Genomic DNA, 71,284 nt, shown 5'->3' with positions numbered 1-71,284 from the left:
CTTTGGATTTAGTAGGATAAATCACTATATGGGTTTCATCACTTGTCCAAACTAATACAATCTGGCTGGCTTTTGGACTGGCTTCCCAAAAAGGTTACTGTATGAGTAGTCAATGCTGTCTTTTGGATTTTTATGTTTTATTGAAAATGAAAGCCTTTAGTGTAATCGCAAAACATGCTGTTTTTTTTTCTTCTTTTTAAAAAAAAATGTTTTGCAACAAACAGTGCGGCCTTCTGTAACAGTGCTTCCTGAACTGGCCACCATCACCGTGGGTGAAGAGAAGACAATCCTGTGTGAAATCACTAGATTTTACCCCAAGCTAATGGAAGTGACTTGGCTCGTTAAGAAGGACCTTGCTCCGGAGCTCCCTGCCGTTTCACGAGACGTCTGCACTGGAATTCCTGTTCCGAACGGAGACCAGACCTATAACGTCCACAGCCGTATTACAGTGCTGGCGAGTATGGAAGAAAATGGGGCCATGTATGTCTGTCAAATCAAACACAAGTCCTATGGCACACCCCACAGAAGAAACGCCACACTTAAAGTTGTAGGTGAGAGATTCGTCTTCTCCAGGTGCAGTCAAACCTTAGAATACTTTGCATTTCTCTTTGCTGTTGTGAGTTACTATCTAAGAAGGAGTCTTGGACTCAGTACCTGGAGGGTATTGTCTCTTCTGTTTAATTGTTCCAACCTAAGCAGTCAATTAAACAATTGATTCCTTTGTAAGTCAGAAATATATACTGTAGGATTATTAAGGTCTTTTACACTTGATTATAGGACATTCATTCAATTATTGGTAAATCACCTCAGAGCCTGTGTCACAGAATTAACAGTTACGATTATTCTGCTAATTCCCTAACTAGATAAATTATGCAACCGAGAGCACAGCTGGAACAGAAACCAGAAGACACTGGGCTCTTCAAGAACTGAGTCTGAGAGTCAATGGGTACTTTAAAGGGTCATAATTTATGATGGACCAGAATGATTAAATCAATAAATGGATTAATCAGTGAACTAACAGATGAGCTCAGAGTACTCTTAGTTCTATTATTAAAGAAATGGGAATGTGATTAAGAGCTGAAGAAAGCTTTGCTCTAGTGCCAAAAGGTTGTAAATAGCTTGGTTTAAATAGCTGTATGAAACCTTGCTTGAAGGGCTTTGTTTTCAACAAATGTGGTCTCTGCCTAGCCCCAAGACTGCCTTCTGATAGCACAGCAGTGATAGCTGGCACCTTCTCCACCAGTGTGCTTCTCATCCTGGCAATCCTGGGAGCAGTGTTTATATACTTCAGGCATTTCCAGAGAGGTAAGCCTTATTTTGTTCCATATAAGCAATCTGCAGCATTATTTAATATGGCCCAGGGTTGTCTACACTTTCCTCTAAAGCAGAGAGGCCTAACAGGTTCTGGAGCACTGCTGTGTCCATAAGTAGGTTTTATTTCAGCTTTTTACTGGCTTAATTGGCCTGAGCTAATATTTTCTGCCAATTACTCAAATACTGTGACCTAGAAAACCTACAGACACTTCAGACTTCCTGGACAAAGATCAGGGTCCCATACTTTAAGGTATGCTCTGTGATAGCCATTTAATGCCGTACCCTAGGAGCCCCACATTGGTGCCATTAGGTAAGTATTAATATGAGGCAGTTCCAGGTGGCACTGCCACACAGGTTACTGAGAATACCCTAACTTAACCAAGCCCAGCCACCCCTAGAGGCTATTCTCTTATAAGAGGTCTTTTTATCACATTCTTCTCACCCAATGTCTACCCAGAGAGCTCTACATCAGGAGATACCATTTTTAAATTTTCACCTTTAGTATTACAGTATGTAGTCCAAAATAAATCAAAATGCAGTTGCCAAGGTTGTATTAGAAGGGAAACGGGCTATTTTCAAATGCATGAAAGTGCGGATAGCTTCAGTATTCATTCAGGGAACCTGCCAGTATGACCTTATGGTTTTTTGTGGTCTGTGCTGATCTTCAAAGGGATAAGACAAGCTAAATTAATTACTAAATTTACTGCCAATATTTTTTTCTTCTTTGTAGTTCCTCCAGATGTCTCTGAAATTATCCACCCTGCCATTATATATGCCAACGAGACAGCAAAATTAAAATGCAACATCACTGCGTTCAGATCACATGCTTTCAAAGTGCAGTGGCTGAGGGTGAAGCAGCATCAGTACCATGACCAGTCAGAGGGTCTGGGCGGCTCTCCAGAAGCTATTCCACTTAACAGGTGTGATGACGTGAGCGATAAAGCTGAGAACCAGTTTGACAAACAGCACAGGCTCTGTGTCTCCACTATCCCTGTTCAGCTGGCTGTCGAGGACGATAACACTGAGTTTTGTTGCATTGTGCGATGTGGCCGAACAGAAATCTGCAGGACAGCTGTCCTCAAAGTTACAGGTGAGGACACGGAAGGTGACCCACATAATAAAACTCAAAGATAAGATAGCTTAACCATTACGACACTGCACAGACCTGGAGAAGTTCACCTCTGTGAGACAGGCTGAGGAATCCAGTCACTAGTTCTGGGCGAAAGCAAGCAGACAGGTGAGGTGGAGAATGCACCAGACAGACACAGAGGGCTGGGAATAGGAGCAGACTGGCAGAGCAGGGGCCGTGCCGCACAGCCAGGCAGATCAGAAAGGTTGCTAATAACGCTGTCAAAAGCTGTATAGCAACCAGGAAAAAGTCGGGAATCCAGCTCTTGGTCAGGTCCTGGCTCAGACTCAGAACTAGATGGTTCTGACAGTTTCAGCTGGAGTGCAGGACAAGTACTGTAGCAGACAGGCTGGTTTGTAAGAGGAGCACTAAGTATCCAGCGCTGATGCAGAAATTACCTGTTAAATGGCAGCAGGTGGCACGAACAGCCAACCCAATCGCGTTCTCACGGCAACAGGAGGCATTTGATAGTTACTGTGAAGACCAGGGTGTAACATAAATTTGATTTTGAACTTAAATACTCTTTATATTTATTATAATAATTAATAATAAGTTCTTTAATTTATAATCCCAAAATGGTCAAAAAGTACATTATAAACAGAAGGGGACCCACCTTAGCTTCCACTGAGCCCCACCTGATGTACAGCTGCCATTGTGCATCAGCAGCCCCACTACATGGCAGATGAGGTGGAGAAGGGAGAAATTGCTTCACCAGTTGAATTAAAGGGGAACTGCAAAGCTATTTTTAGCAGCATTGATGAGCGCATTTCAAACCAAGATGGAAGAAAAATGTACACAGTATCTTGTAAAACCTCCAATTGACTGTACATCACAAAATAGATGAAATTTCCAGGTATGCGCAACGCCATGTTCTGCGATTCAGAATGAGGCAACAAACCTTCTGGTGACGTGATGTGGCCCTATGAGATTGGAAACAAGCAGGCTAGTGAATACACCTTAATCCAATCCAATAGAAATATTGCTTTTGACTTTGAGACAGTTTTGCTGACAAATACTACCTACTTGTTAACTCTGCATGCAGATCATGTTGGAAACTTTATGCAGTGAAATATCTGCTGCACGACCTGTACTTATTTACTCATATATCACATTACATAAGGCATTGTAGTGACTAGTGAGCAGGAAGGGCTGCATCACGCAGCAATTCATGGGAACATTAATACAAGTTTGCAACTTACAGTATTTTCACAAAGTTCACATTTTTGTGCTTAATTTGAAATTTGTCATTTTTTTTTCTATTACATCAATTAATTGATTTTGTTTCCGAGATTAAATAATCGGTCTGAGAAATTGGGAGTGCAGTTCCCCTTTAAGGGGAAGCTTTTGGTGTGTTAAATTGTGCAAGCCCAGAGTGGAGATTAGTCAGGACACTGGGTTAACATCCTTTTGTGTCATGGGATTTTAAATGATCAAGTGGTCAGGACTTTGGATTAATGTCTCATCCGCAGGTCACTACATTAAAACATTACTTCTGAAACTTCTAAGCCAATAAGGAAGAGTGTTGCCTACTTGTGCACAAACACCCCTTACAGCTACAACCTAGCTTCCCACTAATGTTACCTATCCCAGTACTGACCAGGTACCGAATTCCTCCAATATTTGATGAGTTTATGCTAGAAGGTGTTAATACTGCTTAAAAGCTTTGACAGAATAAGTTTGTTGTTTCAGCCAAACACTAGTTTTATATCGGTAACATGTACAACATGTATAGGTCTGCTTGCCAAATGTACTTTGTGTTATTCAGAACTATAATAACAGGTGATAGAAATTTAGAAAAACAAAGTGGGGGGTGTTCACAAGCATCAAGGAAAGAGGACGTAAGAATATTCACAGTGGGAAAAAAAAAGCAAAGAGAGGGTTGAAAAGAAAGAAAAACAAATTTCCTGCTTTCACTTCAGATTTGTGAATGTGAGATAATGCCCTGTTATTTACAGTCTTCCTTGTGAGTCCAAATTAATTTTGTTTTCATTTTCTTAGTGCGTCCATCCTTTTTTCAAATATCCAGCCTCCCCCCGATCCCCGAACTGCAGAAGCCGCTCGTCCTGTGTTGCAGGATGGAGAAGTTCTACCCTGGGAGTGTTACCCTGGAGTGGTTCCGAGACGGGCAGGCAGTGAAGGATGTCACCCAGTTTGGACCCTTTGAAGACTCTGGGCAGCTATACAGTGTTTGGAGCCAAAGTCAGCTCACTGTAACCAAGGAAGACGAGGGCGCTGTCTACACCTGCTGTGTGCGTCACGACAGCTTCCCTGAGCCTGGCTTCAGAGAAATCTCCTACGAGCTCAACCTGCAGGGTAGGATCTTGCTTGAGGTGCCATCTTGCCCTATACTCACCAGAGATTTAATGTGTGGACAAGCTTTGAGACTTGGCCGCAGAACTTTTTTCACAGCAATTAACTTTAAAACCCCAGTTTTCCAAAGAAGGTCTGTTTAAACTGTTTGTTTTGCTGTTTTTACCCTTCAAGTAAGCACAGAAGTTGTTCCTTTCTTCTCTTCTCGCTTTTTGCACATTAAAACAATGATTGTCACACCTAAGATGGTACTATCAAAATAACACATTTTCCTCATAACAGTGTTTTCTGTCTTGTTAGGCATGGCCCCGAAAGTCATGTGGATCAAGTGTGACCCTCCTCAGCCTGGGACAGGACAGGAGTGTACATTGAACTGCTCAGTGAGCAACTTCTGCCCCGATAGCATCTCTGTAAAATGGCAAAAGAATGACCAGCCAATACATGCTGGCGTTTCCAACTCTCCTCCTGTTCTCAACGCCAGCGGGCTCTATTCGTTGTGGAGCTTCCTGAGATTCACACCGGAAGAGGATGACGATGGCAGTGTGTTTAAGTGTGTCGTAGAGCACAGTACTCTTAGTGAACCAGAGGAGCGAATACATGTATTAAACGTATCTAAATAAATCCAAAACTCATCTTGTTTTAAAATAAAAGTTTTTTTTTTTGCTTTTTAAAAATATAGAAACGTCTAGCTTGGCTTGAAAGAATGCCTAAACATACAGTTAAAACAGAACCCTGGAGTGATTTGTGGGCACTCTCTGTGCCTCCCCACTGGGATTTTCATTTAGAACCACTGCTGTAAAAGACAAGAGTTTGCAGCTGTGGGACAGTACGGTACTGTATGTATCATTAGCGTGGAATAAATGTGTGGAATTGTCACAGGAAGGTATCATGACCGGTTGTGCCATAGGATCGCCAGTTGCACTGAAGACACCACAACTGACAGATTTGTCTATCAGGCCATTGCAATAACAACCAGTAATAGACAGAAAAATTAATTTCACCTGAACATACGTAGTACATGATATTTAAGCCCTGGTGATGCTAAGGCGCTTAGTCTTAGCGTGTTTTTCACCTGGTTTGTTACTTGTGCTTGCTCTGGCTTTCAAACTTTGCTTCCTCCTTTTTTCTCTGTTTTTTTGGGGGATTCTGCTCAAAACTTTGATTTTTAAGCTTCTGCGGATTAGAATCATGTCTGCTTACTTCTGCCTTCGACTGTGTTTCTCTGCTTCTTCGCCCGCGTCTCCAGCTGTTTGTCTGCCTGCCATTGGATCCATCTTAAAGTACGAGTACAGCATGTTACAGAAGGCTCTGGGTTCAAATCCTAGACAGGTGCCTACTGCGCTATCCTTGAGCAAGGTCCTTCATTTTCTGCAGTAAAAGACCCAGGTGTATAATAGGAACGGCTGTAAGGCATTCTGGATAAAAGTATCTTCCAAATAAAACTGTGAAACGTGATGCCACCAATTACAATCCTGTGAATGGGAGCTGGTAAGAGACCCTTCTCCTCGTAGAAAACCATTTAATACAGGAGGAGCAAGACTGAAACTGGTCCGAGGCTGAGTGCTGGAACACTTCGACCAACATCTGCTGCAAAGCTCTCTCTTGGAGGAAAGAGATCAGGAAAGTCCGGAACAAACCTGTTGCTCAAACCAGACCCTTTGGAATTGGTCAAGAAAGTGTTGAGTGGGATTCTGAAATCATTGAGCTGCAAATACATTTTAAACAGGCATGTTAACCTGTATGGCCTCTTTGGGGAGGATTGTCAAAATGTAAGAAAGTCATTGGTGCTGATCTTTCTTCCCTTTGCCACTTCTGGCAGTCACAAGTCTTGTGCAAAACACATTCCATCCTAAAGGACCCTTTACAACCTTGGTCTAATGAATTACTCCCTGCCGAACGCAGATATGGATTTCCCCACTCTAAAAAAAAAATGTGTTGACATTCTTATGAGTACCTGCAGTCTTAACCCTGCTCAACAGGTCAGTCTCTTGTGCATTACTGTATATGTGTACTGCTTATTTGTGTGTTTTTCTTTATATTTCCCGATACTGCAAAACAAATTGCTCCATGGAGATTGTAAATATTCTCTACTGTCTACTCTACAAGGTGAAGAGTGCAGTTGGACTGACAAAGAGAATTTGGGTAATTATTTATACTTAATTAAAAAAAGCGCCCGCCTGATCTTGAAATTCAGACATATTTACGTATTAACATTAGTTGGCCTATAATTGTATACATGGACAATAGGAGTGGACACTGATCAGCTTAGTAGAAGTACATACAGTACTATGACCTTCTACATGTGCAGGAAACACACAAAGTGGAGGTCACTTTGAGCTAATGGGGTCCCCTCAGGTCTGTACTACGATTATCCAAGAGACTCTTCCTTTTTAATGGGCACAAAATTTCCTTACTCCTCAGCTGATGGTTTTGTGATGTAATTGTTTGGAGAGGCCAGGCAACAATTTTAAAACTGCCTTGTGTAACATTACCACAAAATTATGTCTTATTTTATCATGTAAAGATAAGATCACTTTATTTGGCCACATGCAATTTCTTGCATTAGGAATTTGTCTTTTCATATACCCTAACTTGCTCTTCATGAGACACATAGACAGGGAGAGAAGCTGGGGGTCAGAGCTCAGGGTCTGCCATTAATACGGCGCCCCTGGGGGGCCTTGCTCAGGGGCCCAACGGAGCCTACAAACACATGTTGACCTACGTACACTTCCAGTATTCTCTTCAAGGCAGATGGAAGTGAAGAAATGAATTTTATATTGGTAACATGTACGATTCTTTTAGTGTGAGTCTCTGGAGCTCAGCTGGAATCACTGCTGTAACACTCAGCATCATTTACTTCTCCCAGTACCGAAGATAATCTTTTCCTCACCACACCTTTTCTGCAAGTGATTACATTTTTTTCATTTTGTGATTTTCCATTAAAGCACACTTATATCTCTCAGAGCATGGGACGCTGCAATGGCATTTTCATTTTTAGATCATATTCAATTTATTTTAATAATGAAATGTCAGGGTAACCCTCCGCATGCATCAATGTAGTTATAATACCCCTACTCTAGGGACTACAGACGTAAATTTGCTTTTTAGCTAGCTCTGGTACAGCTAGGGAGATATGCGATGTCCCTGTTCGATACGCTAAACTAATAAGCAAGGAGGAATTTATTCACTCCAAAGATGAAAGGAACAATAGCTATTATTTCTACTAAATTTATAGCTAGATTAATTCTAAGATCAGTAGTAATTATAAGAGAATAACATACATACACAAATAATTCTGATGAGAAAACAGAGATTAATTATGTATTTCTGTAACTTAAATTAAGGTGTCAGATTTTCAGAAAGTAACTAGTCCTTATAATTGACCTATTGATCTGTTCCCTTCACCCACGATGTTGGATGAAAAATTCACAGCACATAAAAGCATAAATTAGAATAGTAAAAACTGAAAGCAACCAGGTTAGTACAATAAATCAACAAGCTCAATTGCCGTATGCAGAAGCTGTTACAATGCTGAGATGAACCAAAGTCTGAGAGAACTGTACAGTCTTTACAGTAACTTAAGTAAAAGACTCCAAGATTTCAAGCCACAGAAACTACAACAACAGATGGCTGAATCCCATGTAATCTGTTTCAAAGACTTTTTTTCTTTTGGTAATGAGTATAACGAATGTCTTCATTATTTGTGTTCGCTGATTAAAGGACTTGGTTTTAAGTGCTGAAAAGCAGCCTAAAGGTTCAACCATGGTCTTCTCCACATGTTTCTGAGGACATCAGCACGTGAGCCCAGAAGGACAGGAAGAGATAGTCTGCTGACTCACCCTGGGCCCTTATCAATGGAATGAGACAGGCTGAACAGGGTCAGGAACTGGGTTCAAAGTTCAAGGTAACAGGGTTTTCCATTAATAGTATGGCAGTTTAAACTCAGGCTTGGACTGATAGTTGTTGGTTGAGCTTGTTCACCAACTGTGTAAGAGAGATAAATGTGCCAGCGTGTTGGACATCTAGCAGTGGAACAGGAAGGTCTCCTGGACCTCAGGACAGAGCCCTCCAGCAGAAGAGACTGTACCTGACCTACTGCTTCAATGACCTTTATCTTCTTGTTTTGCATTGTGTACTTCATTTCCATATTTGGACCTTAAACAAAGTTGTTACATCTTTTTTTGTAATAAAATTCAATCCAAATCTGAGTGAATAAATTTAGCTAAATCTGGAGATTTCCTGAAAGTATCTAGGGTGCTGGCTTCAACAAAATGGCCTGTTGTTTTACGCAAAGGCTTGTGGGACTATGAGACAAGCTACCCAGTCATGTTGCTAAACTTGACAAGCTGTATTTAGATGTATTTGGATGAAACTAGCCAACAGACTTGATGGGGCGAAGGGCCTACACTCATTGTAAACTTTTCTTAGGTTCTTATGAAAGAGACCAGTTCAGTAATAGGTACTTTGAAAGCTTCTGGTTACAGTTTTGCACACAAGTGCACCTCATTCTTATACTGTATGATTCAGTCCCTACTTTGAACAAGATTAATGACCCTACAGTACCTAAGCTTTAATGGCCCAGGGATTGGGTAGATTGTGCTGTAAATTTCCCATGGTTGAGGATGAAGCTGGAGTTACAAAACCCATTTTACCCTTTCATCGAAGTTAAATAGAGACCTCAAAACACAAGCTGCAAGAGTTTGGTTAGATGAGCTGACAGATACATTTGTTAAATTTGTCTTTGATTGGGTAACAGACCACAGATCCTCTCTTCCTCTTCTACATGGTTGGTATAATACTTTAAGAGTGCTGAGGGCTAATTCTGCAGCCCTTTCTCACAGGCCCGATGGATGGAGTAATCAAATTGTTCACACTCTTATTCTATTTTTCAAAAGGTCTTTGCAACTTTGAAAAGTACTGTGAATTGCGAGGATAGAAATGTTCATTCAGTCCTGCAAATATGAGGTCAATGTGTGTGAAACACAACATGATGACAAATCATTTCATTGTTATTCACAACCTTCCAAGGTTCCTGTTAATGAACAGATTAAAATGATGTTTTTTATCTTTTGCTGAAATTCAGATCCATAGGCACAGGGCTACTAAATTATTCTTAACACATGCCAGGAAAACTAACATGCACTTAATCTTTTTTTTATTTTTGCATGCAATGTTAAATACAAAGGGAGCTTAACTGTAATGTATTGTATACCCCTCTCCACATCTTTGTCTGAATTTTGAATGCTGCTCTTTTCTTTCAGCATAACAAAGTCAATTTACACTTAGCTCCTTGTGAAGAAGGCTCAGTCCTTTAAAAACAGCTTTGATATAAAGTTACATCACCAGTAAAGGCACTTAGTCCTACAAGCAATTGTACAGTAGACCAAGCAAGAGATTGACCTAACTGTTACCAGAAGAGAGCTAATTATTTTTTTTTGTTCTCGTCACAGTAAATGAAGGCCGTACAACTAGAGAGTCAATGTGATTCAGCACAAGGAGAAAACAATTCTAAGACAAATACATATATACACGTATAAAAGATGGCATGGTGGCACACAGTACAGCAGCCCTGGGTTCAATTCTGTATCAATCCTTGGGTGCTATCTGTGTGGAGTTTGCATGTTCTACCCATATTCCCATGGGTTTTCTCTGGGTGCTCTGGTTTCCTCCCACACTCCAAACACATGCAGTTAGGGTAATTAACTTCTGGGTAATGGATGTATATACAAACAAAATTCAGGACTTGGCAAATGCACAGCAGATGCCATTAAATATAGACAGGTGCAGAGTGTTACATATACTGTAGGTAGCAAAAACAAACAATTAATGTGTGATGGGAAACAACCTGAAAAGGCTGCCTAGAAAAAAAGAGGTTTTTCTGTTAATGTGTTATTTATATCTTCTAGATAATTTGTGAAAACAAGTTAAAAGTTTAGAATTTAAATCAAGAGACACTATTTAAAAATGCTGTGTTAAGGCCTCATTGTGAATACTGTGTACATTTGTGGTCACCAACTTACATTAAAAAATATATATACTCTGGAATTAGTCTAGAAAAAGGTTGGCCAGGTTAGCTAGACAAACAAAAGCCAAGTGGTCTTCTCTAATAAGCAATTATTCCTATGTTTTTAAAATAATCTATCATGCTTCTTTGGCAGTGTTTAGTAATGAAAGCACTTTTTTAAAGTTTTTCTTTTTTAAGTTGCAGTTGGCTGTCTGGACATCAATCAAAGCTGAAGGGGAAATTCAGAATTCAAATACTGACAATACACTTGTCTACAGTGTCTACAAAAAGACTACCAGCTGAGGGCGCACTTGAACCGGTTTTTGTGTCTGAATTTTTAAAAGTCGAACTTCGCCCGTTCTAAGATTTTCTTCTGCCGATTCAAACTCGCGTCTTTTCAGCTTTTGTAGCATGGGTCATGCATTCTGGATGGATTATTTTTTTTCCTTTAAAAAAATAGGAAGCTGCTATTATTGTCCTATTCTAAACAATGAGTTTAGAATCTCCCAGTGTTAATCAACTTGGGCTGCCACGGCAACAGTTCACAAGCTCTACTGATACATGCCCACCTCTCGTTAATTGGGGCACTCTGCGCTCCTTAGTGCTGCAGAGGAGAGTTAGGATTAATTGGCATCTTTCCCTGGCAGCATGGTAACTGGCAGTGGGAAAGCCAGTCCCAGGAGGCACTGCCACTGGGCAACCTAAGCACACTGGTGACTCAAGCCCATGTGACTCTGGTGGGGCTTAGACCCCTTGTGTGCCTGTGATTTGAGCAGTTTACTGTGCCAATGGAATAGTCCAAGCTGAGAGTGGCAACACCAGGACTTTAGAGCTTGACTTTTTAAGCCAACTAGTTTTTTTTTAAAAATGTGAACAAGTACAGTATGTTTACTCAGATTATCAGAGATGGGACTGAAGTTCATTGCTGTGGGGCCTCTATCTGTGGGAACCTTGGTGAATGCATCATGGAGAACTTGGTGACCCCCTATTAAATAAAGTTTTATGACCTCTTAATGCTTTTGACCTTATTTTGTTGCAAGGCTACCTACCTAGGGGCTTAACTGGGTCTACAGCCAGAGAGTGGGATCTAATTTTTTAAGGTATCTGACCATCTTTATGAGTCCCTGGTTTTTTTACAATTCTGATTAGTGTGAAAAAAAGCGGCACAAAAACTTTGCAGTGGGCTGATTTTTTATTATTGTTTAGTATTCTGTCAAATCGTGGGGTTTTATTTCACAGAACGTGCTCTAGACCAGACTGACTAATTATCATGTGTAAGAGAACTTACTCCACTTCTCTCTAGCATTTCCTCACTGCACGTTCTCAGGAAAAACAAAACAAGACCGAATAAAACAAAAATCTAGTATAGCAGGATCGTTTCTGCTTTTATACGTGTGTGTTGGGGTGGTTAAATAATAAATAAATAAAATAATTATTTTGTCTTTCCATGTTGGTGTCATTATATAAATACATTCATAGTGCAAATTACAAAAGGATGGCCACAAGTCAATTATCTGCACTTTTCAAACTCAAGTTACACAAAACCTGTAACTTGAGGATTTCATTTTAGCATTCTGCTTTCACAGCTCTTTTATGTAGGATGATAACAGACCGGGTAGGAGAGTTGGGATATCGTTATAACTAAGCATTACCACTCATCTGCGTTTATCAGTTTCACCTGTTGTACAGGACTGACTTCAGCATTGGCCAATATACAGCGCACGCCTGCTATAGATATCGATCTAGTTATCGATCCTTGTGTATTACCTTGTTCAAAAACGGGCAGCACCTGGATTTGTTTTATTAACACAATTAAAAGCATCCTGCCATAATAAGACACGTGCACTCTATTTGCACTCGCTGGGAAGGTAAGGTCTTGTAGCACAGTTGGCTGGACTGTGTCTATGAAACCAATGAAGTAACATCTTTGTAACTTGGGTGGGTAGCTGCGTCAGCATGCGTAGGCTGCAAAGGAACAAGTAATAGGTTTATTCCATGCTGAAAAAAAGAAGAAAGAGAACACAACGTTTCGGCCGTGGAGCCTTCTTCAGGTTGCTCACACCTGAAGAAGGCTCCAAGGCCGAAACGTTGTGTTCTCTTTCTTCTTTTTTTCAGCATGGAATAAACCTATTACTTGTATCTTTGTAACTTGCTTATTTTACATTATTCACCTATCAGTCTGTTATGGACATAAGAATTTAGTAGATACATACAGTACTGCCGAATACAACGATTTTCACTTGGATATTTATTTTTCCCGGCCCTTTTAGTCGTAGGAAACCGCCAAACATCAAAGTTTGATTACTCTTTTTCTAAATTGCTGCATTTTAAAGAATAGGTAAACGCTGAGTATGCTTTGGGTGCATAACGCCCTGTCCATTTAAGTGCAGCGCAAAACAGGAAAATACGGGTGTCCTGACCACTTTACTGTATTTTCACAAAGTTAAGCTCTTGGTTTAAAACTTTATGCGTTGATTTTATGCTACTTTTATTTGATCTTTATGAATATTCATAAATACTGTAGCTGGCAAAAGAAGATGGAAGAGATACCTACAGAAGCAGAGGGCGGCGAGTTCAAAACCACAAGCAGTCGCCCGGAAAAACATTGCAGCACGCGGTCACTAGTTTCAATATGACTTACTGACAGCAGTTTGTTACCACTCAAGTGGGCTGGCCCCGCTTATGTTCAACTCGTCCAGTGGAGGAGTTAATTTATTACACATCTGTCTTGGAAGTAGTTAATCTTGCACTCCCCCCCCAAGAGAAACAAATTTAAGAAACCTTGAAAAGGCAGCGGGACGACTTCTCACTTTAACCCGCACTTCAACATCCTTCATAGACTCGCCTCGCTTCTGAACAACTTGCCAAGAACGCGAAAAAGTTCCAGATTAGACATGGAAGCGATTTTGGTGTTCGCGAAGAAAATCTGGTGCGTCCGGAGACAGCTAATGTTAATTCTTACACCAATAGCCCTCCTGCCTTTAATGTTTGCGCTCCCAGCAAGGGTAGGTCCTCATTTTGCTTTTTAAATATTTTTTTTTTCATTTCCTCTGTTTCAGTTTTCCATTTAAAAACGTTAAGGTTCAGTCTGGGTTGTAACACTTTACAAATGCGTTCGTATTTTTCTTGAACTAATTATGTATGAATAAATCATATAAACTAGTGATACTGCATATTGGGGGAAATTTAGTCTACTCTACATTGTGAAAAAGTGGGATTTAATCAAGACAGCGGGGTTAACACTCCTAAACGGTCTTTCCGTGTCTTAAAAGAAAATGATAGTTTATTTTCTGATCGATTATGTAGGTTATAATTAATTAATAGTAATGCATTATAAACTCAATATTACTTTCTATTATATTAAAATATTTCGTGGAATATGGATATAAATGCATCCAGAAAATACTTTCATTAACTGTTTTTTAGAATATTTGAAAATATATGATAAAATGGAATAAAAAATTCATACTCCGGTGAACAAATTATCTTTGTAATGAAATCTAGAAATTCGTTATTCATGAAGACGAGAAAAAGAACTACCTGAAAGTCCTGTTCAAGAGAGCAACATACAGTACAGTATGAATTAATTTACTTTTCAAACAGTAAGTACAAAAAGGCTGAAGTAACAATAGCATGCTATAAGAAATTTGCACTGTATTGCTAAATGTGCACACTGTAGAAAGTAATACTGAGTTTCCCGTGCGTTTGTGTTGCTTTCATTAAATTCCAGTGGTGACGCGATGTCTAATTTGTCCGTCTTCTCTGCTGTGCAGTGGGGCAGCAGGTGCAGAATGACAGCCACAGATCACCCAGGTGACTGCTGCTCTGTGGGTCCCTTCCTGCATGAGATGGGCATTCCTGTTCAGCTTGATTAACGAAAAATCGTGAAACGTCACAGGACGGTAAAGACCTGTGGAAAGATGTTTTCAAGGTGAGCGTGTGGCTGACAGATCACATTGCCACCATACCGGAGCGTTTGCAAAACTTGGGAGGATTTAAAAAAATAATTTCCTTGGAAACCAGTACACACCTGAAACAAACAATTTTCCTTTTACAGCCGGTTTTATTACAGCGTTGATACAGTTAGTGAAAGAGGGCTCATGTATCAACCGCAAGGGCTTCTTGACTGCAATTTTGTACTGACAAATCAAGCTGCTTCTATCATTGATCACTACGTCAATTGATGGGAAACCTGGCGTGTTTCATCATGATCCAACGTGCCTCAGATTGGCTCTTTACAGGTTGCAAGGATCTGTGTGTGATAGAAATTGTCTCAGGTTCTTCAAAGGTTTAAGATCATTTGCCACTGTTTCCATTTTGATGTCTCCCAGCTTTGTGGTTGACATTAATCAAGCAGCATCAGCCTTGTCACACTGCTCAGATGGCATTTAAAAATGGAGGCAAGAAAACCTTTTACATCTAAGCTCTGATAAGACTTGTGGTATGCTGATTGACTCTCTTTATCAGCTTTGTAAGTGTGTCAACCTTAGTTTGCCTATTGATAGATCTGGAATCCATCCAGGTACTCAGATCGGGAATCTTGGTGTCGTCTTTATGTTGTTGTTGTGAAAGTGTCTCTTTATCATCTTTAAACAATGCTGGTATCCACTCACATCTCTCCCAATCCCATCCAGAAATGCTAATGCAGGCTTTATCTATTCCAGTGCTTGCTGGTGTATCCAAGTGCCAACAGGTTGCAGCACGTTCAGAGCTCGGCTGTTCACTGAAATATCAGAATATCACCTGTTGCAGTCTCACTTGCACTGGCTCACTGTGTCTATTAGAAAAAAAAATCAAACTATTGGGCTTCAATGGTTTGGCTATATCTGTGTACAATTAACTTCCCAAATATTTATGCTGTACATGCTTTGAGACTTTTGGGGATTTTGGGTTCCTTTCATTTTACTTCCAGAATGAAGCTCTGAACACCAGGAGGCCATTCTCCTCTGTCGCTTCGAGCTTGTTGAATAGAACAGTCCAGTCCTGGTCCCATTGGTGTGTGTCTGCATGGTGTCACATCCTGTACACCTAGAGGGCGCTGCACTTCTGTCCTGTTCCTACAGTAGTTCCCTGTGGTTATTCATGTCTTTCCGGTGTGTCTTGTTGTGTAGCCTATTTACTTCCTGTGTCTGCCTTGCTCCTGGCTCGGCATTGAGGGTACGGATGTTGTGAGACCTGCCTAGCACCAGGTCGCCCCACATCCGTAGGCATAAGTTTCTATACCGACATCATCTGACCCCCTGAGCCTGGGCTAACCTCCATGTTGCCCCCTTTTACCGCTACACATAGGGTCTCTACTGCTCTCCTGGCCATTCCACGGCTTGCCCCTTCCGACATCCGTAACACATGGTTTATACAGTGCCTTGCGAAAGTATTCGGCCCCCTTGAACTTTTCAACCTTTTGCCACATTTCAGGCTTCAAACATAAAGATATAATTTTTTTATTTTATGTGAAGAATCACCAACAAGTGAGACACAATTGTGAAGTGGAACGAAATCTATTGGATTTTTGAAACTTTTTTAACTAATAAAAAAATGAAAAGTGGGGCGTGCAAAATTATTCGGCCCCTTTACTTTCAGTGCAGCAAACTCACTCCAGAAGTTCAGCGAGGATCTCTGAATGATCCAATGTTGTCCTAAATGACTGATGGTGATAAATAGAATCCACCTGTGTGTAATCAAGTCTCTGTATAAATGCACCTGCTCTGTGATAGTCTCAAGGTTCTGTTGAAAGCGCAGAGAGCATCATGAAGACCAAGGAACACACCAGGCAGGTCCGTAATACTGTTGTGGAGAAGTTTAAAGCCGGATTTGGATACAAAAAGATTTCCCAAGCTTCAAACATCCCAAGGAGCACTGTGCAAGCGATCATCTTGAAATGGAAGGAGTATCAGACCACTGCAAATCTACCAAGACCTGGCCGTCCCTCTAAACTTTCAGCTCAGACAAGGAGAAGACTGATCAGAGATGCAGCCAAGAGGCCCATGATCACTCTGGATGAACTGCAGAGAACTACAGCTGAGGTGGGAGAGTCTGTCCATAGGACAACAATCAGTCTTACACTGCACAAATCTGGCCTTTATGGAAGAGTGGCAAGAAGAAAGCCATTTCTCAAAGATATCCATAAAAAGTCTCGTCTAAAGTTTGCCACAAGCCACCTGGGAGACACCCCAAACATGTGGAAGAAGGTGCTCTGGTCAGATGAAACCAAAATCGAACTTTTTGGCCACAATGCAAAACGATATGTTTGGCGTAAAAGCAACACAGCTCATCACCCTCAACACACCATCCCCACTGTCAAACATGGTGGTGGCAGCATCATGGTTTGGGCCTGCTTTTCTTTAGCAGGGACAGGGAAGATGGTTAAAATTGAGGGGAAGATGGATGCAGCCAAATACAGGACCATTCTGGATGAAAACCTGTTGGAGTCTGCAAAAGACCTGAAACTGGGACGGAGATTTATCTTCCAACAAGACAATGATCCCAAACATACAGCAAAATCTACAAAGGAATGGTTCACAAATAAACGTATCCAGGTGTTTGAATGGCCAAGTCAAAGTCCAGACCTGAATCCAATCGAGAATCTGTGGAAAGAGCTGAAAACTGCTGTTCACAAACGCTCTCCATCCAACCTCACTGAGCTCGAGCTGTTTTGCAAGGAAGAATGGGCAAGAATTTCAGTCTCTCGATGTGCAAAACTGATAAAGACATACCCCAAGCGACTTGCAGCTGTAATCGCAGCAAAAGGTGGCTCTACAAAGTATTAACGCAAACGCCCCACTTTTCATTTTTTTATTAGTTAAAAAAGTTTCAAAAATCCAATAGATTTCGTTCCACTTCACAATTGTGTCCCACTTGTTGGTGATTCTTCACATAAAATAAAAAAATTATATCTTTATGTTTGAAGCCTGAAATGTGGCAAAAGGTTGAAAAGTTCAAGGGGGCCGAATACTTTCGCAAGGCACTGTAAGTCTCTATAAAGCAGGAGCTCCTGAAGATCTAAGAAAAGTTGTCAAAGTGTTCTAATTAAGCCAATAAGATAATGATTTAAAGAACTGAGCTGGAAAGAAACCCCGCAGACACAGTTTGCTGAAGGACCCCACAGCTGATATCAGATTTTACAAGTCAGTCAGCCTTTTCAAAGCAAGTCTTAAACTTGCTCTCTTGAGAACACTCTAGCTTTTAATTCTATCTGGTTTGCTGTATTCATTTCTGTGCTTCCTTTCTCATATTGTAAGGAAGGTAGTCAGGTGGGTTGGGTTTGGCTAAACGTGTCAGACTCGGCAGGTTAATTTATTTACAGCCCAGTAAAATGATGCCAAATGTGGGCTTCCTGTGTAAATTTAGATGGCCTACTTGTGGCAAACAATTCCAAAAAGGGGCGAGACGAAAGAACAGTCAAAAGGGCCAATGCTGGAAAGGTCTGTATGTTGGTAGCCAGAGGTTCGAGGACATTGTAAGCTCAGGTGGTGGATAGATTCCTAATACGGAGTGATGTTACCGGGTGAACTGACGGTTTAAATAGTGAAGGAAGGGGTGTGTGAGGGAAATGGGGCAATGAGGGATTAATTAGGACCAGCTGCAACCGGAACACTACTGGCTGCAGCCTTGTTTTTCTGTTGATGTATTTGTCACACCACAAACTGCTGATGCTTGGGTGGCTAATTCCAAACTTGGTGGATGTAATTTCTACCTGAGATACTGCAGTGTAAGAAGTTCTGTGTTCTCTCTTCCATTTTACCTTATAATTCACGCTGCTGCTTTCTTGGGGAATGCTATACTGATTAACACAGACCCTGCGTTTCACAATTATTCCTTTTCTGAGACATTGTGAAACTTAAAAAGATTTTGAATTCTTGCGTAAGAGGGCTCGTGCACTGAGCCGCTTCCAGAAGTGATGTCACCTTGCTCCGAAATCTCAACAATGTAAACTTTTGTTGCAGCAGAACACCTGGTCTTGTGGTGTGATGGGTTTATCCATTGTCTATAGCAGGGGTTCCCAATCCTGGTCTTGGTGATCCATATACTTGTTGGTTTTCCTTCTGCCCCACCTTCATCAGATAACTGAAGCCTAACTTGATCTCCGAAGTTGCTTCATTGGAATGTTTGCATTTTGTTTCTAGTCACAAGTTTGGGATTTGTATTTCCCTTACAAAATACAACAGTTAAAGCTTCAACAGGTGTTGAGGGGTCACCATGATGAGAAGTGGAAAGTGCTGTTCTAGAGATTGGCGCTGTTAGCGCTTGGAGCCCTTGTTCAAATCCCAACATTGGTGGGACAAGCGTCTGTTCTCACACTTGGAAGCTGTCAAAACAGCTGGCAGTTTGTAGTTGTGATGATGTCAGAAGCAGGGTTGAAGAAATCATGATGTGTCCACCTTTGATGCCTGACCTTTCTTTTGTCCTAATGTAAAATAATTAGACCTGTTTTATCCTCCATAATAATTTAACAATAAGTCCTTATATACATTGGAAGCCGGCAGGCACGTTTATTCAGTAGCTCCGTTAGTGCTGATCTGGTAAGAATTAGATGACTTTAAAACCACAGTTCACAACAGCAGAACAAGAACTGAAACAAAAAGATTGCAAGAAGAGCTATAGAGTTTTCAAAGTTATGAAAATGCGTCATAGGTGATCATTGTGGGAAACAGATTCCTTCCATTGTTTTTTAGTTTTTCCTCTTGATGTGGTTTTCCGAAGTAAATATTTTCTATAGTTATTCTGCAAACTAATTGTAAAACTTTTTTTCAGTCTGCTTTGCATCGTAATGACAGACAAAGTGCTTAATCTGCTCAATGAAAGCTTATGTTGGTCACTTCCCATTTTGTAATTGGTGAGTGGCCTTTGTGGCAGCAATCACATCCTGTAGTAAAAAATCCAGTGCTAAACAACTTCCAGTCAAGGAAATACATTTACACAGGAGGAAGTGAGTCCATCTGTGAGACAGGGTAGATGAGGGCGGTCTCAGGCAGTGGGGAAAGCTCATTTTTTGCTGGTACGCGAAACACTACAGCATGAAACCTACCAAGCTCTCAGTTCTGTTCTTGGAAAACACAGCATACTGCTGTGTTGAATTTCCTGAATTTTTTGTTGACACGTGGAAGTTCTATAATTCACCTGTGGGGTCATCTGCTGCTGTTTTCCTCGGTGCTTTTGACTACTAAAATAAAAATGATTTGCTTCAGGACATCGAACTAATGTGGGTTATTCCATTTAGTAATACAGATACAGTCAGTAGACAGCACAGTATTACATATTTATGGTTATTATTTATGCCACTGACATAAAAAATAGTATTAAATGCAAGTGAGTCATAATTGTTGCCACTTTCAATCTTTTTTATACTCTTACAGTGCATGAAACTGAATAGGCATACTTGTGCTCGAACTAAAGCCTATTTGTTGTTTCACAATATTGAGCATTATGATTTAAGGTGGCCTAAATGACACATTTAAGAAAAAAATGTCATATTCAGTCTAGTTTTTTATAAGTTGTATTTGACAAAAATTCCCTGTATGCCAAAGAAGAGCTAAACTGTGCCAGTAATTACCAGACTTTATTTTGCAGAGGGCTCTGGAGATAGATTTATGTCCTGCAAATAGCGAGCCCTGCAATGTCTGATTAAGTGAAGAAAAACTCTCTAGCTACATTCTCTGTATCTGATCATGTCCCTGGTTTGTCCAGCCAATAACCAGGCACTCAGTATTGTAACAAACAGTTCTTTCCAGACCCTATGCGGACGACACAATCCAGGGTTGAGTGAGAAACACAGGGGAAAAAGCCATGCAGGAATCAGGAATGAATACGGGGGGGCGTGTCCAAAGTGCACAGGTGTCCAGGGGGGTGAGTCCGGGGCAGACAATCCAGAGGTAATGCAAACAGGGAATCCAAAAACGGGCAAAGTCCATAGCCAGGCGGTCCATCCGAGAACAGACAGGTTAAAAACAGGAACCGGGTTGGAACCGGCAGGGGGGACAGGAACAGAAACAGAAACAGAAACTTAAAAACATAATGGAGCCATGCGATTACAGGTCCGGGGCTCGCATGATATGGGAATCAATGCAGAGCCCCAAATAAAGTGAGTGCCTGGCTTTTAAGGGGGACAGGAAGGAAGCTGGAACAAGGGGCAGGTGCACAAAATCAGGTCTGAAGTGAAAGAGCCGAAGCGTCCTTAAGGAGGAGGGACTACAATAGGGACAAGTATAGAATATTACCAAAACGAATGGTCCACATATTAGTGACAATACACATAATAGCCTAGTTAAGTCACTGTAGTGATTTTTCAACGGGTATCACAGCTCTAAGATCAAACCACTGTTTTCTCCATTGCTAGTCATATCCCCTGCTCTTCGTCAGGAGAGGAGAGATTCACAATATAGGAATCTGTCACCTTGTTGACGCTATTTGATACACCCTCAAGGAGAGAGTCCCTGGTTACAGGCCATGTTTGAGACATGTGATCCTAGATTTTGGATTTAGGCTGGGCCAGTCTGGATTTTGATCTGTGCCAGCAATGCTTGAACAGGCCTCGTATTTTTTTGTTCCAACATTATCCACGCACATAACCATCCAGATGCAATTGTGAACAAATATACATTTAAAATGATAGTTTGGTCACTAGGCTTACATTGAAGTTTCACGGTAGACAAAGGAGTGAAATAAAGATATAACATTACATAATAATTTGGTCAGAGAAAGAGCTGAGACCCAGAATTGGTAAAGGCATTTTGCCTGCTAAGCAGAACTTAGTACTTTTTTTCAACAGAAGAAATTATTTTAAAAAAGCTAAATGTTGCTGAGTGGCATTCAATTCTATTTGATTTTTCAGTTGTTTTTTTTTAGTTTAGTGTTTTTTTTACTTCCATCCATTTTCTAAATGCTTTATCCAGCTCAGGGTTATGGGGGAGTTAGAACCTATCCCAACCTACAGTATACCGATTTTACCAGAAGCCAATGCTACTACCAATATGCCTCTGGACAGTGGGACAAAACCAGAGCAAACTCCATGCAGATAGATCCCCACGTCTGGAATTGAACCCAGGGCCACAGTGCTATGAGTCAGTCTTTTGTTCATTAAAATCTAATATTTTTAAAAACAATTTACAAGTAAGCAACTGGCCATATTAATCTGAAAATTATTAAGGTAAAATTGTTTTTTGTACGATGTTTGAAAAAGTATACTTTGCCATACATTTTTGTATAGCTGCAGAACTTAACATGTGCATTTTCTTGGTCTGTATGAGTGTCCAAACATTTAAACATCATTGTAAAATATATGTATTTCAGAAGACAATATTATGAAAGTCTCTGTACTTGTATTAGTAACTTTAGCTTGCTGTGGAAATGCACCGGAGCACAAACATTTCTCATCAACCCTTTATGGGTGTTGTGTTGTATTGTGAAACTAAATCTATAAAATACTCGACACTAGGTTGTACAGTAATATTTCTCAGCTTAACTGAACATCTGCTAATTTTTACATCTTGGATCATAATAGTGTGGATTTCCCTTCAACTGAAATGTGAGGAACATTTGAGTTGTTTTCAGATTTGAAAAGGTTAGTGAGATGCAATATTACTTTCTGGTATTTAGAATTGTGATTTTCAGATTATACCTATACTGTACATTTTAAGTATAACAAAAATGGGTCTTGTAACAAAGTTTGCCTTGTTTGCAATGACACACCCCACATTTTGAAAATCAGGTACAAAATAGTCTAAAAGCTTTCTTCTCTTTTGTGCCTATAGGATGTATCAATCTTTGTGAATCTATTTGAAAGACAGACTAGGCTACTTCATTACAAAAAAAATGCAAAAAATACTTTTTTATGTGACCAAAGGTCTCTAAAGTTTGTAAGATGTACAAGATTGCACATGAAATCTTGGCGGTGCCAAACACACAGTATATCCAACTGTCATCTCGAAACAATAATTAGATTAAAAAATAAAACATGCTTAAATGAGTCTGTTGTAAAAGTGTGAATCTATCAAAAAAGCTCTATTTATCTGGAGTAATGATTTTTAAATTGAAAGAAGAGATTAGGGCTCTGGACTTGTAATTGGAAGTAGGTCTCAGGAGAGGCACTAATGGTCTACCCTTGAGCATGGGAGCCAGATTTTTCTGGTGAAGTACTTAGCTTTGGAAATGGTTAGAAATGTCACACCGGCTAAAAACATCTAAATTGATGAATTTGAGAATGCTTCTGAAACTCTCACTTTAGTGCTATAACTGCACTTGAATATCGTATGAAAGAGTACTACCAAGATCAAAACAGAAACCATCAGAATTTCAAAATAAAGTTTATTTTATGAGCTAAAATAAGCTTCACGTCTAGTGGTGGTTCTTGAAGGGAAGACGCGCTGTATGTCACATGTCTGTAATGGGCAGTTCTATCCGGACCCCATGCAGACGACCCGATCCAGGGAAAAATGAAGAGAACACGGGGAAAAAAGCTTGCAGGAGTCGGGAATGAAAACAAGGGGCGTGTCCATGGTGCGCTGGTGTTCGGGGGAGGTGTGGCCGTGGCAAACAGTCCAGAAGAAAGTCCAAGGGGGAATCCAAACGGAGGCAAAAGTCCAAAACTGGGCGGTCCACACAAGACTGACGATTTAAAACGGGAACGATCGGAACCGGTGGGGAACAGGAACAGGAACAGAAAATAAAACCTTAACGAGACCAGGCGCTTCCAGGTCCGGGACTCGCCTGGTGAGGATACCAGAGCAGAGCCCCGAATAAAGTGAGCGCCTGGCTTTTAAGGGGGTTGGAACAGGGAGCAGTCGCGGGAGATGAGTGGAAAACAAGGAAGGGCTGGAGCGTCCTTAAGAGGAGGGGTCTACGAACGTGACAATATCTCTCCAGCATCAGGTGCTGTTTAGCATGTGGATTAGAAAAGTGGTGATGTGCTCCTCCTCCTCTCTTTCAGGAAGGAAAGTGCCTGTACGTCGTGCTGCTGATGGCCGTGTTCTGGTGCACGGAGACCCTGCCACTGGCCGTCACCGCCATGCTCCCTGTCTGTCTGTTCCCTCTGCTCGGGATTCTGCCCTCCAGCAAGGTCTGCCAGCAGTACTTTGTTGACACCAACTTCCTCTTCCTCAGTGGGCTTGTGATGGCATCAGCCATTGAAGAATGGAACCTGCACCGCAGGATCGCGCTGAGGGTCCTCATGCTGGTGGGAGTCAAGCCGGCCTGGTGAGAGGACTTCCAGAAATCAGTCGTTCATTTTGGGATTCCTTTCTTACGTTTTGAGGAAGCTGCCCTTCCTAAAAGATTCCAAAGCTTTATATGAAGGAGGGCTGCCACTACGCCACCGAGGTGTAGAAACCATCCGTGGCATAGGAGATTGGGGGTTTTACTTTGCTGTAACGATCAGAAAACAGTAAATGGGAAGAGTACTTGAAGACTTTTAGGAATCAATCAAACATAATAATTTATAGTCTCACACATGGATTAAAAATATACAGTATTCAATTTATTGATATAACTAAAACATGCATAACAAGCAACAACGTAATAGAATATATATCTGTGGAACACAAATGCCTGATTGTTCACTCAGGGATTACAAAAATCAGATTTAATAACTTCAGAGTTAAAATATGCATCAACTACTGTATAACATGTCACAGAATAGATTGGTGGTTCTATCAGTCTCGTATAACTAAATCACACTTACATTTTTTGATACTGTGAATATGCATTCATGATCTAAACAGCGAATTTGCATTTACAAAACTAGTTTGTGAAAATTATGTGATTAATGAAGTTCTACTCAACAATCCATTGGCCAAATGTGTTATGATGTATGGCATTAGATTGCTCAGTCCTTGGATGCTTTTCATACAGTAAATCAGTGTTTCTGGTAACTGAATGACTGAAAATAAATCCTGATGATCTATCTGATGGTGTAGAAAGAATTCCTTTTAGGTGCTACATCAACTTGTGGGTCAGTGAAACTCTTTTATTGTTATTATTTCTTTCCAAAGTTTTACAACTTCCCTGACCCAGTGTCCTGGAATTCCAGTTATGTCACCGCTGTGTTGCTAAACAAAGCCACGCAGGCCTTCCTCATAATAGAGGAAGAGAGGGAGAAAAAACAGCTCGATCCCCTGTAATACCCATGCTTGCCTATTGCTCTGTTGTCATCACAAAGGGGAATCATGCAGAGTTGGGCTTCTCTTTTCGCTTTTCGAACCCAGTAGTGATTCCTAAAAGATTAGCAGCGGACGATTGAGCTCCTGTCACTCCAAATCATTAATTGAGCCTTTAGGTTCCAAAAATAGGCTCCAATGAGTTTTCCATACAGCCCACTATGATGAGCAGTGACAGAAATACTGGTGCCTCCCTTCCTTTTGGGTGTGTGCTGTATGTATGCACACCAAGCTGTGGGCATCTTCAGTCCTTAAGTGCTGCATTTTGCATCAGGGCTTTAATTGCAGATCTTAGTGACTTAAGTGAACTCATAAGGCAGATAAGAAGAGAAATCCCCTGTTTTCCCAGTCTTAATTAGGTGCTAATTGAAAGGTACCTCTAAAACAGGCAGAAATCGGCATTAAGGACCAGGGCAGCCTATGAATCTGGTGAGTTCTTTTTTGAAAGCAAGAATTTATATTCAGTGACTGTCTTCTGGGAGTGTGGAAGGTGGTGATGAGTTTATTTTTTGTTTCACGTACCTTTCAGCTTACTAAATCATATTCCTGCTGTCTGGTATCTTGACAACATGTTGTTGGAATCCGGGTTTTACAGGTGCCAGTGCTCTGCTGTCTTAGGGGATAGGAGTTCTCTGCTCAAGTGTGAAGAGACGGCTCGTGCCAAGCTGTACTGGGAGAGTAGCAACTCCTCTTTGCTCTTCCTTTGTCTTGTCTCCTCTGTGTCTGTAACGGGAGCTGGTCCAGGCTCCTGTGAAGCGTAGTTCAGGACCCTATGCAGACAGTATAATGTGAAGTAAGTGGAGAAGGACAACAGGGAAAAGACGTAGAGGATCAGGACTGGTTGACAGTCAGGGGGCGTGATGACAATGATCCAGTGCTCAGGGGGCGTGGTTAGGGCAAACAGATCCAGCCAGTCCAAGGAGGAAATCTGGGGTGCAGTCCAGATTTCAGGAACTGGGAGATCCATCCAAGAAAAGCAAGGTTTAAATGTGGAACGGGATCTGGAACAGGGATTAAAAACCAGGGTGACGAGGCCAGGCGCTCCGATCCCCGGACTCAGATGGTCAGGACGCCGTGATGAAGCCTACGCCTACATGATTGGGTCTCTCCTGGACCAGCTAGTAGTTGGGCTTCCGGGCATCCAGCTTCCAGTGCTGAGCCAGGAATAGTGAGAGCGCCGGGCTTAAATAATCACAGACAAAGCAGGGGGCAGGGGCACGTCATCAGCTAAAATCCGAAAGGGTCGTAGCGCCCTTAAGAGGAGGGATGCCGATCATGACAGTGCCTTCCTCGGCTTTCTCCCAGGCTCATCATGGGAATGATGATAACGTCGGCGTTCCTCTCCATGTGGCTCAGTAACACTGCCACCACTGCCATGATGCTGCCCATCGGCAACGCCATCCTGCAGAGCCTGTTCGGAGACCTGGAAACGCTGAAGGAGAAGTGCCACTTAAAGGACGACGCAGAGAGTAAGACGAGCTTATTGTAATGGGTGCTCCATTCGTTTTGATTTCACTCTTTGAGCACAGCCCAAATTAATCATTGCGCGTTAAGTCTGCCAGCATGTGATCTCTTTCACTGTCTCACGCTCAACATGTTGGATTGGCCACACTCTCATGTATCACTCTGAGGCATATTTAACTTTACAGAAATCTATGAGCTGAGGGTACACACAGCAGCAGTCTCTCCCCAGAGCAGAAAAATATACTTGTGTTATCAACGATACACATCATGATTTGAAATCTTAACTCCATGATTTAGGTTTAGAAATGACTGTTTCTGTCTGAATGAATTATTCATGGGACTTTACTGTTGCTATTCTCCCACTGTCATAGGCCTTTTCACCTCCTTGAGCCATGCCTTTTGTTTGTGTGTATCTTTTATTAATACACACACAAACAGCTATTTAAGTAGCTTAGTATATTAAGTAGCTTCATATAATTAGCTTATTATAATTTATAAAGGAAAATATGTGATGAATGTTTCAGAAATATGCCTCTTTTCCCTACTTATACTGTAGTAAAATAAAGTACAGATCTTCCCTTTTTTTTTAGTAATGAACCTGTCCAATAGAGTGTGTAAAAATAAAATAAAACAAGCTTTTTCACTTTTGGTACTGTAATTTCAGAAAACGTGGATTATGCACATATAGCTCCAATGACAATCTGAATGGCTTTCTACTTTGAAAGTCTTTTTCTGGTTCTGAAAAGTTACACTTCTAGCACAGACTGCATTCCTTACAGAGTTCGTTGTGACCACAACAGTGCCAAGTCACAAGCATTGTGACCCTGTTAAATATTATTTTGTCAGCAGAGAAGTTTTCCATCTCTGCATTAATCCATGATAAAAGTATTCACAAGTTCACAAAATCTGTTTTAGACAAGTGTAAAATGTAAAAAAGGTTTGTGCTTATTGACATGGAAGTCTAAAGTGCAAAACTCAGAGCTCATGTTGAAATTTAATATATAAACCAGGACATGATCACTGGACACCATTGTGCTTCCAGTGTCACCTATATACTCAAACGTTAAAAACAAACTATTGTGGAAAACTTTTGAAACTTGCTCTGAATTTGTGTTTGTCCCCCCAAAACAATCATTTAGCACATTTTTAATTATAAACTGAAACAACAGTTTATACTTAAGCAGAATTTTCTAAAGCAAATGAGAGGGGTATTCATTGCATTGAAGAGAAAACTGGCCATAGCAGGCCTCTAGAGACCTGAGATTGTTTGAATACTCTTCTGTAATTGTAAGGATGCAAATGTCAGAAATGTTTTGAAATACATAAATGCATATTTTGCTTTTTTCGCATATGTGGCTGGAGAGTGAGCTAGACAGAGTTAGAACAACACAGCCCCTTGATGACCCTTCTCAGACTATTTTTTATCTGCCCATAGGTGCATCACAAATGAAGTTACAGGTTTTGGCATCAGAAAAACAAATATTGACAGGAGAGGAAAGGTAAGAAAAGCAAATTCTCCAATGTGAGCAAACAGGAGTCATAGATGTTTTCAGCCCTAATTATTTGGATTATATTCTGCTGAATTTGTTTCTCATTTTTCCCATTGTTGGTTAATTGAGATTGGGTTTTTGTTCAGATTCCATTAAAACATTTTGATCTTAAGCCCGGAACCACCAAGAAAAACTCTGAAAGCTTTCGCTCTATATACAGTATGTGTCCTGAGTAAGGTATCTAAATGTGAGATGATATGCAAATCAGTGTAGCAATGTGTGAGTGATTTTATTTTTCATTCCTCAGCAGCACCAATCTCTGTTTTGCAAATGGATATAAGTGCTGCTGAAAACCTAGCATTGCACATGTTTATTATGGTAAATAGGAGGAGGAGCAGAGTTAAATCATAGCAAAGACATAGCAGAAATCTTGTAAAAGCAAGCTAAAAAAGAATGAAAGTTACAGTGGTAAACACTGGTAGGTAAAGGTTCATGTCTTTACTGGGTGTTCTGTATGATAGATGATCTACCACGGTCTGTCATGGTACACAGAAGCATACGATATGACACAGATCATTTACCAACCTTGACTCTGAACTGCAAAGCCAACCCTTTTAAAAAGTAAGTTTTTTTTCCTTTTTTGATTACTGTGCTTTATTCCTTATACCTTGTCTGCCACTGTTGTTTCTGCAGGGCAGATTTGTCAGAAGCGTGTGATACGCGATCTGCTTCAGAAATCAGAAAAGAATCTGAGTACCAAAAGAAAGTCTGGAAAGGCTTTCTCATCTCCATCCCCTATGCTGCCAGTATTGGGGGGACTGCTACTCTGACAGGCACGTCACCAAACCTCATTCTTGTTGGGCAGCTAAAAAGGTAAACAGACTAACTTTAAATTTCACCAGATGTGGAGATAGCAACGTTGGTTTCTCTGCTCTGCGGAAGCACTTTCTTCCCCAGTTTCAGTCTAGACTTTCTGACGCAGTGACCTCCTAAGCACAAGGCATCTCCTGTTGTTTCTTGTTCTATGTGCAAGAATGAAACTTGGGTTTCATGCCACGTTCTACCCATACCTGTGGCTAAATAACTGGCAAAGTGTCAACTTTATAGAAAAGGAATTGTGGAAGTCATTTGAGCTTACTTCATGCTTGTTCACAAAGATAAAGCACCTGCTGCAACTGCTGAATCTTTCTTGAGCTGATTAGTGCCCCAGAAGTAGTATACCTGTAAATATATTTGTACCAAGTTTGTCCTTTTTGATTACTCCATGTTTATTGTGACACAGGATGCTGTTCATGCTGTGTCTGAGGTGCAAAAGCACTTGAAATATACTGTAAATTAAAAGCTGAGGATACCAAGAATGATGGTGACTTCCCTCTTGGCTTCAAAATAGATTTGTTTGAAAAATACACTGAACTGGGCAGTGATTTCTTGTATCCACACAGAATAAAATTGGTAATTTTTTCACATGGAAAACCTACACCCTAAACTCTAAGCTCTGTAAAAGACAGTGAACCAGTGATGTTTCAACATGAATCACATTCCCAAATTATTGCTGTATCAGTCCCAACACTGTTGAGTCATTCTGCTATGCTTATGATGGAAAACACATTCTTGGCCAACAGCACACATTGCAAGTGGTGGCACATAAGTGTTTCAGTACTCCTGTTGTTGTGTGTTGTCGAGAATATCGTGTGACATAGACCCCCTACTCCTCTCTGGGAACCTGTGAGCTTGCAGTGTTTTCAGAGTGGCATCTGCTTACTCTGCTGTGGGCCCCATGAGGCTCGCACAGTAATGAGAATGGAAGAAAAGTCTGACGCTGCACATTTCAGAAGAAAGTACCTGCTTGTGCTGGAATGAGGGAAGTAGCAGTTGAGCCACATTCTTTGATGACTGCTAGGCACAAATTTGTGAAGATGTAAAAGTCAGCCATTGATTCCAAAATGTAAAACGAGACCCAACAAGAACATTATTGATTTATAGCTAACAGCGCAGGTATGTGTCTCTGTGTTTGAACCTTATTCATTATAGAAAACACCTGAGTAAAATTCTGGGGACAGACGATATCTGTTAAGGCTGCGTAAGCCAGAGAAGGTCATGTTTAGGACCCTATGCAGTGGTCAATGTGAGTTCAGAAAGCAAGAATAGAGGAAGCCAGGCGTACTTATCCGAGAAACGACAACCAGAATCGTGGTCGAAAGCAAGTCCAAGTAACCGGAATGACAAGAGAGAGGTTGAGGAACTTGCTTCGAAGGCGTAGATGAGAGGCTCGACAGGGACACCAAATATTAAGCACTGAGGTAAATGGTTTTTAAGTGGTCTGCAGCTGTGAGGTACTGTATGGTAGTGATTGAGAGGGCAGATGGGAAAATTAGATACAGTATGAAGTCTACACCTTCTGGAATTGGTAGAAGCTCGTCTCTGATTACGAGAGACGGTGACAATATCTAATTCCCATCTGGTGACAGTTTGGCCTGGACATGTGGTGCTGGTATTCTGCAGTGACCCCAAAGCTGTCACCTCTTAGTTTCTTCCCAGACTGTGACATCATCAACTTTGGCTCCTGGTTCGTGTTCTCGTGCCCCCTCATGCTGCTCTTCCTCTTCCTGGGCTGGTTATGGATTTCCTTCCTGTACGGGGGACTCAACACAAGGTAGGAGAGGAAGGCGACACTCGTTTTTTTACAATACATTACTAAAAAATTCATAAACATATACAGTAATGAAATGAAAGCCGGGGAGCTACAGATCAATTCCAGACCCGGGGAGCTACAGTATCTTCGTAGAGTTTTTATGTTCTCCTTGCGTTAGTGTGGGTTTCACCAGTGGGTTTTCCTCCCACTGCCCAAAGACATAATGGTAGGTCTGGCTTCTTTGAAAATGTCCCTTGTGTGAGTATATGTGTGTGTCTGTACGCCCTGCTAATAGGATTTTTTCAGTTAATGCAATTGAGGAGGTATTTATTACACCACACGTAATCCAGGATATATCAACATTTCAAGATGGGAATTTCCCCTAACCTTTTCTGTTACAAGTGCTGTATTCATGACATCCTGCCCAGAGGGGGAATCCATGACATTCTGCCCAGGGTGTATACCCCACCTTGCAGCTGCTATTCGTTGGGATAGGGTTTGGCTCCCCTGTGACCCCGAATTGGCTAGAAAATGGTTGGACGGATAATGAAACGAAGAAGAAAAAACAGAAGAAAAAATACAGTTACAAATATGACAAAAAAGAAGGAGATGACAGCAAAGGCAGAAAGGGCTTCCTTTGCTGAGATAAAACTTGAATAAATGAATAAGAGCTTCTGTACAGACAGATATTGTCGTTCCTCTTGAATAACGTGCTCTAACTACTCCTTTAAAAATAAAACCCTGCATCTATGAACATTACAAAACATGATTTAAAAAAATGTCAGTCTCCACCCGGCCCTGCACAACGTGTTTCATGGTTGCATTGAGGTTTGTCAAAAAGTGTTATTCCAGAAGATTGTCTGAAATCTGGGAATAGTCAATGAATAGGAGGAGTCTAGATTTCAGATACATTACACAGCACATCAGCTACATGTTACCAAAAATGTTCTGTCAAATACCATTCTAAAAACAGAAAAATAGATTCCAGGTACAACCTGAATGTACAGTACTTGTAACAGAAAAGGTTAGGGGTATTCCATGTGATGGAATTAATACCTCCTGAATTGCATTACCTGAAACATTACTATTAAATTGCTTCTTAGCTCTCCATTCAAGATGGATCTTTGTTAGTCTGTTCCAGGCTGGCTTTTCTGACGAATGTATACCATGGTGATAAAGCATGGAAATTGGGGGAGTTTCTCAGAGGCTTATCCAACTTGCTCGGTGCATAAAGCTGAAGCAGTAAACTATTTAGAGGCATACCACCATGAAATTTTATAAGGTTCCTACTTCAACATTGTATCAGTTATTTAGACTTTCCCAAAATACACAGATCTAAATATAATACATTTACACTGTACAAGAGTAACCTACTCCCAGATTGTTTCCTAGTGCGCCATTTAATAATTAATATCATTTTATAGGGAAATAAACTTAACAATGCAAGAATGAAAATGAAAAAAAGACGTGGTATTCTTTCCTTGTGTAAGCATTTTACTATCAACAATGAAATAGTCTAGATGTTATTTCTTAATAGCTCGGTGCATTCTGTGAATCACCTCATTGAATAGAGATTTATTTTCCACCTAAGAAACATTTCAGATTTGTAGTGACAAGAGTGAGCCTCTTCTGGACGTGCAGAGTCACTGAATTTGGGGAGGCATTGATGACAGGGTCACTCCGAGCTCTTGTTTTGCTGATTTCAGACACTTCCTTCCTTTCATTCTTGATGTGGCTCAGGTGTGAAACCCTGAACTCACCCAGGGTCCACTACTGGAAAGGAAGAAAAGAGCAGAAACAGAGAATGTTCTTTGGCCTTTTCCATTGTTTCTTGTCCATGTAACTTCTAACTGTCTAGTGAGTGAGAGAATGTTATTGCTTGATAGGTTTCCTTCGGTGGATCAATGTTGCTGCTATGATGTTTCAGTGGATCCTTGATGCTGCTGTGCTGAATTTGCTGTCCAGCATGACAGCAGAGTCTGTTTTCTTTTACTGCACTGTCACCAATTCTGTTATTTCAGGGATTTGGTGTCCTAGTATTTTTTTTGTGGCGATTGTAATGCCTGCCCTTGTTTCAGTCCCAGCCCAGCTGGGTGGCCTTCAGAATCCACCGGCCATGTTTTACTCCCGAGAGCCTTTTTTCACAAAATGGATTGTCATAGAGCCAGACCAGAGCATGCTGCGACAGCAACTCATTGCTTTCTTTTCTTTAAAGGTTGTGCCTGCAGAAGAAAGATTTCAGGGCAGAGGCAGAAACCAAAGCCAGAGCAGTCATTGAAGAAGACTACAAAAAACTGGGACCTGTCAAGTATGGAGCATCGTCAATCAAATTATCCTATATGCTCGTCTGTGTAATGTAGGGGTTATTGTTATCGCTGGAGGCTGCTTTTAATTATAGATTCAGTTGTGATTTTCATTTCATACATTGATCATTCTTACCAAAGCAGTATGTGAGTGAAATCAAAGGTTCTTGAGGTCACTGTGAGCTGCTAGAAAACGAGTGAAATGCCTGATCTGGCATTAGATTGCCTTATTGTTGTACATTTCACCTTACGCCAAGATAGGGATGCTGGGTAGTGAATACCTGGACAAGGGAAAAGAAGAGGCCTACTCACTTACTCATGATCCTAGGCTGTTGTGTGGTTAATCTGAAAATTGATCTTAACGACCTTTGTCTTGGTTTAATCCCTCTCTGCTCTTCATCAATTCATCAATGCCAAACCGAATCATGAATAAATTTGCACATGTTAAATTCACAGATGTTGAGACCCTACTGTAGTAGAACCTGTGCAGAACACAGAGGGGCTCTGGTGGGAAGATTTGATACCGTATCATTCCAGCCTGTGTCTACACATCACTGGTAATAAGGCACCCTAATAAGCGAGCAAAGAGCAGAAAAAAAGGTTTCAAAGGACTAATCAAGTTAGAAATCCAATTAAAGTGATCAATGGACCTCATTTGGAACAATGTTTGACACTTTGGTGTTGTGCTTTTAATATGTAGCTACACCATAGCTTGGAATAGATGTGTCCTCTCAGTTGGCTAATCTTGCATTTCTTAATGATTTCATGATCATTTGTTTTAGAATCCGATGTCAAAGTGTGGTCAGCTACAAACAGGATTTTTTCTGTCGTGCGTCAGGGCGGCTGGTTCCTCCTAGTTTTATTAACCTCAGTAACCATATTGAATCCTCAGTGTGACTCTGCAATGACTTGGCAACGTTCTGGAAGTAAAACTATTACAATGCACTGCTTAAAGATTACTTTGCTCAGAACAAAATTGTTGAGCAACTACTACAACAACGCTATCACAGATCCTATCACAGACCTAACTACAACTCTTCCATGGTCTCCTGAACTTTACGTAATGATTGTTATTTATCTGCTTGCAGGTTTGCTGAAGGAGCAATTGGATTTTTTTTCTTTTTGTTTGCCATCCTTCTTTTCACAAGAGATCCCAAATTCTTCCCTGGCTGGGCTCAGCTTTTTAACAAAGGGTAAGAAGTCTTCATGAAGCAACTATTCTGCCACCTGGAAGAACTCTAGCCTCAGAGAATAAAGAGTGACAGGAACTGACTTGTTACTTGTCTGGGAACTAACCAGAACGTATAGTAATTATATGATTTACCGTAAAGCAAGCATATCCTTTACAAATGGATTTGGTGTATATGAGTTTGAATGTGACACATACTACAATCACATCCAGAATTCCTAAACCTGGCAGACTGAGTGTCTTGGTTGTATCGTTACAGCTACGTCTCAGATGCTGTTACTGGAGTCTCCATAGTGTCTATACTTTTCTTCTTCCCCTCCCAGAAGCCATCTCTGAACTGGTGGTTTGATTTTAGAGGTAAGTTTCCACATTTACAGTACGACTCTCTGGTGAATCAGCTTCACATGGACTAATAGTCAGCTCGATACAGAGAGCTGCTGAATATCGCATCTGTCAGCTACTATTGTTTTGACATATATACCCATTATACAGTACATGGAACATTAGACCGTAGGATGATGTAGTGCAGGTGAAGCATCTAGAGATTGAAAATGTATTTAGTCTGCCACTACAGAATTTACCAGGTTAGTATCCCTTCCTCTATGGCTTGGTTATCCAAAGTTATAGTCTAAAACACAAAGAGCAGTGAAAAAACATCCCACCAAAAAGTGAAGTTCAGAACAAAACATTACTACTATTTTCTTATTACCAAATAATGTAATGTAAAGACTTAGAAATACTACGCAGCAGCAATTCATGTTTAGCAATAATAAACTCTGTTATCCCCGTCTGTGCCTGTTAATGTGATGTAATCTTAATGATTTGAAGAATTTTAAGGAGTGTAATAAATGTCCTGCGGAGTTCAGATAAAGACCCTTTGCTAATGGGATTACAGTAATCTTTGCAAAAAGCTTATGCTCCACCTTGGCTGTCTAGTGCTGCAAGTTCTGTTTGACCTAATGGCCGGACAAAACAAATTTCAGGCAGTGGGGTCACCACCTGGAAAAGAAACTGTCCAGCATTTTGCTGTCGACAGGTTTGGGGTTCTGATTGACCCCAACTCTTTAATCAGGTGTGGGTATCTACAGCTCTTGGAGGAGAACTCCTTCAGGTATTAGGAACCGAAAAGAAAGAACAGAAAAGGTTGACTTCCCGTCTTAATTACTTGATTAAACTAATTGTGACAGTGAACTGATTGCCTAACCTCAAGGATGAAAGTTTTCCAGTCCCCCTGTTGCTGCTTTTCTCCAGTTACAAATTAAAAGGCATGCTACCCAGCAGGACTCCCCTGAACTTTGTAAACCACTGTCCGCTCCCAGTGTGTGAAGGACCCAGGAGGGATAATTGCTGGTGATAATGTCCTCCTGTTACATTTTAGACACAGAGGTTATAAAAGCTAAATCTCTGTAAACCATTAAGTCAGGAGCATCTTTATTTTTGTTCCTGTGATTGCTGCTCTTTCTTGAAAATCAAACATCCCCTTTGTCCTGTACAGATTTTGTTTGCATATTTGTTCATTTTTTTCCTTTTAAAACATCACAGCAATCGCTTACATTTAACTTTTTTTGTTCTGTTATGCCCACTTGAGGCAATGTTAAGATTGCCTTTTAGAAGCAAAACAGGTGATGGCCCGTGATTGGAGACAGGAAGAAAGTCCTTGTGTGTCACAGTGGTTGAAGGGGACGACTTCATGCCTTGCATCTGAAAAGATTACTCATCTCCTAAAATCAAAAATGGGGGACTTTAGAGAGATATGGGATTAATTTCTCAATTTTCTAGAGAATCATAGGGGTAACATCTAGTGAAAAGGGGAGTAAAGGCTTAAATTAGGGGAACTACTTTATGAAAGGTAATACATTTAAGCCTTGTATACAACTTGTATTTATGTTAAAAAACAAACACTTATGTGACTTGTGTTTTGAATCACTGAGCTATTTGTAAATATGCAAACTGTCTGGATGTTTTAGCACATTCTTCCTTTTTATTGTTGTTTTCTTTTTTTGTTGTTGTTTGTACATAGTTCATATTTTCTCATTTTATAGACAAACCAATAATGATATTGTTGTAAAAAAACACAGGTTTTGAGACGAGAGTTATTAGATGACATGTCTGATCACAGTGATGGCCCTCTAGGTTAATGTCTCTGTTTTTAACGTTTTTGTTTCTCCTAGTTCAACTTAAATAGAGATCATGTCCTTCTGTCTTTTTGTTTGTGAATATTTCTACAGTTCCTGAACTGAAATGGAATTGAAAAGGACTTTCTAAAATATTTTTAAATAATTTTTATCATAGCACAGAACACTCAAAATATGCCTTTGGTGTCATGGAAAAAGGCTCAAGAAACTGTTCCTTGGAATATTATCCTGCTGCTCGGAGGAGGTTTTGCAATGGCTAAGGGATGTGAGGTATTGTGCCTTTGGGTATTTACAGTAGAAATGCTTCTTGATGATTTTAAATCATTAGAAAGGAATGCCACAAATGAATTTACAGGGAATTGTTTCCCTGAAACTTGGATTGTTAATATCTGGGTCCTGGCTCCACCAGTTGAACAAACATAGGAGGAATAAGGATAAAGCACACTTCACCCAGAAGCTCTCAGAGCTTCACAAATCCTATGCTCATAGGAAGCCCTACAGTGCCCACAGCAGAGTTAGCATCGTTAGCAGGACTGATGCAGTTATCACTTTAGCACTGCAACCTGACAAGTGCCCGGAGTGTCACAGGGGTTGCTGACGTACAGCGAACCAGAGTTATCAGGCCAGGTCCAGGCTGTTCTGCTCTGGGTGCTCAGCCCGTTGTGCAGTGTGGATCACAGATGGCTAATTAATAGTCCAACTTCAAACTGGGGATATCTACTGTAGACTATAGGGTTCAAACTGCACACCTGACTGGGCTATCTCCTGGTTGAAGCACTTGTAAGGTTTCAAATGAGGCATTTATAAAAAAAATAATAAGAAACATATATAATAATATTTCATTAGCAAAATCTAGTGTTATTTTACAGACACCAACAGAGCAGGAAAAGTTGTCATAGAGATTATTCTCTTTATCGAATTAGCCTGTGGATGGCTGATTTATCAACTGGCTTTCCAGCCTGAGGGAAAATTCTCTCACGTTTTTACAATGGTAAAAGCAAAATCAAAAGGACATTACAGCACAGTGAAATCATGGTACATCACAGAGAAGCAGAACCAGCAATATTCTAAATAGTGAAAAAAAGGGACCAAGTGAACTAAAGACATAGTATAAAAATGGTAGAAGCAAAGGTCCCAGTGGTAAATATTCATGTCAATTTCTAATGTCCTGCACTCATTAAAAGCCTTTATTTTCATCTGCAGATTTTAAAGCTGTGTACAAATTGAACACAGGTGGTTTATTAATATATTTAGTTTTCAGAAACAAACAGTGGAACTGTCCGTTTGTCCCCCTTTACTTCCATGCCCCCAGATTATTTCCTTCATGTCTCATATAAGTATCACCTTTCACTTACACACTGGCTGATACTGTTGGGCTGCCTGCATTTTGTGCCTGGTGTTTTGTCTCGGCATTGCTCTGTATCATCTGACTATTTCTTCCCCTGCTCTTTCTTTGGCTCAGGAGTCGGGTTTGTCCATGTGGATCGGCAGCCATCTGCAGCCCCTGGAGAGCGTGCCTCCTGGTGTGGCTGTTCTCCTCATTACAGTTGTCGTCGCGTCCTTCACAGAATTTGCGAGCAACACAGCCACTACTATCATTTTCCTGCCTGTTCTAGCTGAGCTGGTGAGTTAACCCCCTTATAATGTAATGAAAGCTTGCTCTGTGAAGAAAGACACCAATGTGGCTCAAAAGCCTGGCCCTGTACGAGTCTTGAGGACTCCTGACAGACTGGTAGTCTCAGAGAGTGAGAATAAGAATAAGAAAACGGTAAACCTGGGTGCTGCTGTGTCAGGTATGCAAGTATTGGTTACAGAGAGGCGTACCTGGCCAAACAGGATCAGCTGGCACAGGCGTGTTAAATGAGCACTGTCTCTCCCCTTGTATTTACCATTCCCTGTTAGTGTTGAAGTAGTCCTCCTTGTTGATTTTATCAATATTTTTCACTATTTTTTTTTTCTGATTGACCCCTGTATGTCCTCACTTGAAAAAAACTTTAGTTAGTTTAACCTGACTGTTGAAGACAGTCCTTTAAGGCCAGGAATTAAACTTTATTGTCCTCCTTTGAACTACATTTGAACTAATTTATAGAGCTGCAATGTCTTTTTCGTAATGTGGCAACCAAAACTGTACACTGTATTATAAATTAAGTCTTGTTAGCATGTTGTAGAATTACAACTTCCCTTGACTTTAAATTCATTTCCCTTGACAAATCAATACATCTCACATTATATCCCGAACTGCTGTATGTTGGTCTTTTTTTATTGCTATCACACATTGTTTGAATGAGCACATTGAAGAGTCCATAAAAATACCTAAATCCCTTTTGTTCAGATATTTACAATTTTGAGGGGATGTTGTGGTAATTGTATGAAGGATATGCACTAGATTTCAAGAAAACCTCAGCTTCCACTTCTCCTTTTCTGACACTTTTCTCTTTCAAAAGAAGTGCGTCTTTTTAAGTTTTGCCCAGTGCTGTCTTCAGTTTCATTCAGTAAGGTTGCATGTTTTGAATTCTTTTAATTTGCTTGCTTTAGTCACACAGTTACAAAAGTACAGCAGGCTGTCCTTAGTCAAAGTAATCAGTAACTGAGCTTTAATTACTTTACTGTGAGCCGGAGGATGGAGTTTGGAAACTTGCGTCAGACCTGAGCTAAAGCACAGCAATGAAAGAACATTATCAAATGGTTGCCCACATAGTGTCAAGGACCACATGCTGAAACTATATATATATTTTTTAATTATTGCTTACTTGCTGTTAATGTCTTGGAACTGGGTCGGTGCTGAAACATCTTCTCATTTTATTTTTGACTAAACCAGCAGTATATTCTAAAACAGGCAAATACCTGTTTGACACCAGTTTTTCTTCACCACAGGCAATGCGTCTGCAAGTGAACCCCCTGTATCTTATGATACCAGCGACTATAGGCTGTTCCTATGCATTCATGCTGCCTGTCTCAACACCACCAAATTCCATTGCGTTTGCATCTGGCCATCTCCAGGTCAAAGACATGGTGAGTTTCCTTCCATGTTCTGATATGCATCTCTCCTGCGGAAAAGACTGTATTAGTGACCGAATGCTTTGAGTTGCTTTTTTTAAATCCTACTCACAAGCTCTTCAGAGAGACTTTTAACACAACTCTGATTAGTATTTTTACATCTCTTAATTTTAGACATGGCTGTAAGGCCAAGACAAATTTCTTTGCATCGCAAAACGTGAGCTTTTGATATTGTTTTTCTGTTGAAGGCTACGATTCTTCTGTGCAGTTACCAGATAATTATTTGGTTTCTGTAGTTCAGTCAGATCCTAATAAGTGTGATATACAGTGGAGGCAAAATATATCAAACATTGTCTCTCATAGCAGCCTGACTTTAAAGGTGAGGTAGACCAAATCCTCCTTCACTTTTGTGAGGAATGAGCCAGGGAGCTGCTTCAGGGGTATACAGTAGATTGGGTGGTGGAGAGGTGAGAGAGATGAGTGAAGGATGACTCAGAGGCGAGATTAATGTATTTATGCAATAGAAGAGATTAAAATCTGTCCTTCCTCCTAAACATCTGTTACAAACTCCATTTGCTGGAAACTTTCTGGAAAACCACATGGAAGGTCTTTGTGTGTGCTCTAGTAAGCAAGCACAGGGTGTCACGGATGTTGGAAGGGACAAACTGTGCAGAGGCAGGAGAGCGAAAAAGACCCTATGTGAACGCGGAATGGGGAGTTAGCCCGGGCTCAGCAGTGCAAAGAGTTCTGGAGTGGAGAAACCTATGCCCTCAGGCCAAGGACAGAGCAGCGACCTGGTGCTAAGCATCCGAACGTCAATGCTGAGCAAAGCAGAATAAGTGACCCGGAAATATATAGCCCCAGATAGAGAGACACTGGAAGGAGAGCAAAGCACAGGAAACTAGGGACAGGACAGAGAAGGAGCGCCCTCTGGCTACAGAGGGCGTGACACAGGGAGCATTTTGGAAGAGAGAAAGCATGGTCCTCGCCCCTTGCAAGCTGGTAAAGAGGCTGTGGTAGCAAAAATTAGCTGATCAACAACTGGTGTTTCCAAAATGGGAAGATAGAGAAAGGAATACTGTACAACTGGCAACATGCCCCTGTGGCTGGTGGCTCATTTATGCAAAGCCAGCAAAAAATCTAAATCTTGATGGATAAAAAAGACAGGTGTAGCTGACATTCAATAACGCTGTCCCTTGTCTTGCAGGTGAAAACTGGGGTTGTGATGAACATCTTGGGGGTTCTTTCTCTGTCTCTTGCTATGAACACATGGGGACTATATGTCTTTGATCTGCACACATACCCGTCTTGGGCACGCTCCACCAATGTGACCACTGTTCTTCCAGGTCTGCTCAACAGCACAGCAACACCCCTCAATGCCACCTTGTAATCAGCACAGCGTAACAGGAAACAGAATCAATAAGCAAATCTGAATGTGTATTTTAATGATTATTTAAAATATAGATCACAGTGTAAGAAAAAGGCTTTTGTTTTTGGACCAAAACAAGAACACTTGACATATTTAATGTATTAAGATGTGTTTATAGGGGATTGGGATTAATGATTCATTCTGTGACAAATGTTAAGTGTACTCTTATATGTGCTTAAAAAATCCCAACAGAAATGTTGTATTTGTGTTACACTTATGTAGCTTGGAAACTGAAAACCATAACCTAACCTCACTTAATTGCAGAAAGATTTTATGTTTTTTCTTGTAAATACTTTTAGTGTCACTAGTTGTGTAAGGCTACCTTGAGCTATGATCTCCATGTCTTCCCTTTGTGTTTAGCATTAAATAAGTTCATTTACTGCTATTGACTGTGATGAAGGATAGGAACTTTGGTACCCACCTTAAGAAGCCTCCTGTGTGTGGTTCCTACCCTTTTATATTGGTATTTCATTATTGATTTTCCAAATGCTATTTGAATGTAAATGTGTTGGGCTTTGGAAATACTCAGGTTGTAATGCAACACTACACTACTAGTTAAAAGACAATACATACACAAATACGTAGCAACTGGAAACTGTTATGACAAATCAGCAGTTCTGAAGTCAATACATTGATTGTGCAAATGTATTTCTCCAAGTAATATATATATCTGCTTTAATTTATTTATACACCCTTGTAATTTCATCTTTTTTCAAAATTAAAAAATAAAGCATAAAGGATAACTTATTTTAATTACTTTGATAACCTCATGTTATGTAGCATTGACTGAAGGGAGGAAACTGATTTTTAAATCTGTGATTACTGCAGAAGTGGACTGTTTGAGTAGCTGTAGATGCAAATAGTGCACAAGATGAACATATCTCAAGATGATTGTGTTCTCTCTTGACCAATGTGTAAAAAAGTGTAAATAAATCAGGGCTTCTGAATACTCTGAATATGAGTTTCTGCCTGTGTGGACTTAAAAATATGGCCAAGCTTCATTGCTTTTGCCATCAATAAACATCTTTGAAAGAATAAAGTACTATTATACAGTAGATAATGTTACTGGATGAAAATACTCATAGATATTTCACATAACACACAATCAGGTAATACATGAAGCAATTAATGTTTTTGGTAATAAGAATGTTTATTGATAATTGCTATATTTTATTTGTTCTCTTTATATCCTCCTGTGCCTTCTGATTTTTTGTTTACTGGTATGTTTATGTACAATACGTCAAATACAAGAGTAATGTAACTGACACTTGTGTGAAAACAATAATTATCTTTGGGGGAATCAATATTAGAAACATTCGTGAGATTAATGGGAGACACACATTTGCACCAAACCAACAGATTGCTTCGGGTAATCTGGGTCCAGATCTCCACGAAATGGGATTACCCATTGAAAAAAGGAAACCCATGAGTTTATACAGTCAAGACATCCTAATGTGTCCTTAAATGGGAAATTCATAACTTTTTTTAACAGGCCAGATAAACTGCTGGAGATTTTCAGAGCGTCTCTAACAGGTGTAATCGTGTAAAATAAGGCTGATACACTGACATCATTCCCCTGACAGCATTAATGCATCCTATGCAATAAGGGCTGACTATTTGGTTTAGAGGATTTTCCTCTGTGTGAGCTGTGTGTACTGGGTGCTTGGAGACCTATATTTGTCAATAGTGTGTTGCAGATTAAAGAATGATTACTGGAAGAGAAAAATATAAAAATACCACAAAATGTTGATAAATGTAGAAATAAGTAGGTACAGTAAAACAGTACAAAAAACTATAACATCCATTATTCCAGCATATTGTAGCATATACTCTTGGGACACCAGTCCAATCCAGGGACAGCTATAACACCCATTCACTTTATAACTGTTTCTTCAAATTCTGGGTCATAGGGAGCCTATCTCCAGGAAGTATGGGTGCAAGGTGTGTACACCATGGATGGGACTCCAGTCAATCATAGGGCACACACAGACACAGGCATGCACACAATCACTCCTGGGCCAATTTCCCAAGAAGCCCATTTACCTCCCAGTATGTTCTTGGACTGTGGGAGCAAATTGGAGCACCTGGAGGAAACCCACATGAACACAGGGAGAACATACAAACCCCACGCAGACAGCACCCTAGGTCTGGAATTGAACCCAGGGCCCCAGGATTGTGAGGCAACAATTCTAACCACTGTACTACTGTACAATTAGCAAGTGGGGAGACTATCTGAGACTAACGCCTGTTGGTCTCTGAGGCTGGTGGAATTTGGAGGGGGAGAATGTCAGGGCTTATGGATACCAGTAGCAGTTTTCAAGTCTTCCTCTGTTGAAGGGCTGACTGTTTCAGCTGGTAGACTTGTTTGTTGCTGGTGAGGGCATTTGTAGGAGTGCCTGAAAGATGTTAGATTGGACCCTGTGTCCAACTGTGGACCTTGAACAGCTGCTGAGAGATTGGTTTCTTCTTCAAATGTCCAGTCTGCTACACATATCTGTCACAAGATACAACATCATAAACATGCACACAAGCAACAAAGGGAAATAACTGCTGCTTAGCGATGACTGATGAGGCCTAGAATTATGAGAAGCATTAACAGTACATTTAAGTGTCAGCTCCAAAACATTGATTGACTGTAGCCAGTTGTGTGTATCTGAGATGCATCATGCCTCTTTTTGGAAGAGCTAACATGATAAGAGTGTTGTGCAACATTAAATTCTCCTTAATAAATGCTAATTCCTGTACATGCTATGCGTTGATGGAACATATTTCAAAGCTCCTTGTACTGTAAGTACTGTATCTGGCCGAGCACCAACTAAGAGGTATTTGATGCTTTTGTAGAGCTACTTCACTGCACAAAATAAATATACAGAAATTATTCTGAGTGAACTCCTTTTGTTTTGGCTCCAGGGTGTTAACAAGAATGAACTAGTGTTATACTGTACAAATGAATGACTGAAGTCAGTTGGAATGTCTTAGGTTAACTTCAGTTTGCTGCATGTTTTTACTTTGAGTACTTGTAATTTAGAAAGAATTGAATACAGTGCCTAGTACTGTATACTGTTAAATCTTTAAAATAGGTACTGTAGTCCTTTGCAAGCAGCATATTTAAAATCCAGCCCACATTTAATCTGATTGTTAAATAAGCTTTTCTTTGTACTGGTATTTAACAGTTACATAAAACCTAACATTTCCCCAAGAGATTACAATTCTAGGCTCAGGTGGACTTCGAACCCATAACAATTCACTGATAGATACAAAACTACACTAAGTTATGTTTAAACTGTTAACACAGTTTGAAAACCTTTGATGGAAAGCTACTCATTAACACTGGGTAACACTGGGTTTTAAAACCCTGACAAATTCCATTATCAACATTTAATTTTAAGGAAGAAAAAAAGTTCCATCAAAGTGGGAGAAAGGGAACCATTTTCATTCTTTCAGCTTCGTTTACTGTATGTCTTTTACTGAAATTAAATCACAACAGGAGTCTTAAGAGCTTTGTATCACCATGTATAATCCAATGACAGATAAGGAAATACGATTGAGGAAAGAATATTTTTAGGAGTGTCACATTCAGTCCCCATAAGACCTTGCGGCTTTTAGTTTTTGTTCCAATCTGAGTAAGCAATTGGCCTCGATATTTTCTTAAGGATGTTTTTCATTTCTTCCACAGCTAATTGCTAAAAATATTAAATTAATCAAAAAATATTTACTGTTAAAATAACTCAGAGCCAGGTGAATTGCATTAAAGCTGTGCAGCTAATTAATAAAAAAAAAACAACATAACTGAGAGTTTGGTGGATCAGAAATCAGAAGACATTGGGCCATGCAGAAATTGAGTCTGACACACCTGGTCAATAGAAAAGCTAGAGACTTGTTAGTGAGCACAGCTCAATACTAGCAGCAGCGGTACACTCCTCTTCCTCTGACAAAAGTATTCTAAACTAGCAGGGATAGAATTTCAAAAGGACTATGGCTCCTCGGCAGAAATTCTGTGCTGGGATCTGACGATCTGTCTCAGTATGTGTCAACAGCAAAGTGTAGGGGTGAGTAAGTGCAAGCGAGGACCTCTGCAACTCACAGAGGCCAGGCAAACACAGCTGAACAGGAATTTCCACATTTTACAAGAAAGGGTGGGAAAAAAACCACAATAAGCACAAAAATAAGGAACTTGAGAAAGATGTATTGGGCAATACTAAACAATACACACACTGTTACTTTAAAACAATACAAGGTTGCCTTCATTCATTCTCATGATGAGAATAAACTGTTAAATTCCTTTCACTGTGTTTAATTGATTCTCAGTTTCCAAATGTTATTCCTCTCCAAAGCAAAAATGCAGAAGTTTGGAAAACTAACACAATTTAAGATGCATATTTCTATGTTCCTGTCTTATGCAAAAAAGAAAATTTCTTAGATGGCTGCATATTTCCTAAAACAAAATGGGGATTAGAATTTAGCATTGAACACAGACTGCAGGAATATTTAAGGATGGAAACCCTTAACTGGTTAATAAAGGCCGAGACCCTTCCTAAAATCCATAGAGGTTAATGAAAGAGGCCTTTCTAATCACTGTATTGAATTACTAATGTAAATAGAGATGATGCACAACTCTGAGAAACGTGGCTACATTTCATTGGTTTTAAACAATGTTATCTGTGGGCAATCAATAAAGTAAGCACTATGACAATTAGCTTTTAAAATTCATCCATCCTTTTTCTAGCCACTTTGTCCAATACACGGTCGCCGGAGAGCCGGAGCCTATCCAGCAAACAATGGGTGAAATAACTTAAATAACTTATTTACTAAGTAAATAACTAACTTTTTTACACATTAATTCACTTTTCTATTATTTTCTGTAACAGGGCACATACAGACAAAAACAAGTGTGTCATACCAGGGCCAATTAACATGTCTTCAGACTGTGGGAGGAGACCAGAGCACCCAAACATAGGGGGGACTTACAAACTCCATACAGATAGCACCCCAGGAATTGAATCCAGAACCCCAGGGCTGCAAGCCAGCCATGCTAACTACAGCACCACTGTGCCACCCCAGCTTTAAAAGCAATAATTTTCAAAATGGAGTTTTGAAATTAAAATATCTGCATTGGCTACAGTACATCACATTTTTGGTTAATATACAAGACTGGGGCACTTTGCGGGCATGTGGTGGAAGGGTAGTGAGAGGTGTCTCTGAGAAGAAGCCACCTGTTCGTGGGAAAAACCTGTGGAATGAGACACAGTTTGTCACAGGAATGAATGAGGACCAGTGGTGTAGAGGTTCGGATCCTATGCGGTGCCAATAGGAATCAGGTCGGACTTCTAAGGGATGAGAGACAAAGTTTGAGGTCGGACTAGCCAGGCTAGGTCGGGAGTCCAGAGGTCGAGGCAGTGAGGTAAACAAATCCAAGAGACGCGAGACAGAGATGGAGTCGAGGTCGGAGGCAGAGCAGGGTCGGGAGTCCAGAGGTCGAGGCAGCGAGGTAAACAGATCCAGAGACGCGAGGCAGAGACGGAGTCGAGGTCGGAGGCAGAGCGGGGTCGGTATCCAGTAAGCAGTAAATTAAGAAAAGCACACAACGGAAAGGCTATGACTAACTCAACAGTGAGCGAGGAGTGAACGGAGTGAAGGGGTTTATATGTGAAAGCGGGGAGTGCTGTGCTAATTGCTAACAGCGGCGCAGGTGTGTACGCCGGAGGTGCATGCGGGACTATGATTCGTGACACAGTTGGTCTGATTGGCCAATTAGCACTCAGAGGGAGCGAATTCCACATGAGGGAAAGGAGCTGTCAGGATAGGCTCTGTCTGGAATTAGACACGCCTCTGGGCTAATTAAGAGGATTGTAAGAACAGCTTTTAGGAAATCCTTCCTGGGGTAATAGGCCGGGCGGAGCTTAGTGCTGACCACATCACCTCCAGTGTCAGATGGTCAAGAAAAATGGTGGCCCTTTCCCCCCATTCCCCATGGGGCTTTATGGCCTGAAAAGACACTTACTGTACCTACCTACCTAGTGGTTCAAACTCCAGGCACATGAGGCTCAAATCTTCACCAGCACATTGGATTCAGTCTGACCCCCTGTTCATCCATGAAAATCAACAAGTGTTCACTAATCACTGGTCTCTTCACCACTGTGGTGATGACCATCTTTCATCAGCAGGCTCAGCAGGTGTGTTTCTGGTCAGTACCTGGATGGGAGACCTCCTGGGAAGGCTAAGGTTACTGCTGGAAGTGGTGCTAGTGGGACCAGTAGTGGGACCAGTAGGGGGAGCTCACCCTGTGGCCTGTGTGGGTCCTAATGCCCTAGTATAGTGATGGGACACTATACTGTAAAAAGGTGCCACCCTTCGGATGAGACTTAAAACCAAGGTCCTGACTCTCCGTGGTCATTAAAAAAAAGGCATTTATTGAAAGGATTAGCAGTGTTACCCTGGTGTCCTGGCCAAATGTTCCTCTGGCCTTTACCAGTAATGGCCTTCTAATAATCCCCATTTATGAATTGGCATCATCACTCTGTTCTCCTCCCCTGATAGCTGGCGTGTTGAGCATACTGGCACACTTTGACCACCCTCAGCAATCATCCGCACCAGGCACTTTCCCCTGCGACAGAACACGCTGCATCACCTGCAAATATATATCTAACACCACGCTCATGCAAGGCCCCTCAGGACAATTCAGGATCACTCAGATGATATCTTGTACATCCAGCAACCTTATTTACTGCATTTCTTGCAGACAATGCCCAGCTATCTTCACTGGGCAAACAGGAAGGAGACTGGGAGACTGCTTCAGAGAACATGTCAGGGCTGTGAGGATCAAAGATTTCTCCAAGCCCATCATTTCTCATTTCACCTCTAACCACCATGATCACACTGATCTCCTTCCGTCTGCGTTCTCGAAGAAGGGTTTCTTAACTCCTATTGCAGAGAGACATCCGAGACCAAAACTTTCCTGAAACTAGGATCACAAGTTCCCTCTTCTCCCAGCGACAGATTCATTTCCTCCTAATTCCCTCTATTCACATGCAGGTTTCGACTTCTCACCTCTCTTTACCTCTCTTGACTTCGCACTACCTGAGTGCCCAGTCTGCCTCCCCATGCTCCTGCCTCCTCTTCTTTCCTGGCTTTAGTTTTCCCATGAGATATCAGCTGCTGACTTCCCTCTCAACATTATCCATAATGTTATGACCCCAAGTGTCTAGGGGAAAAGGGGTGAAAACATTTAGGATAATTCTTTTGGAAGCAGGTGGGTTTTGGTGAGGGACAAGGAAGCATGATTACAAGGGTAAGGAACTAGAGTGGTGCCAAAGGAAAGAAAATAACAAACAAAATGGAGCTGGCTAGGACAGTGAGGGAAAGCTAATCTGACTACAAAAGAAAACCCGAAACACACGGTCTTCGGTGTCTTCAACACCCTAGCTAACCTGCACTGACTACCCAAAACCATACAAGACAAATGGCACTCACCCGTACTAAACTAGTGTACTAATACAAAATCAACTAAGTGTGTAAAGTGTACCCCAACAACCTAAACTAACCTTATATACAAAAGTTCACACAAAACACAAGTGAACCAGGAATACAAATAAGGGAAAACAAGAGCAATCAACAGGAACAGGGTACAAAAGAACACAAAGGTTGAACATGTAACACCGAGGCAAGGTAATGGCAAAACAAGGATGAACACACAAACGAAAGTACAAAGAAACTAACGTAAAACCAACAAAACAACAAAGCCGAAGCTATACGAAAATACACACACACACAAAGCAAAAACAAACCAACAAATGAAGCCGAAGCGAAGCGAAGCGATAACCAAAACCAAACAGGACCGAAGTCTAACGAAAGGCCCTTTTCTTCATGAAAGCCTCCATGTTATATAGTGAATAAAATGAGTTCTGATTGGCTGAGGGCTGATGGATGATGACATCATACTGAAACAGTGGTGTGATGGTTGGCCAATGGGGAAGGGAGAACAATCAAGGGTCAGCAGTGTGGACATAAAAGAAAAAACACACACAGAACACACACTGGGACATAACACTCACACCCAAAGAAGGCTCCACGGCCGAAACGTTGTGTTTCTTTTCTTCTCTTTTCAGCATGGAATAAACCTTTACTTGTTCCCTGGCACACTTTGGCTGCCAACACATCATCCACATGGGGGCTACAGATTGCTGTTGGTGGAGGAGAGTCCCTATTACCTGTGAAGCTGTAAATGTTATTATTATTATAGATCAGCACTCTGGTCTCTGCAACTTTTAAGACAATCCCAGTCAGTGCAGTTAAATCCATAGATCTTCCAAAGCTTATGTTGTTCCTTTCGTTTCCATTCTGACCCTATTGATCAAAAGCACGCACACTGTACACTCTGCCATTGAATAATTCTGCATCATTGTTATGGGGCTTCCTTCTCATCTCTTTTGGGGTTCTGTCAATGTCATCCTTATATACAGGTTGCTGTTGCCTCAGGTAGCTGTGAGTTACCCCAAATACTGTATATATTCAATACAAAATTCGCCTCTATTTCACCCTCTTTCACCCTTTAGAGATTGTTTGAAAAATTGATAAATTAACTCAGACACTGATTTTGTGAGAGCAGGTGATATACAGTATTGCACGTTGCTTTTCATCACGGTGCTGTATACCACTAATTTCCACCTCTTTTCCACCTCATGCGAGAATTTACTGTACCTTCCCAACAGAAAGATGAAAAAAAAAATGAAAGGCGTCATGATTCTAATGACACTTTCAAAGAAAGAATTGAAAGAATTCTTTGATACCTTTAATGCTAGGTTGGTAACACTTCAAAATACGAGACTCCATGTATTACTGCTTTATTACTGAAACACAGCTTCTAGAATGGTAGTAAATGTAGAACTCCTTATTACAGAACCATGAAAAGCAATTCTGAAATAATTATTCGTTAATAATAAAATGTAATAATACAGTACCTATCATTCCTTTACACAAGAGCTGGCCATCTTTTCTTAATTGCCAGTATGTCATTCATAAAGAACTAACACAAAGCTTCCAGGTAAACCTTATTCTAAAGTGTTGTAATTATTCACACTGAATGGAAACTGCTGTGCAAACCCCAACATACCAGCAACCAGCTGATTGTTGGTATGACAGTGACTGTAGGCTGAACTTCCCTATTTTGCTTCTCAGTCTCTAAAATCCTCTGAAGCAGCCTTTACACACAGAAGCTTTACACACAGAAAAGATGATTGGCCTTAAAAGATGCATCTACTTTTTCCAAAACCTACGGTATGTATAATTTTATTTTAAAAGAGTCTTTAAAAGATAAGAAAAGCTGTAAGAGACGAGCATTAACACTCCCTAAAGAAAAATATTTTTCTCCGCCTCTAATTTCTTTATTAAAATCCTGTGATTTTGCAATTTCCTAGTCCTTCCTTTAATACAAGACATTAAATCATTATGGCAGGTTATACAAGACTTTCTTTATTTTAAACAAAATTCATTGTGGCAAACATCTTTTCTTTGCTCTTTCACAAATAATCTTGATGAATAATATAATATATATTATAATATATAATATAATAATCGGTTTATAATAAATGAAACTGGAAAAAAATTACTATAATTCTTAACTTGTTTATAAGGCATGAAACAGTGTTCATCCAACAAAGCCTGTTTGAGAATCTAACTTCTACAGTCTCTGTTTATGTTTATACACTGTCTTTAAATGACAAAGGCATGTTGAGGATTTGTCTAGTCTGTGTGGTGAACGATTTTGGGAAATCCATGAAAACACTAAACTAGATCAAGAAGATGTGTTCTGAGACCAGTTGAAGGAGACCAAGATTTGTTTGCAGCATACAGTAGAGCCCCAAAAAGCTTGCCTTAAATGTTTCGGTGGAAAACATGTGAATTAACCAGGTTGACTCACTTTGCTTTCCTTCAGTAAAGCTCTGTTCTTTCCACAAATTGATCTTGAGCTGGTCCTCAGCAGAACCACAATGGGAAGTTTAACTTAAATATAGTCAATCTAGAAATATTTTCATCTGGGAAAACACAGTAACTGAAACACCCATATTGTTTTTCAGGGTTTGTCGGAGAGCAGTTACCACCATAAAAACCACCCTGGAATTTTGCTGGAGTGCTTATACCAAGCCTAAGCCTGATAGCTGTGCAGAGGGTCTGACATTGCTGTTATTATGCTTCATTATTGCTGTGGCAACAGGTGGTCTCTTCTTCCAGTGGCTGTCTAAAACCTTACAATATGGCCTCTGTGCTTCCAGTGTAACAACATGGATATATAGCACAGCCATCTTCCTTGTCCTGTCACTTGTTCACCCTGCCCGCTGTGTGTTTACTGTAATATTGCCCTGTTTGGGCACCAAGAAAGGCCGCAGATTAATCATCTCCACCTCCATCATGCTCTTGGTCCTCAATGTTATCCCCAATATCGCCAGGAACGTTAATGTCATCGCGCGCATTTTGAGATGCACTTCCGTCGCCCTCACAGAGAGCCTCATCAACTCCTCGCAGCTGGTGAACGAAGCCAAAGAAGAGCTCATCCAAAGGATCATCCAGGCCAGGAAAAATGAAATCACGTTTGTAAAGAGCCTGACACATTTTGACACTCGCACGAGGATTAATGTGTCTGAGGTCCAGCAGCAGTTCAATCTCGTGAGCCAGAAGATTGAAGGCGACTTTTCCTGGGTTAAAATGTTGGTCGAGGAAACCCTCCTCCAGGCTAATAGGCTCCTCGCTGCCATGTTTGTCATTTGCCTGGTAACCAGTTCAACCTGGTACCTGAAAGCGTATCTGACGGATGTGAGGTTTGACAATGTCTACATCACCAGGCAGCTGGAGCGGTTGGCACGACAGAACGGGATAGAGATATTACCCGGCGATGCTAAAAAACTCATCAGCTCCAGAGGCTGCAGAATGTCCCAACAGGAATTCCTGAGATGTGTTCCCTATCTGCTGGTGATCACTTCATATTTAATCCTCACTCTCGTGGTCATTGCTGTAGATCACATGGTTTTTCACTTCATTGTTGCCGGTGGGCTCTGGTTATCAGGCGATCCATATGTGACAGCCACCATCGATGTAAAGTACACAGTAAGTAAGCAGCCATTTTGTCTCAACCATTGCTTTCCACAAATAAATGAGAGTGAATTATTTTTTGCAAGCTTCAATACAAAAGAGCAGTGTTGGAAGCTGGAAGTAAGCATAAAACTGGCTTAGAATGAGGCTCAAAACAGCAAAATTGATGTACCGCAATCAGTACAAGACGTTTCTCGAATCATATCAAAGAGATATCAAAGAACAATGTGAAACAGTCCAAGTAAGATATTCAGGTATTAACAACAGAACAAAAAGGATAATTGATTTGTCTCTTCTGAATCAGACAAATAAATGTTAGGGGGATACAGGGTGTCCAGCATATCAGTAGTTCAAGGCCAAACTCTGCCACAGAAACATCCACTACAATATGGTGAAGTGGATAGATTTCCTTCAACTGCTCTTTCTGTCTTCTTGAAGTCCATTGATGGCTCATGAAATCATAAGCACATTGAATTCAAAAAGACTTTAAACAGGGGGAACAGAAAGGGGACCAAACATACTTCTTTAAATACCAACTGAAAGAATGAGAACATCGATGCTTTATGTTCTTTAATGTCACTAATAACACCCCGATGCACGCATTACACCCACCATGGTACTGCTAAAAAGAAATGACTTCAGCCTCTGGCTCATGCTGATAGATTGTCTCTAGTTTTTTTGGGGGAAAAATTTTTGGTCTGAGCTGTATAGTAGGTTGAATGTTTTTTTCTGCTTTTCTATGGCAGGTTCGGAGGATTACACCGATCTGCAGCTTATTTCACTCAAGTTGTGATGAGGAGATCTTACGTCATCAGAAGCCATATCACTGGAGTTTCAACCTGGTGCCTGGGCGCTGTGTCATAGAGCCATCCGAACCGGACAGCGGTGTGGTCCTACAGCTGGGGCTCCTATACCTGATGGCCTACATCCTGGTGGTCTTCGAGGTCTACATCCGACGGGTTCGCCGGAGAGTCTCGGCGTCCTTCTTCAAGAGGCAGGAGGAAAGGAGAATCGTTTTCCTTTATCGAAAAATAGTGGCCAAGCAGGAGAAGAAGAGGACTGGTGTTTTTTTTGTGAAAGTCTCTGAGGGGAAAGCGTAGCCTGACCAGTGCTTCAAACTTTTAAAAGGGCCATTCCGAAACTGGAAAAAAACAACAACGATAAGTTCCAGGATTGCAATAACAATATCATTATTTTTTTAAAGGATTTATCATTTTGAAGCTGCCAGTGTGATCAGATTCCAATTTTACCTTGAAAATATTGAAAGCACTTTAAAGGTATATTTAAATTAGCATCCAAGTAAGTAACCTGGGTTATTTCGATAAATTGTGCAATATCAAAGGGATTATTTTATTGCTCCTTCGAAACACAATCATACAGTAAGACCATACAGTGGTACAGACCATAAGTATCCATAGATCCCTGGCAAGCACAACATGCTGTAATTGTTTTCATTAATAGTGACACCAATAAGGGACAAATACAAACTGCAAACAAAATATCAAAGTGCTGAAGTGTCTTTGTCACCATATCAAACTTTATTTCTTCGGTTGATTTTTGAATAAAAGTGAGGCAGCAACTCCCTTGTATTTCAATATTCCACAGTTCCAAAACATTTTTTATCTCCACAGCATTTGTATAATGGATCTGCCTTTGCAGAAAATCAGTATTCTTTTTCCTGTTTTTGATTGTTCTTGTTGGCTAATCTCGGACTGAGTAATATTATTATAGGTACACAAGTCTAGGACTAGTACTGATCTCAGTCTGCAAACCTGCTCCTAGATTTGTTCATCTGAAATATAATAAAGTACTAATTACATGTAGTTTTAATAATAGGTCTGTGAAACTACTGGACACTTTAGAATGTAAAACTAATGTAATAATCCTGAAATACCTGAGAGCAAGCATTACCCTCTGAAATGCCTTCTGCACATCTCCTTTAAGTAAATCAAGGTAACAATAGTGCAATTGACTGGTAATGATAAAAAAAAATTAAATATCTTTTTTTAGTCATGATTATTTGAAAGCAGTGGGGGGATTTTCTCCTGAATTTCTTACAAAAATCAAGGACTCTCAACTGATAAATCGGGCAGTGGGTTATCAGAAAAAACCCCAGTCAGGATTAGCCATGAAAAACAATCAAATCAGAACCTCAAACAGTACAGTATTACAGCAATAGCCTATGTTTCATGATAAAAAATGCAAAACTTTTATATACAGTTGCTTACGCATGTAAAAAAAAATGTGGTCCTTCTCAATGTTATGATAAAAACAAGGACACTTCCCTTAAGACGCTACCAAAATGCTAATTAACTGAAGTGACAAAGAGATGTGACAATAACACTAGAAAAGAAACAGGAGCTGAACTCTTGAAACCGGAACAGAAAGAAACATTCACAGCGTGTCTTAAGACGCTACCAAAATGCTAATTAACTGAAGTGACTAAGAGATGTGACAGTAACACTATAAAAGAAACAGGAGCTGAACTCTTGAAACCAGAACAGAAGGAAACATTCACAGCGTGTCTTGATCACAGATATGAAACTTACAGACCCAGAAAAGGGGGCAGCCAGCACATTCTCTATAGATGAATGAAAAGCAGCGAGCTAATCACCAGTAGCCAGTTAACTCCACATTGCTTCACCCGGTCAAGATTTCACCCACTACGTAAATATTTGTCGATGATGAAGTCTTTCACAAGCGCCATAAAAAACGTTTTATGTTTTACGTTTTAACGTAGATAAAAGAAAAGTCCAAAGAAACACTAACAAACACAGAAGCAAATGATAGTCCAGCTTCAATATCACGTGAAGTAAGTCACACACGTTCATTTGGACCTTAATATCCGTGTGGGCTTAAGAGGAAAAGACCCTGACCACTCTTGCTGGCTGGACACGATTGAACAAAAGAAGCTTGTGATTTTTATGTGAACGGATTCTTGGAAAGAATGAATGCAGCCCTATTGTGTTCTGTCAGACTGGGACTATAGATCAGTGCTGAAAGTTTGTGTCTGAAGGAGTGACACAATCTGATTAAGCACAGCCACTTTCTCACGTGGATGAAAAGGGTTTATTGGATTTTAAATACTTTCAGTGCTTAAGAAACATTCTTTATAGCTCTCAGGTGACCTCTGGCGTACAAGTCAAACATTGCAAGTTGTTAACTAGTGACCACAGAGTGTGGGACAGGGCTGTCCAGTCCTTGTCCTTGTTACAACAGCTTCTGCTATTTTTCAGCTGGACGTTTGGGTGCCTAACCAAGCTAAGAATGGGATTGATTAGACTTTATTGATTTAGCATTTATTTTTCCAGCTACTGAATGCTGTGAGTAAATTTATTTTGAGTAAAACATTTCGAAATGTCTAATTAGAATTTCTACGGAAATTTCAAAGGAAGTCTTTGGCTAGGGTTATACTCTGTTCGTACAAGCTGTGAATGAAACTTTTCCCCCATTTTATGATTTAGCAATCTATTTTAAGATGCTCTTATGCAGCTGAACAGCTTTCCTAATACAAGGAGACTGAGATCATGATTACCATCATATGATGGCTTCCTTAACAATGTCTGTGTCACAGCTTTAAACAGGAGACAGACGTACAGTAGTATTGCGAAGATTGATACTATCTTGATAAAAAATGAGAATTGAAATGCTTTTAACATCATAATAAATAGTTTTACTGGGTGTGGAAATGCCAAGAACCTGTGGAGTTCTTGTTGTTGTCAAGTGCTCTGCTTCACTTTAACTGCCACAAGAGGACAGCAAAGGCTCATTTACAGAATTAAAAGAGCCAGACAATGTCACACTATGAGTTAAGTGCCATCATGGATGACGGAAATCTAGAAACATTTTTCATATTTCTGTCCATCTATTTTCTAACTCCTTGGTCCAAGGGTAACATGAGATAATTCAAATAATATATATATATAACACATATTTAAATATAGTTCAGGTGGGTAGCTGCATCAGCATACGTGGGCTGCAAAGGAACAAGTAAAAGGTTTATTTCTCTGAAAAGAGAAGAGAGAAAACAACATTTCGGCTGTGAAGCCTTCTTCAAGAAGGCTCCATGGCCGAAAACGTTGTGTTTTTGCTCTTCTTTAAAATAAATATAATAAAGAATTTTCATGTATATGAAAAGTGATGGCAGTTCTCCTCGTGTTCATGTGGGTTTCCTCTGGGTGCTCTTGTTTCCTCACACAGTCCAAAGAGATACTGGTAGGTTAATTGGTCTCTGGGAAAACTGACCCTATGTATGTCTGTGTGTATACTGTTTTGCAATGGTGTCCTCACCAGGATGTACCCTGCTTTTCACCCATTGCTTGCCAGGATAGACTCTGGTTCCAGTGCAGACCACAGTGTGAAAGCCTCTGCAATACTGCTGCTTAGAAGCTCTGTAGAGTTACTGGGCCTCACCAAGACATTTTCTAGGGTTAGGCAAAGACTACTCTGTGGACTGAAGTGTTAGTGTAGAGTTGTGCACCCCTACACAATCTGGATTGGTGATCACTTTGGAGCAGCTCCCACAAGCTGCATCTCTAACAGGCTGTGTTGTCTTGGCTGCTGCTTTCACATTTACCATCGTCCTCCATTAATTGCTCTCACAGGGTAAACTGGAGGTCTGCCCTGTTCTGAAGGAGGTTTTCCAGCAGACGTAGATGGCCGCAATTGTGAAGTTCAGAATGAACTACAGATACAATGACGTAGATGTTAAGGTTGAAACTTGTTATAAATGCATAAATTAAAGAATGTTCATATACCTGTAAATTGACTCATAGTCATGCTTGTTTATAGAAGGTTATGATCCATTGAATATCAGGATTTCTTTTCGACATTGTCATTTTAATTCTCAACACAGTTATTAGTTCTATCATTCAATTAATCTATTTTTAAAAATAAACCAAATGCATCTGTTTTTAGATTTGGTGAATGTTGAGTTATTTAAGAATTGTTCTACGTCTGAAACTGAGAGTTTGCTTAGAAATTGTCACGATTGTAGTCCCTCCCCCTCAAGGGCGCTCCGGCTCTTTCACTTATAAGTTGATTTTGTGCACCTGCTCCCTGTTCCTGTTTCCCTATAAGAGCCAGACGCGCACTCTGTTCCGGGCTCTGCATTGGTTTCAGTACGAAGGGAGTCTGGGACTAGTAGCGTCTGGTCCCATTCCCCCTTTTTCCCCCCCCGACCCTCCACCGGATCCCGCTCCCTGTTTAATCCTGTTTGTCCTCGTCTTGGATGGACCGCCAGGCTTTGGACGTTTTGCCTTGGATTTCCGGCCCAGAGTCACTCCGCCGAACACCAGCGCACCATGGACACGCCCCCTGTTTTCATTCCCGACTCCTGCATGCTTTTTTCCCCGTGTTTTCCTCACTCATCCCCAGATCTGCATAGGGTCCTGAAAGAACCCTTTCGTACAGAAATCTCAGATGTTGTACCAGACACTTTTTCTTTTTCCAATTTTTCTCTTAATTAATAAGAGCTCAAAGTGTTTTATATAAAGGAAGGAACCACTGAAGTCCCTAACCCTTAATCATCTGGGATTAGGCACAAAATCATTGTCATGATTTTACAATGTAATACTGTAGTTGGGTCACATAAAATAAAGTCAGTTGGAAGAAGAAGATCTCTAATATTTCAAATTGCTGCCAGAAACCATTTTAGATCATGTGCTGTTCTCTTTTCAACTCCATACTGTACAGTACCAGGGTGGAAGTTGGGTTTTTCAAATCTTTTTCTCCAAGGCCAAAGCAAAGAATGCCTGGGAGAGTGACACTGTCCTCACTTCCTTTTCCTAAGATAAAAATCGGTGCATGCAGACAAACTCTGATTTTGCATGAAAAAAAATGTGTATTAGAGGATGCTATGCTTTGCAAAAGCTTTAGTTGAGCACAGTCTGCCTCTGATTGTAAAACACTCATTTGAACCTCAGCCACTAGGTGGAAGGATTGACCAATAAACAAAGGCAAAGCAGTCCAGTGCTGTACTGCTTTGCTGAGACAGACTCCTTTATCTCTTGGGTCACTATCAGGACAAAATATTTCCTGTTCTTCTTGTTTTAAGGTTGGTAGTTGGTATCCGGTTGTTAATGATTACACCTTTGTGGCATGTGTAGTGCAACCTTAAAAAACAACACTTGTTTTCACCACTGAAAAGAAATAGAGAAAGTCATTTTGGATCATTCCAGATAAATCATTTCTTATTTTTAAGTGTCACCTAAACCTTTTGGAAGCAGATATCCTGGACGCATGACTACAGATGAGGTCTTAAACCAGCGGTGTAGCATTTAGCTGGGAAAATCCCATTAAAACAGGAACACAGATCAACAGCAGAGGCCCCCAGTTCTGAAAAATCCCACAGAGAAATTAAGTCTTAAACTTCAGTCTACATTCTGTATGCAACTGTACATGTGGCTTGTCCTTTTAGAGAACACTGTTTTACCAATCAGGGAACTAGTACAGAATTTAGCATATTTAAAAGATGCCAGGGGGCAAAGAAGACTTCTGTGTCAAACAGAAGTAATATTTCTCAGAGCTCCAGAAAAGTTATTGCTAATTAACTCTTTACCACAGAAGAAATGGAGAGACTCCACACATTCTGGTATGTATCTTTTTGAGAGTCAGGTTTGATCCTTAAAAATCAGATACTTTTTCACACTAAAAATCAAACACAAAATCAGAAATCCAGGTTTTATTGTTTAAATGTTTATTTTCAAATTTGTGATACCACTACTAACAAGCTGCTGCTTTCTATAGAATCGTTTATGGTACGGTACATTATATCAAAGGCAAATTAATGCTCTATTCGGTTAAAGTCTTTAACTCATCAACCTTTCTCATTTACCACTGAGATTATTCAGTCTTCCTCTACATGCTAAGTAACTCAACTGATGTAGGGTTTGGATTTAAAGGGTTGTAAATATAACACAAATAGATATTACTTGTGGACTTCTATGTTGTTTCGTTTTAGCCAACAAAAAGGTTCTTGTTTGGCATGCCACAGTTAATAAGGCTCTGAAAGATAAACTCTCCAAACCTGTTTCAGCTGCATGAAAGAACAATGTATTTCTCTTGTGAGGTTTATGCATTGATAACATTGCACTCTCAATTGTAGAATTTCTTTTACTCAATGATTTATTCTGTTACCTAGTAAAAATAAATGTCATATATATATAGATTATAATATAAGTTATATTGTCACAAATGAGAGGTTATGAAAACAGTGCAAATCAGGAACTGACCGAGCGGTTTAGTCAATAAGTAAAATAAATATTCCTAAACCCCAGCTTGTTTTTACCAGAATATACCCGAGCGGTTGGTATATACAGGCACCTGAATTCTATATTCTCTGACACAGCTTTGGTGAAAAGTGTAATATCCCAGGCACACTTGGCTAAACAGCTGTTTATTAACGATGACAAGACATACTGTACAGTACACTACACGCACCAAAACATACAACACACAAGTTACTATGTTTAGCTTTTGCAGTATGTACAAACAAGGCGTTTTAGAGGCTTAACGTTCTAATCACCCAGACAAAAAAGAACCAGACTTCTACTAAGTATTAAACTCTGAAATAATACGTTTAGAGGCCAAATAAGAGATAAGCTGCCATTATAATAAATCGAATACAACCTGCAGTTAAATCTCAAACCCGGGTGCCACAAAATAAATGGGAGGCTATCTCTCTATTCCAAAAATGCAGCCCTAACCAGGAAAGATGTCTCCAACTGAGGTTAGAGATCTTTTACCCAGGAAACGTTCTCTAAAGTTCTCTAAAACTACAGAATAGCAAGCTAGCAAGGGTCAGATACTTACGTAGCTCCAGTCAGGTTTGGTTTGGATGGTCTCACCTTCTCTCTCCCCTCTTTTCTCTCTGCTTCTACCTGTACTTGTCTTTCTTCTTCACTTTTCCTCTTCTCTGTGATCTTAATGCGATCTTATATTGTGTGTTTCTGGACTGCTCATGGACAATCCTTAACCCACAACTTAATTAACTAGGTATACCAACCTAAACTTTTCAATTGTTCCTGATCAGCAAACATCCCCTCTACTTTGAAGCTGGAAGTGTCTTAAAGACATTTCCTAGACACCTAAAGCTGTAACAATATATATATAAATACTTAGAGCATTATATGGCTGCCATCCACAGCTTACTTTTGAAGTCAAAATGCATATGTTGCACAAAAAATATTTTTTTTAGCAAATTTTATTTCTGTAGTTAAAAATCCAAACTTAGAAAAATATATTTCTAACATTATTTGTTAATTTTCTTTCAATGCTAAATGAAAATATTTCTACTTTGACAAGGATAAAGAAAATAATAGGTAGACAAGGCAATCATTTTTCAATCATTTTCAATCATTTTTTGATGTAGATAAAGAAGACAAGAAGACAGCAATATGGCAATGTTTGACTATTGCAGATTCCCTCATTCCGTGCAACTTGTTGTTGTTTTATGTAACGCTGTAATTTCAATGTCCCTTTGTTTTGAATCACTCATCCTCCTGCAAATATCAGTAAAAATACTTTTTTCTGCATACATTATTGCTTATTGGAACACATGACTTATTAAACTTTAATGCGATTGTATATACACGATGTACTGTATATAACGATATAGTGTATTATGGAAATACTGTAATACTTTTTTTGTTATAATATAAAAGGTTTCATTTTTTCTCTCCTGCAGGTCATTATTGCTCAGAAAGCTGAAGCTAACTGCAGTGATGACTTGGGATGTGTATTCAAAACCCACTCCTTCGAACTGGAGAGAAGGTGTCTTCCTTTTTCTGCTCTGCCTAAGCATTGCACTCTCCATGGGGGGCCTGTTTCACACATGGCTGGTCTATAGTTTGCAATACGGATGGCTTCTTTCCAGTATTATGGCTGGGACTTGGGCTTTGTGTTCAGTCCTGCTTCTCTTCCTTGTCCACCCAGCTCGATGTGTGTTCACCATCATCGTGCCTTCTCTGGTCACCAAGCAAGGCCGTAAAATTCTCATTTCAACCGCTCTAATGATCGTAGCTGCCAACTGCATCCCAAACACGGCCTCCAATATTAATGCAGTAGTAGAGATGATCAAATGTGCTTCTGAGGAAACCACTGAAACAACCCTGAATTCCACAAATGAGCTGAGATGCGCACTGTCCGATATTGAGAATTTGTTCAGTGCTGTGCCTTTTCCTCAAGAGAACAAAACAAACCTGCACCTCATGCAGGACTTTGACATTTCGGAGGTGAAAAACAATCTGAAAGAGCTCGCGACCCAAGTAAAAAAAGAATTCTCTGCAATCCAAAGCATTTTGCGGGAAACCTCGAACGTGACCAACAAGATTGTGGCGGCTCTCTTCCTGCTGTACTTGTTTGGAGCGTCAGTAGGATATTTAGTAAGGTACCTCACAGACCTGAAACACGACAATGTTTATGTGACACACAAGCTGCTGGAGCTAGCCGAGGAGCAAGGCCTGTCTGATATTCCCTCACATTACACAAAGAAGCTTGTCAGAACTACTGGCTGGAAAATGACAGGACAGGAGATGAGGAGAGGTCTGTGGGGCATCATGGTCCTCTCGTCCTATGGGTTAATATCGGCAGTGATAATTGGGCTCGACTACTTCATCTATTTCCTGCTGCAAGAACTTCTAACGTGGGCATCAGACATTCCCGACAACACATTTACTATAGATGTCGGCCTGAATGTGAGTATTCTCTGCTCTCTGTTTCTCTCACAATTGCAGAAGTGTTGTATAATAAGGCATTGTTTACTTCCCATAATGTTATGAATCTTTTGATTACCTAGGTCAAAAACAACAGGATGTAAGAGCAAATAACCATACATGTTTATTTTCTCAATTGTTATTTCTGAATTCAACATTCATTGCAGCACTGGAGGACTGAAAACACAAGTTTAATGTCATTCCTGGACAAAAGTGTGAGATTTGATATTAATTTAATTACTGTATGTGCCTGTATAATTGAAAATGTCAGCTCTTTAATTTTTCCAACAGGGCCTTGTGATAGGAAAAAGTCTATTACTAATATTAGGCGATTTATGCAAAGACACTGGACACACAACTTCAGAGTTCAGAGTGTGAAAAAAAAAACATTTTATTCAGAAAGAATCTTATAACAGGGACACAGCATTGTGGAAGAATTGAATAAAGTAATCCACGACAAAAGAAAACCCCTGTCTTTGACCAAGACTTGAATCTAAACACAACTAACACAACAAACTAAAATAATACATAAACGCAACACGTATAGTAGAAGGGATCTTTGTGAATGAAGGGAACAGGAATACATATTGAACTGGCATGTCCGAGTGCAGTGATTTGTGAAACTAATTTTTTTTGTTATGCTCATTGCAACCGTGTTGCCTTCTGCTTTCCTTTCTTGTTCCTTAAGTTTTTCTGGGCTCTCAACGAAACCTGTCGGACTGATGTTTACACTATTGCTTTGCAAACTTATGGAAATGTCCAGCATTGGTCAAGAAAAAGAGCTGTTGAAACTCTGATGATACAAAGTTGTTTTGCGGCTAATTGCGTTGCGGTTTTATTTTATTTATTTACATTTTTTCCAGGTGGAACTCAAAAGTGACATTGTGAGCGGACTAAATATTAAGATTAGCGATTACGTGCGTTATGAGAAAAAAAGCTACTCCTATTCAATACCGCTCCTGGCTCCTGACTGCGTGAAGACATTCTCACGCCCCAACTCCTCCGCAGCGACCACCGTGGGCTCTCTCTATCTCACTGCCTTTATCATGCTGCTGGTGGACGTGTACGCCAGACGGGTTCGAAGAAAGATTTCTGCTTCCTTTTACAAGAAACGTGAAGAAGAGCGTATCTGCTACCTCTTAGAGAAGATTATGAAGAAAACATAGTTACAGCTCTGTCTTCTTGCCCGTGTAACTTCTGTTTCTAATCTGTATCTTGATTTTAATCTGCTAAAAAGTAAAAGATTTGTCAAAGTACCGCATTGCAGTACGGCACTCAATTTAATGTCTCGATGAAAAGCATCTTTCAGGAGATAAATCCAAACCCATGAAGTTATATACAATGCATAAGTGGCAATGGCCTTTATTATTTGCTTTTACTGTATATAGTGCTTTACATCGCTAGTTTCCTTGCCGAATCAGTTAATAAGTGCTGTGAAATAGATATATTTATTCAAATATCTCTAAGGCGTTTTTTCCCTAACTCAGCATTTTGTCCTTTATTTTAAATGTTTAAATGTGTTTCACGTGCTTTACATTGATAGATGTTTATTGTAAGATTTTTATTATTAAATGAGAAAATCAACACAATCTTGATGTTGTGTCTAAAGCCACAGAAGAATTAATGTGTTTTTCTTTTCCAGTTCATTTGACAGTAGATCTTGACAATCCATTTCTGAAACCGAACTTAAGGGAACTAATTCATGCCTGCAATTGAGAATATCAATCTGGTTTGTCTACATGGGAATACTTATATTTTTCCAAACTCTTTCTGCAAGCAGGAAAGTACAATATTTTAAAGAAAGCAGCTTTGATTGACAAGGTACTTTTAATTCCATTGCTGCATTTCAGACACCATCATTCAAACAGTTTGTACCACAATGTTTAAAGGTTTGTGTAAGATAGATCAGTGCTTAGGAAGGTGGAAGAAGATAACACTTAGATGTGAAGGAATTTTGCTTAATGTGAACATCTAGGACATAATGAAAGATAGAGACTTAAACAATTTGTGGAATTTTTAAGAAAAAAAAAACAATACAAACTAAGCTTGCACATGCCACAGCTTTTCACAAAATAAGATTTCAGTAGGTAACTACTTGTGCGATAGACAAAAGACTGAAATGCAGCGTAGGATGGTTTTAGTTACTGTATGAATGTACTCATAATCATAACTCAGCTATTTCTTTGTGTGTGCAATACACAAGATAAAAGAGGCAGGAGGCCCTTTGGTTGGCTGACAAATCAAGTCTTGTTGTTTCCCAATGTACTGTGAGGAAGTGAAAAAAATACTGTACTGCCTAGATAAGGAACGCCTTTGAGTAAAATAACAGCAGCCCTGCCTGTAAAGTGTGCTGCTAATTAAAGTGGCATTTCAAAGTCATCTGTCTTTTGGATTCTCATGGTCAAAGACGCATTGGAAAGAGAGGCATGTTGCTAAGCTAAAGATTGTTTGAATTCACAGGAAACCTGCAACATCTCTGCTATTTTGGGATCACTTTGGGGTCTGGCTTTGAGTTGTGCAAGACAGAGCAATATCAGAGTGGAATGTAAGACATAGTTCTGAAAGTGACTGACACTTTCATAGAGATTTGTACTACAATCTTCCTAATTAATATTATATGATAATATATTAATATGGTTCAAGTAGGTAGCTGAGTTAGCATGCGTAGGCTGCAAAGGAACAAGTAAAGGTTTGTTCCATGCTGAAAAGAAAAGAAACACAGCGTTTCAAATGTGGAGCCTTCTTCAGGTGTGTGGGACTCCCCTCCACCAGTGTGCAGCCCCTCCTGGATGATGCGACGGCTGCCAAGGTGCTCCAGTACTCTCACCACACACCAGCTCTCAGCGCGGAGGACAACAGAGTGATGAAGCCACTTCAGGGATGGGGATTATTAGGAGGCCATTAATGGTAAAGGCCAATGTTGGCCAGGACACCAGGGTAACGCCCCTACTCTTTTCAAGAAACACACTGGGATTTTAATGAGCACAGCGAATCAGGACCTCGGTTTTACATCACATCCCAAGGACAGCACTGGGGCATTAGGACCCACACAGGCCACAGGGGGAGCACCCCCTACTGACCCCTCTAATACATCTTCCAGCAGCAACCTTAGTTTTCTCGGGAAATCACCCATCACACCTACTTAGCCCCAGTGGGTTGCTAGTTGTGAGATGCAGGGTGATATGGCTGCTGGCATGAGTTCACTAGGGACTAAGGTTGTTTATGGACAGTAGCTAGTTTGGTGGTGATGCCAATTAGGTACAGCCATGTGGCATTGACTTGTTGTCGTTATCCCTTTATTTTATTTATTTATTACTTTATTTAATAACTTCCATTTATTAACATAGTCAAATATGCAATCAATACTAAAATTAGACATTGTAGAGGCAGCAAACTAAATTAAAAATATTTTGATAGATCTGGCATATGACATTTATGTAGACAAGTGCTCAATACTGCATGTGGGTCACAATAATATAAACTACAAAGACAGAATGAGGAATGCCGACATGTCATTTATACTTTCTAATCAAGGTAAGAAAGGAATAAAAAGTCACCCCGAATTTTAGGATATAAATTAAAAGAGTAGAATTTAAAACAAGGGATGTTATGTTAAAATTGCACAAATCACAAGCATAACACCTCATTTTAAATATTGTCTATAGATCTGCTACCTGAGTTATAAAAAAAAGATACTGCTGTTGTGGAATCAGTCTAGAGAAGAGCAACAACACCGCAGGTTCTAAATCTTTTCCGTCTTGAACAGGGACAACTACGTGGAACTTGATCAAAACATTAAAAACCCTAAATAGCACTGACAAGGTCATCCCAGTGAACCTATTCAGTTTTAACAGTAAAATACAAGCATGACGTCACAAGTGGAAAGAACTGTAGAAGTCATTTAAACCTGAGGACAGGAGGAACTTTTTCATGCACATGGTGTCACGGTTGTAGTCCCTCCCCCTTAATGGCGCTCCGCTTCTTTCACTTCGGACTTGTTTTTGTGCACCTGCCCCCTGTTCCAGCCTCCTTCCAGCCCACCTTAAAAGCCAGACGCCCACGCTGTTCCGGGCTCTGCATTGGTTTCCGTACCAGGCGAGTCTGGGACCGGTAGCGTCTGGTCCCGTTACCCCTTTTTCCTCCCCGACCCTCCACCGGATCCTGCTCCGGTTTTTAATCCTGTTTGTCCTCGGCGTTTTTATTCCCTGTTCCTGCTCCGGATCCCGTTCTGGTTTTTAACCTTGTTTGTATGGTCTTGGATGGATCCCCCAGTTCCTGGACCCTGGACTGCGCCACGGATTTCATCCCTGGACTGTTTGGATTTGTTTGCCTGTGTCCCCCCCCCCCCCCGAGCACCGGATCACCGTCGTCACCCCCCCCCGTCTGTCAACCTGTTCTGTTCCTCTACGTCTTTTCCCTGTTGTCCTTCTCCACTTACTTCCGGATTATACCATCTGCATAGGGTCCTAAACCACGCTTCAACATGAGGGAAAGGTGCTGATAGGCTAGGCTCTGGGTGGAGTTAGACACCCCTCTGGGTTAATTAAGAGGTCTAAACGAACAGCCAGGTGCTGAAAAAGTTTAATGCTGTGTTTAGTCTTCAATATAAACAGAAGGGAGTTGAGGAAGAAAAACAATGTCTAATGAGTAACAGACTGTGTTGGCTTTCTGGCCGGTGCAGAAGGCCTGCTTGTGAAAATATAGCTTAGGCTGTACTGAGGGGTATCAAGGTGCTGGACAGGTGGGCTGTGCGCTCAGGCTCAGTGGGGTGGGCCATCGTAACCAGGTCGGACTGGAGGTGTGAGGATCTGGAGTCGGGGGATATTGACTAGCAAGGCTGCAGTGTCTTCTTCCTCACAGCTGAGAGAGGAGTCCAGATATGAGTCCAAGCTCTCCCTGCCTTTACCATCAGCAAACACTGGCAGGCTCAGAAAGAGCGGGAAACTGGGGAACTCCAAATTGCCTGTTGCCGTGGCAGCGGCGTGCGTGTTTGTTATAGAGAGGCATCTGTGGTCAAATAGCCCCATGCAAGAATGTGAATCCTAATGCCTTGCCAATAATATTATGAACTCATTGACATCCAGTGAAACTATGTAAAAGTAGGAGATGCCTTTGTAGTGGCAGGTTGGAGGTTATTACAGTCTTTTTAAAGACTGGCCTGGCACATACCCTAATTAAAGAAAACAGACTAAATAATAGGCAGCTTTTGAAGGAAAAAATGTTACAGTAGATGGAAAGTTCAGTCATGAGAAGAATAAAATATCCAATGAACCTTTAAGACTAAATCAAAAACATACTGATTTTTTTTGTCTAACAGTTAAATGAAGCGTGACGTTTCCCAGCGTTGCCCTTTAACCAAAGGTGGTTTCTGACTACGCAGGTGTTTAGAGTTGATACTTGCGGTTGTATAACAGCTGCAGTTTCCAATGCCAACCAGTTCTGATGTCAAAAATGGCTGGGCTACCAATCTGACATAGACAATGTTGTAAATATCAGACTTCTTTGTTATCAAAAATAAAAGAAAATTGCTTTTAGAATGGTCTGAAGATGGTAATATATATTATTTTTCTCTCAAAGTAGTTATTTTTTATTTACGCCACTGTGTTTCCTCTTCAGAAACTCCCACTTCCTGTTTATCCCGATACACTGATGGTGCTGCAGCTCTGGGTGCCAATGTATAGACCACAGGAAGAAACAACATTCGCAGCTGAATGGAAATGTTAATGAGTGACAACACCAAAGTGCCACATGTGTGAGACTAGACTGTATTTGCAAACTGTTTGAGGTTCAAGCCTTCTGAAATGCTCCTGTCAACATATTTTGGGCTGCTGAATGTGGAAATTAAAAACACAAGAAGACTTTCGTTGCTGAGTACCGTCTTCAGAGCTGTTACTCCAATCCCTGCTACTGAGGTTCGATTTACAGTGCTCCATCAACATCACACTGAGCAAAATAATGGTACTGGTGCCCTGATAAGGTATTGTTAATCAATGATGACATGCTTCCTCTAGGGAGTAGGGGAAGGGTCAGTTCTCTAGCCAGTGTACATTGATTCATACAACCCATGAAATATCATGTGTGTTGGGAAGCACTGTTCATTTCTTTGCCTGAATTGAATGATAGCTGATCCTTGGAACATCAGTTATTCCACACAAGTAATTTAATTGAATTGGACCCTGTAACTTGGGCTCTTCAGTCAGAGAAAAGGTGGAATAGGAAGACAATGAGCTTTTAGTTTGCAGAGCATGCAGCCCTTGAGCACAACTGAACAAAAAGACATAATTTGCTCCCACATTCACTGTAATCTTCAGATGCTCTGTCTATTGTTTTGTGTTGTATTTCAATCCTGCCTAGAGGAGATACTGTAAAAATATAAAGCTACAGTATGCTGCTAGCTTCAATTTGCCCTGAGCCTTTGTGTTGAAAGATAGTCTGAAGACAATCCTTCCTTCTGTACCATCGAGTAATAACCTCAACCAGACAAGCTAAACCAGTAGTGAGGCTTCCCCTGAGATGCAAGGAGTTGCAGTCAAGCATTTAACCCTTCTATCTGCCATTGGGAGATAAACGACAGAAGTCAAGGTAAAATAAAGCAAAACCTGGAACTTTATCAACTGTCTTACAGTCCAATGTAAGCACTAATCTGGAAATGCACATTATGGTGCATTTTTCCATTTCTGCATGTTCTGACAAAACGAGGTGGACTGCAAGTGGCACGATTGGTTGGAGGTCTTAGGGTGGTTATTTGTAGTTTTTGGAAAAGCTTCATAAAAACAGAAGACGTCTACACAAAAAGATGCGATTAGCTAATGTGGCAAACCCGACTGACAAAAAAGTGAAACAGGAACCCAGGGCACAGGGAACTTTTTTTAAATTAAAGTGGTGTTCAGATGTCTGCTTCTTGCAAATGTCCCTGGGCTCCCTTCTCCATTGCTTAGTGCAATGTTACCCCCTGCTCTTCCACCTCATAACACCTATGGGAATGTAGGTCACATGCAGCAAGCTTAAACGTGCATTTTAGAAACGTACTTGCACTGAAACACAGACATTGTATTAATGTCATTCATTTTCTTTACACAAAGCACTGTGGGAGAATGGAACAAGCATCAAATAAAGAACTTCGCTGTCAAAGCCGATACCCTGGCTTCTTTAAAGACATGGCTGGACCAGAGTTGAGATCACTACTGAGAACGCTAGCAACCAAACAAGCTATATGGGCTAAGAGCCTCCTCTCATTTGTAAGGAAGTGTCATCATTCCCAGACAATAACTTTTGGTTGATGAATCCACCCCCTTATCTGAAGCTTGTTAACAGTATAATGCATTTGCCATCTCCAAGTGTATGGGTGTCACCCAAGACAATACAAGCCATGTTCCAAAATCACTCTTACCTCTGAGACTATGTCACTAAGACCCAGAAAATCGTCTGTTCCTCCTAAACAAAAAAAATAGATAATTCCCTTCTTGAAACCCATGTTCACAATCCTTTATTTCTTAAGATTAAAGAAGGCAGATTGTTCGGCTGGGACAAATTCGTTTGATGAGTTGTCTTCCCGTTCACATCACCCTATTCCTAAAGGCAGCCTGGTGAATTACACAATGCAAATGGAGTCCTTCGGGCCTATAGCACTGACCTCAGACTGAACAGAGCTTTCCCCAGAGAAGGGCACCCTGCCACCAGCCTCCCTCCTCCCTCTACTTTCACACAGGCTTGCCTGCTCTTGTCATGGGAAGAGACAAGAAGAGGTTCTGGCTGAGAGAGCTTCCCCCTTCTCTGCTAAGTGACAAGAGACTATATTAAACACTGCTGCTAAGGTCGAGGGCGGCTCTCCTAAAGTGAGTCAATGCCTCTCCAGTATCACTGGGCTCGATCCTCTCAAATAATAAATATTTTAATTTCTTGTTCCCAAAACTTGCTTTTTGCTCCATCTTGTTGTGGGTGTCTCTTTATGTTCTTTTTTTTTCTAAAAAAAGGAAAAATATACCAGTTCATTTGCATATACTAGAACTACACCCTGAGGAAATGATAAACATATCTTGAAATAAGTAGTTGTGTCTGCATGTCAACACCGATATTTCCTTATCTTCTAGAAGCTGGGAGTCAGGTTTAAAAGTTAAGATTTGAAAATCACCTAGAGGGGAGCTTTTCAAATATTCACAGTGCAAAGAATTTATATGTAACAGTCTATATGTAACATCCCATCCAAGGCGTAGCCTGCCTTGCACCTGTTGCTTGCTGGGATAGACTTTGGCTCCCCTGCAATCCTGTATTGGATGAAATGGTTAGAAATTTGGCTGTGGTCAGGTCCAGATTGAGCATCCAGTCTCTACAGCATAAGCAAATATCAGATCCATCATTTCAAAAAGCTGATCCTTCTGAGAGGGGGCTCTTATCAACCTTTAGAGAGTGACGTCATTATAGCAGTCTCATTATTTACTGTGACAGCTGCTACATTGAACAGTTCAATCCAAGGCGTCTGTTTCGCTTTGCTTACTTAAGCACTGCAGGGTCTGAAACTGCAGTTCCTTGTTTTATATCATTGTGTTACAGAGGAACTTATCTAGAGGGGTGAAGGTGAAGATCAGAGGTCTGGCCTCCACACAAGGCTGTGAAAGTCATCTCAGTTTAATGGTTCAGAACTGCTTTTGTGTGCTGCAGCTGGAGAATTAGCCTCATTATGGAGCGCCGAGCGGTTCATCTTCTGCATTTCGAACGCCAAATGCTCTTAAATCCTTGGCACACTCAAGCGTGCCGTGAGTGTTTTGTGCCGCATTGCCATTCCAAAAGGATGAAAAACTGTGTCAGGGTGTTTGGCACAGGGCAGAGCAGTGTACCATCAGTATTGGCCTTGCTGTTGGTGCTGACAGGGAGACACAAGCATCACACGGAAAGGCAGATGTTAGTTAAGGGCACAGCGGGCGTCTGTGAAGGCATTCCAGTTTGCCTGAAATACAGACTTTGCAGAAATCAAAATAGGCACTGCAGGGATATTAATTTCAGGATGGTGCAGTAGCTAGTAGCATTGAACCTGGGGTGTTGTCTGCATGGAGTTTGTATGTTCTGCCCGTGTTTGTGTGGTTTTCCTCAACGTGCTCTGGTTTATTAGACCAGTCCAAAACCATACTGGTAGGTTAAGTGGCTTCTGGGAAAATTGGAGCAAGGAGCGAGGTGTGAGTGTGTCTATGTGTACCCTGTGCCGGAGGGGTGTCCTGTTCAGAGTGTGACCTGTGTTGCACCCGTTACTTGCTGGAATAAGCTCTGACAACCTCACAGCCCTGAACTGGAAGAAGGGGAGAGAAAAAGGACGAATGGATGGACTCTTATTCAGATAGAGATTTATTTCCTCTGAAGGTTTGATGTTAAAATGCACATAAAATATAATGTGCACTTTTCAACATTTTTTACTCATCAATATTATAAAGACAGAGGCTTCCGTTTGTTCAGTTGTCTTTATTTTCTTCAGACATATGTGTTTCCCTTCCTATCCCAGTCACTCCTGAGCCAGTTAAAACCAGTAACCAAGCAGGACTAGGTATGTGACTTGTACCTCAGTAAACAAATGGAAATATTATGTTGTATCTATTTAAAAAAAAAGACCCGTTTGTCCTTTTACGTATCGCTGAGCTTTACTCATTACAAGTTAGGGTCCAGGATGCATTAGTATCTGAAAACTTGTAAAATCATCTCCTTATTGAACTTTTGAAATCTGCTATTTCTCTAAATTCTAGAGTTGAAACAAGGTGTGTGCTTTTAAAACATGCTGGAAATAATTTTCTGAGTGAGAGATTGCTCACCACTTCAATCATAATCAGTTATTTACAAACTTAAGCTCAGATGACCAAACTTCAGACTTCTTCTGTATGCACAACTACTGTATTTAACTGGTGCAAATACTGTCTTAGTTCTCCAAAAAGGCTCTTCTGACCTGGTTATGATGACCCTGAAG

General features: G+C 40.5%; 3 protein-coding genes, 1 long non-coding RNA gene and 1 gene segment (V, D, J or C); 4 read left to right on the top strand and 1 right to left on the bottom strand.

Annotated features, from left to right (window-relative positions):
- Positions 1–5,403, top strand: part of LOC148648070 (Ig heavy chain C region-like) — a 10,876-nt gene extending 5,473 nt beyond the window's left edge. The window contains 5 exon segments of the C gene segment in view: positions 225–551; positions 1,189–1,305; positions 2,045–2,404; positions 4,442–4,756; positions 5,054–5,403. Coding sequence covers positions 225–551; positions 1,189–1,305; positions 2,045–2,404; positions 4,442–4,756; positions 5,054–5,373 — 1,439 coding nt within the window.
- A 7,982-nt stretch (positions 5,404–13,385) lies between these two features.
- On the top strand, positions 13,386–43,421 carry slc13a3 (solute carrier family 13 member 3). 4 transcript variants are annotated; one of them, XM_088607632.1, is made up of 14 exons: positions 13,640–13,762; positions 14,531–14,688; positions 23,853–23,945; positions 26,210–26,373; positions 27,804–27,867; positions 28,552–28,731; positions 30,386–30,511; positions 32,706–32,798; positions 33,882–33,986; positions 34,242–34,339; positions 36,275–36,387; positions 37,580–37,741; positions 38,992–39,129; positions 40,322–43,421. In XM_088607632.1, exons 2-14 carry the CDS (start codon positions 14,678–14,680, stop codon positions 40,502–40,504), a joined length of 1,530 nt encoding a protein of 509 aa, XP_088463758.1. In that variant the 5' UTR covers positions 13,640–13,762; positions 14,531–14,677; the 3' UTR covers positions 40,505–43,421. The 4 variants fall into 4 exon arrangements, with proteins under 4 accessions (XP_088463756.1, XP_088463759.1, XP_088463758.1 ...); XM_088607631.1 differs by having other exon boundaries at positions 23,680–23,945; XM_088607630.1 differs by lacking the exon at positions 14,531–14,688 and having other exon boundaries at positions 13,386–13,762; positions 23,680–23,945.
- Positions 43,422–49,316: 5,895 nt separating this feature from the next.
- On the bottom strand, positions 49,317–54,498 carry LOC148648067 (uncharacterized). Its single transcript, XR_015926772.1, has 2 exons — positions 54,179–54,498; positions 49,317–52,766 (listed from the first exon to the last, which is right to left on the bottom strand). It is a non-coding gene; the product is annotated as an uncharacterized LOC148648067 (long non-coding RNA).
- LOC148648068 (osteoclast stimulatory transmembrane protein-like) lies at positions 49,727–53,204 on the top strand. Its single transcript, XM_088608084.1, has 3 exons — positions 49,727–49,816; positions 50,617–51,640; positions 52,372–53,204. Exons 1-3 carry the CDS (start codon positions 49,773–49,775, stop codon positions 52,723–52,725), a joined length of 1,422 nt encoding a protein of 473 aa, XP_088464210.1. The 5' UTR covers positions 49,727–49,772; the 3' UTR covers positions 52,726–53,204.
- Positions 54,499–57,980: 3,482 nt separating the features above from the next.
- LOC148648066 (osteoclast stimulatory transmembrane protein-like) lies at positions 57,981–63,669 on the top strand. The gene is made up of 3 exons (XM_088608111.1): positions 57,981–58,217; positions 60,312–61,320; positions 62,202–63,669. The coding sequence occupies exons 1-3, from the start codon at positions 58,195–58,197 to the stop codon at positions 62,502–62,504; spliced, it is 1,335 nt and encodes a 444-aa protein (XP_088464237.1). The 5' UTR covers positions 57,981–58,194; the 3' UTR covers positions 62,505–63,669.
- The last annotated feature ends 7,615 nt before the right edge of the window (positions 63,670–71,284 follow it).

The sequence above is a fragment of the Lepisosteus platostomus genome, chromosome 15 (genome assembly GCF_059453375.1).
Source record: "Lepisosteus platostomus isolate fLepPlt1 chromosome 15, fLepPlt1.hap1, whole genome shotgun sequence".
In the NCBI taxonomy this organism is placed as follows: Eukaryota; Metazoa; Chordata; class Actinopteri; order Semionotiformes; family Lepisosteidae; genus Lepisosteus; species Lepisosteus platostomus.
Note: the sequence above shows the minus strand (reverse complement) of the source record. Positions and strands in the feature narration are given on the sequence as shown.

Excerpts from the sequence above, each read along its gene's own strand:
- slc13a3 (XM_088607630.1), top strand. The coding sequence starts at position 13,652 with ATGGAAGCGATTTTGGTGTTCGCGAAGAAAATCTGGTGCGTCCGGAGA. Across the intron at positions 23,946-26,209 it reads GTGGGAGTCAAGCCGGCCTG|GCTCATCATGGGAATGATGA; the intron begins GTGAGAGGACTT and ends GCTTTCTCCCAG. Across the intron at positions 26,374-27,803 it reads CTTAAAGGACGACGCAGAGA|GTGCATCACAAATGAAGTTA; the intron begins GTAAGACGAGCT and ends ATCTGCCCATAG.
- LOC148648068 (XM_088608084.1), top strand. The coding sequence starts at position 49,773 with ATGATTGGCCTTAAAAGATGCATCTACTTTTTCCAAAACCTACG. Across the intron at positions 49,817-50,616 it reads TACTTTTTCCAAAACCTACG|GGTTTGTCGGAGAGCAGTTA; the intron begins GTATGTATAATT and ends ATTGTTTTTCAG. Across the intron at positions 51,641-52,371 it reads CCATCGATGTAAAGTACACA|GTTCGGAGGATTACACCGAT; the intron begins GTAAGTAAGCAG and ends TTTCTATGGCAG.
- LOC148648066 (XM_088608111.1), top strand. The coding sequence starts at position 58,195 with ATGGAGAGACTCCACACATTCTG. Across the intron at positions 58,218-60,311 it reads GAGAGACTCCACACATTCTG|GTCATTATTGCTCAGAAAGC; the intron begins GTATGTATCTTT and ends TCTCTCCTGCAG. Across the intron at positions 61,321-62,201 it reads CTATAGATGTCGGCCTGAAT|GTGGAACTCAAAAGTGACAT; the intron begins GTGAGTATTCTC and ends CATTTTTTCCAG.